Here is a 54,007-nt window from a genome sequence, read left to right on the forward strand (position 1 = left end):
CCGTTTCTTCAATTCAATTCAATTTATTTGCCATCATGATACAAATAATGGCAGGGGCCCGGAGTGAAAGCTGTCGTTTGACAACTTGACAAGGCCACGGGCCTCGACTTTGGTAACAGTGCAGTAGCCTGGCACGTGAACATAAATGCAAAGTACATCACATGTACATCTCAACACATTCAAAAACAACAACACAAGCAAAACCTACAGAGAGAAAAAAGCTCTTTACAGTTTATAACAATTATCACGCCAAGGTAAGTTATCAGCACAAGGTAAGTTATTTTACATCATAACATAATTATAAATGTTTCAATATGAAAGAAACAGTTAAGGTGGTTTACGCACGGCAAGATCATCGCGGTTAATTTCTTAAAGGGGTACAGCCGCAAAAGTTCGAACGCATACAAACGACATGATTTGCTTCAAGGGTGCAAGGAGATGCTTTCCAGCAAGTTTAAGTCGCAGACAATGGGTGGAACATGATTTAATATGTTTTTGAATGTTGTCTGAGGAGCTGCTCGGCTTTTCAACCCGTATCGAGTGACCTCAAGGGGCACTTGCCTCATTAATTGTAACGTCACGAACCCAGTGGTTGTTCGCAGGAACAGCCAGTGCTTGCTGAGGACGCCGATATCGCCAGCAATGGTAGTGCAGGTTGTTCCACCAACCGTGACATCATGGCGGACTCCGACGCTGGCGATGAACGAGATCGAAACTGCCACTACAAAAACTTTTGTAATTAATTATTCAGGCTTTGCACTGATGTCCTGAGCTCACTTGCATGATTACTAGGCCCATAGGCCTCTTTCAAGACGAACAAAACGGACACCCCAAAACTTTGCGCTTGTACCCTTTGAGAGTTTTCGTGCGGGTCGTATTATTCTCTTAAGGTTCTCAAACGAGTGCTTCACTGCGCATCAAAGGAGAGACTGGGAGAGGGAAAGGAAGAAGCACTCTTTAGTCATTATTAGAGAGGTTAGCTTGTTGCGTTAAAGGAGGTCACAAATGTTTTCTGCGGCTTATGAACGATGCTTTAGATGCAGAAACAAATTATGTGTTTTGGCAAGTTTTCATTAAAAACGAGCTCGATAATACAATGGAAGATATAACAAAACTGCACTCCAAAATTTTTGACGTTACCCTCGAGAGCTCTATAGACGTAAACAGAAGCTGTCAGTGTTCAGAACCAGTCTGATTTCGTAGCAAGGTCGGTGAAGAAGAAATCAAGTCGTTTAAGGTCCGATATCGCACGACAAGCACGTGAAATGTCCACAGCTTACACTTCGATATCAATGTCTGTACGCACCCTAAGATATGTAGGACGGATAATGATCATTATTGAAAATGATTTATTCCAACAACAAAGATCGAATAGAGGGGTAGTACTTGACGTTTGGTGTCTAAATATTGCTTAAATTTTTCAGAAAGGTCAAGAATAACAAATGATACCAAGAACGGAATGCGCTCATACAAGGAGAAAATTTCTTGGAGAGGTCGTGCCCAACCCGACCCCTTCCTCTTCCCCCCCGCCCTTCCCCCGCCCTGGGATCGAGCCACGGGATAAGGGGGCAGTATGCCGTCTTCCGTATGCATGGTTTCGGACAAATAGACTGAATGCCTACAGTTGCATAAATGTTGGAAGAACAGTACAGCCTTAAGCGCAGATTTAAACTGCCGCCGGTGCCTAGATCTGCCTCACACGAACAAAGGAGAAGGATCACAACATTAAGAGTTTCATATACAGTTCACCTTCAAGAGACCCGTGGAACCCTCGCCGAACACGCAAATCATGTCTTGACACGAAACATCAGATATGCGCTTTCATTTCAAAATAAGCCGTCTGTAACTCCGCCGTTTGCTTTTGACATGAAGAGCGCCTCACAATATTTTTGCTATGAAGCTCAGCATAGGATTGCTGTCGGGGACGAGGCAGACGTACCGCGCAACTTGACCTTGAAAAATATAACTACATAGTAATTGTAGCTGGAAATGTTATCAAACAGTATTTTAGGAACTTGACGGCATTATTTAGGGCAGGGGTTTAGGCTAGTTGTGCTTCATATTTAAATGAGCGCACAGAACAGGAACAGTGTGTGTCCACTCTTGTTAGTGTCCGTCTCATCTGCACTGTTTAAACATTATATAAGGATTACAACAGTTTATTACAACCACTGGATCAAAAAGCCCTATGGTCTTTTCAAACGAGTTTGCTATATTTTAGTGTTTGCTTGACGTGGAAATATTTGTGCTGCCTAGTGTTTTCTCTCACTTCGACTAAGAGCGTTATGAAAGTCTACCAAAAGCTTAAGCATTTTTAAGTTTCTTCTGTTCATTTATTTACTTGGTATCTTAAGAACGACGACTTCATAATTTTTAGCATATTTGCTCGACTGCAGACCTTTAAAACTGACGTGTTCATATATAGCCTCCACGCTTTCGTATAGAAGACGATGGAACACCTTTCCTTGTGGCTAAGAGACAACACTATGAGCAGGAGCCTGCTCAAGTTTCTGGATGAGAACAGTTTCCACGGCCTACTTTAGTCTATCGACAGCCTCTGTTTATTCGAATTCGAAATATTCGAATTAAAAAAAAATTACCTGCGGTTTAACTACTGCTGAACCTGGTTAGAAAACAAAAGCTGTGGTGTATCGGGCAACTAGACGCGGCTTGGCATCTGTAACGCTGGGTGCATTCCGCACACTGGGTAGGCAGCGCGTTCACCCTGCCACCCTGGCAGTTATATTAATGGTTGATCGCGAGAGGCTGGTCACCCAATGAACGCTGCGGCCTATTGCTGCAGTGCCGCGTTTCTGCCACAACGTTGTCAGCGCTATGCATGCAGTCCACATCTCTCTCACCACGGCCACGTACCTCAAAGCGCGATTGAGGCGTCCACTTAACCAGGGAGCCAGTTATGCTCTTCCTTTCCTCAAAATCAGTATAGAACGTTGTCAACGCCAACGCCAATGAACGCCGACGGCCTAGAGCTTCAGTGGCGGGTTTCTGCCACAAACGTTGTCAATGCCAACGCATGCAGCGCTCATCTGTCACTACCGCCATGTAGCTTAAAGCGCGTGAGGTTGCCACTTTCCCAGGGGGCCAGTTAAGCGCCTTTCCTTTGCTTCCGAAGCTCCCGCTCTTCATCGGTTTTCGGCACGGCTTCACACGCCACGCGCTGAAGGTCATATCTGCGCGGTCGGCGCGAAACTCGCGGAGCATGCCGTCGTAAATAATACTTTCGCTTTAAAAGAGCGGTGGTGGCGTCATCAAAGGACCTGCGCACCTGTACCCCGGCGCACGAATCTGTCAGCGGTAACGAGGCGGCCCACAGTGCAGCTCGAGATCTCTACCTCCGTGCTGTACAGGATGGGTCGGCTAAGGCCGAACATGATAGAGAAGGGCGATTAATCTCGTATCAAGAGATTACAGAACACTACAAGCAATGCCGGAGGTGTTTTCCCCCACCAAACACGGCGTTAAATAGGAGTCAGGCGACGGCGTGGAGACGCCTGCAGACTGGAGTATACCCAAACCCAGTACTAAACAAACATATCCGATCGGACTGCGAGGACGATAAATGTAAAAAGTGTGGGGCGAGAGGAACCCTCGACCATATAATTTGGGAGTGCGCTTACTCCCCAGGCAGGGCGCAAAACATTAGCAGTAGGGAAGCCTGGGAAACCTTGTTGCGGAGCTCGGGACCCTGAGCTCCAAATCACCGCCGTCCAACTGGCAGAAGAGGCCGCCGGCGAAACCAACCCGGCCAGCATCGAATACGACCAACCCGTGCGGCTGGGCCGCTCCTAAGTCCTCTCCCCTGTAAAGGGGGGTGAGACAGAGCGGCCCAGGCGGTGTGGTCTTTCTCTGTTGGACAATAAAAGTTTTCAACAACAACAACAACAGCAGCAGCACCTCGCAACGCTCGCCACGCCGCCTTTCGCGTTGTGGCACTTTCTCCTGCAGACAACAGATAGCGCTAGCACCACTGCCCAACGGCGAAAACTTGGTGGTAGCACCATTTGGTTTCTCTATCAGGGCGCAGACTATTACGGGTTTGTATAATGCGCAGCTGAACCAGCCTAACAATTCCATATCCAGCCTTAGTGAGCACGGCACTACGTTAATGAATGATCGAGAAATGTTTCGTTCCCGATTTTACGCTTGTAATTTTGTGGTTGCGTCGCCTGGCGACGGGAGAGCGGAGCTGCAGACAAGAAGGTGAGAAAGGACGAAAAGAGATGGCGCCACAAAACAACGTTCTCACGATTTGCCTTATTTAGGGGTTCGCAAACTTTGCTGGCACCCGGTTAGTAGCACGAATATGCATGGTACACGAAGTGGCTTTCTGTATTGAGAAACGATTTCTGTATCGAGAAGAAAACTAGGCGCTTTCACTATTCCTTTAATCATGCATACGCCGTGTTTTTACTAAACCTACTTGTTTTCTTTTGCAAAAGAAGCAGCTGCCAAAAGCTACTCAAAGGCGACATTCTAAACTTGGCATCTTCATAAAAAAAAAAAAAAATAGGACGCTACGCGTTTATTACAACATGCATTTTCTGGACTTCGTCCAAAAACGAGGCGATAAGGCTCCTGCCCGCGCAGTTTCTTCCTGGAGATCCTTGCGTCAAGCTATTGTTCGACGTCTTTGTGTCGTAAATTAGCAGCTTTGCGGTCTTTTTATCTCCGCTCGATAACATTTCGTCCCAGCAGAGCCGATTGTCGATATGACATTATCGTGGTCGGGGCAGGTGTTCCCAGAAGAAGCGACGCTTATGATTTCGCTGTCTTCATATCTCTGCTCGATAACATTTCATCCGAGCGAAAGTAGCTTCCCCGATGTGACATTGTCGTGGTTGGCGCAATGTTCCCAGCAGAATCGAAGCTTTGTATTTCTCTATCAATGCGCGTTTGCACATGGCTGGGTGTGAGAGCGCGCGACAGCGCCTCGTGCTGAAAGGAGGGTTCGGGATAAGGCTCCCCCTCTCACTAGCACGCTCTGCCGCGAACGACACGAACACGGCGGTGCTGGAAAGGGAGGCCAGTGCCGTGTGCACTGGCTCGACTGGCTCCCGAACGCCGCGTTGTGCTTTTGTGCCTTCCGCCCACTAAACAAGGAGAGGCGGCGGCGAGCGGGAAATATTTCGAAGCTGTGAAACAACTTGAGACGCAAGGCCGTCACTACCACCGTACTTCCGTACCGTTTTGGAAGCTGATATCGGCTTTTCTTTGTTGTGAGTGGGGCGACAGCAACCAGCTTTCGCAATGAGTTTTCTAAGGCACTTCGATCCAGCGAGGATTCCACGGACTAGGGTAAGTGGCGTTGTTTACCATACATGTCCTGCGTGGCGCTGCATGACACAGGCCGGCTGGCGCGACCTTGCCCGTAGGATAGTGTTAAGCGATCCCGGGATGGTTGTTGCGGTGAACACGCTCATTCAGTTCCCACAGACTTTGTAAACTCGCCGGTACGTGTGTGGCATTGCCATGGGCACTGCGATAAGTGGGCGGCGCGTGGGCAACATTGGGCTGTCGGTTGCCAGGTTGCCAGCTGGGTGGCTTTGACTGCGCGAGAATTCCACGGAGAGGGAGGGGGAGTTTTTCGTCTTGGCACGTGACTTGGTAGCCTGCGCGCCGGATTTGAATGGTGCTGGGAAGTCCGCGACCGAAATTCTGGCGGTTGAGCGGGCTGACAAAGTCGTCGAAGGCTATGTACTCTCGACCACTTAACGCGATGGCTTGGCATGAAGCTCTTTCCTGCGAATAAAATATTTTGCAATCAGTCAACCGCGGACGCGAGGTTTGTAGCCCTATACTCTTTAGTTAACTGCAATTTAGCAACAGTTGCATTAATTACTTCTCGTGATACCATTGTGCATCCTGAAGTTTGTGCTCGTTCAAAATCAGCTGCCTGTTTGTGTTACGTAACCCCAGCAGGAACATCCGCATTGCTTCTGCGTTTTTTTTTTTTTTTGGCGCGTACGTCGAACGGATCCGATCGCTCAGTTTTTGAAGTTTTGGTTAAAGGGGAGCGGAGGTGCCGGGAGCAGAGGTGCCAGAAGGGAGGAGTATAAAGCAGTAGCACGCCGGCAAAAGGAGTATTTGTGCTGCCACTGTAACAGTCACGGCGCTCCGAGAGCAGAATACCACGTGACGACGCTTGCTTCCCCACTATTCTCTGCATTAATTAGAGGAGAAAGTTGGGCGAGTTGGCTAATATGCACGGTGGGAAAAGCGGTTGAGGGCGATGACAGGACGAAGAACCACGCTCGTCCCTTGTGGTTCTTGGTCTTGTCATAATCTTCTCGCGCTCTTTCCACCATCTATTCTCTGCATGTGTGATAGGAGTTTCAAATTCCTTCGAACCGAATGTCACTCGACTTGTCTGCCGAAATTGCGCTGCTTCTCGAAGTTTTTGAATGGAATTCGGTTCAAATGACATTCGAGACAACGGGGCACCGCGGAGACATTCAAGAATGCCGCGCCGTGCGACTGCTTACGCTCTGTGGCTGTTGATTTATATATTTGCCGCTCGCTTTTTTCAGTTGCTTGTTTGGCAAATAGCTCGTGTAGTCGCTGAATGTGTGCTTCAAGATAAGAGTACGCCATTCAGAATTTACCGCGTGTGCCCGAAATTTCCCTGGCAATGCGTTTTTAGCTTGCGCTTTTAGTTTAAAAAATTCGCATTTGGGTAGCTTCAGTCGCAGTCCCACAGTGTACAGGCGGCTCTTTGTCATTGGTGCGCGTAAAAAGAATGTTATAAAAGTACACATTGCAACGTGGTCAAGGTCATGCAGAATATTTTCCATCCCTACCTGGAACACAGCCTGCGCTGATAAAGCTCCGAACGGCAACCTTGTGAACTGCTACAAGCCTTTACCAGCTTTTGACAGTCTTCGTCTAGCGAGACCTGCTGGTAGGTGCTTTGAAAATCGAGCTTTGGGAATTTTTCGCCCCCTGTCATTCTCGCAAAAACTTCCTCAATCCTGGGAATGAGGTACGACTCGAGCACTGTCACCGGGTCTATTGTGTGGACGTTGTCGCGCTCCCGAACTGGACCATCGCACTTCAGCACAGAAGAGATGGGCGCGGCCCCCTGGGACGTTTTCAAAGGTTTGATAACACCCTGCTCCATCCTCTGCAGTTCTTCATGACCCAATGCCGTAAAGCAATTGGTATAGGCCGCGCCTTGACAAAACGTGGCTTCGCCCCATTCTGCGCAGGCACTGAGGCGGCGATGCCGTGAAACGTGCCCAGCTACTGCGAAAAAAAAAACTTCGTTATATTGACTCACCACGTCTTCTGGAGACTTCACGACGTTGATTCCTACTTCTTGCCGGACGATGCCTAGCTTGAAAGCCTTCATCCAGCTTCTTCCAAACAGCGTAGGGAACGCCCCCTTCACGACAATCAGCAGTATTTGCCGCTCACTGTCGCGAAGTCTGACGCCGGCTTCCAGCGTCCTAAGGACAGGTTTCAACCTCGCTGGAAAAAAACTCAGTTGCACAGTAGATGGCTACAACGATGTCAACGGGAAAAGCTCGGTGAAGTGTTCTTCGTTAATGGTTGATACAGTAGGGCCGGTACCCAACTCCATATCTCCGTATCGGCGCTCTGTACGCCGTTGACATAAGCTGCGAACTAGCTATTTGCAGCATCAAAAGGTCAAAAACTTGGTGGTCCTCGCCCCGGTTAGACAGGTCGTCCACATTCTGCACACGAATGGATCGGCTGCTGTCGTTTCTTCTCCCCGACTGAAATTTGCGCACTATTGCCAGATGACCTTTATGACCATTGAACAGTACCGCTTTCTTTTTGCCTCGAGGCCACAATATTCACTTGTGCTGGAGCTTGGTGAGGTAGTGCCTCAGCTTGCTGACTGCTCAGTGCGTATGAATCTTTACTTTCAGCCTCAGTGGCTCTGACTGTGTCCTTTGCGATCCCGAAGTTCAAATGCGTCGTTTCCAACAGCCGAGTTTGCATTGGCACGTTGTTGATACCGCTCGCAATCTGGTCGCGCAGCACGCGCTCTCGTAATGTGAAATTGTAGCCTGCGGCCAACTTCTTCAGCGACGCAGTAAAGTCACTTACGGCGTCCCCGTATTTTCGGTGCCCGGAGAAAAACTTGAAACTCGCTACCACTTCAGACACGTGAGGGGCGTAGTGCTTGCCTAGTACGGTGAAGATTTCGGTCCTGTTTGTGCGGCCTTGGCTGATGCCAGGAGGGTCCGTAGTGGAGAATACGTCTGCGGACCACAGCACGTCAAAAACACAGCTGTCTGCTTGTCACTTGGAATGTTGTTCGCGGTGAAGCACAGTTTGATGAGCTCGAGGTATTCAGCCCACTCCGACGTACTGGAGTCAAATGCGCCTAGCTTGCCTACAGTGTGCACGATGGCGTTCAATGTGCTCTGCCGGTCCAATTCGTCGCTCCCATCCGCGTCACCATTTGTGATAAGTGCGTCGTCCCGGGCCACGCCGGCCGCCGGGCTGGAAAAGCACGCACGCTGTTCGGAGGATTCCGCGCTGGCCAAGCTGCGTCATGTGTGCAGTATTTATTTCCGCTGGCTCGTGACGCCCCCAGGCGCCGTAGCGGCGAAGTAATCTTATCACGCAACATGCTCTACATAGTTGTTCCATTTATGACAAGTTACTTTTTTAAAGCATTGCCACAGCGGTGATTCCACATTTCAGAGCTTAAACGGTTTGTTAACTCTAGCCACAAAACCCTTGACAGCCGCCGCGGTGGCTGAGTGGTTATGGCGCTCGGCTGCTGGCCCGAAAGACGCGGGTGCGATCCCGGCCACGGCGGTCGAATTTCGATGAAGGCGAAATTCTAGAGGCCCGTGTACTGTGCGATGTCAGTGAACGTTAAAGAACCCCAGGTGGTCGAAATTTCCGGAGTCCTTCACTACAGCGTCTCTCATAGCCAGAGTCGCTTTGGGACGTTAAACCCCCATAAACCATAAACCAAACCAAAACCCTTGACGTCGCTTCAAACAAGCTACATCAGATTCGGCTTGCAGTGGTAGGGTGTAAGCGCATAACGAGGTGGCCTGTAGCTTTAGCAATGAAATCCAACAGGTATCGGTCACCGCCTGTGTTGGTGGCTTCAACAATGTACATCAATTCTGCCACGGCTGAAAGTCGTTTTTGAGGCTGCTCACGCGCTACACTTTGTCTTGCTTAACCGAGTGGTAGGACGTGTTATCTATTATAATATATCCGTTGGTAGTCGAGCCAGCAGTTTATCTTTGAATCACTTTTCCTAGTTGTCGGCATTCATTTGTTGTGCTAGTCTCTCGAGTTTTTTCTTGCTCAGAACACTTTCCTTGTACCTTCAACAAAAGAGTTTTCACTGCCGCAGTCGATCACGATAACCTGAGCCCTTCTTTTGCCACGGGGGTTCTGAATAATAATAATAATAATAATTGGTTTTTGGGGAAAGGAAATTGCGCAGTATCTGTCTCATATATCTTTGGACACCTGAACCGCGCCGTAAGGGAAGGGATAAAGGAGGGAGTGAAAGAAGGAAGGAAGAAAGAGGTGCCGTAGTGGAGGGCTCCGGAATAATTTCGACCACCTGGGGATCTTTAAAGTGCACTGACATCGCACAGCACACGGGCGCCTTAGCGTTTTTCCTCCATAAAAACGCAGTCGCCGCGGTCGGGTTCGAACCCGGGAACTCCGGATCAGTAGTCGAGCGCCCTAACCACTGAGCCACCGCGGCGGGTTGGGTTCTGAAAGCCAGTTTACAGTTCGGATCGGCGTACTTCGTGCGCGGATTTTGCAGCCATTTGTCTACACTTTACTACGCATGTGGCCGGCGTTTAACCGCGTTTTGTCCGAGAAGAAAACCTGCCATGGTGTCTCAGGCTATCTGGCTCAGATACCGGCGGTGAGATTGCACAATGTGCATCGCTTCGATCACTAGTGCGTCCCGGGACCGCCCCTTGTACTGGGATCCAAGCTTTGTCGACATCCTGGGCGTAGTGGCCGTGGACACGGATGGTCTTCGAAGCGCCGCATCAGCTTAGAGACAGTCGGAATTTCTTCACTGTGAAAAATTGGACGATGAACAGCTGGGCGCCCCACCCCAGCTGTTGTGTGCAAAGTGTTGTGCGCGTGTGTTTTTGTCTTTCTTTACTGACTCTGCACGCGCGCAACTTGGACAAATGTATTGACAAATGTATTGTTATGTAAATAGTGTATTTTTCACCTCTCCCTCTATCCTTTCTTACTGTCCCCTCACTTCTTTCATTGCACTTCTTCAAACTGCCTGCTATCCTTTATTTCCGCTGCCCCAGCTCAGGTGCTGCCGCCGTTGTGATGGCAGATGCCGGGGTTAGCAAAAATATTTTACATTCCTTTTGTCTTTATTTTACATTAAACACTTACTACTACTACTACTACTACTACTACTGTGAAAAAATTAATGTGGATTAGCTCGGCTAATTCAGGATATACAAAGCAAAAGATGTCGGCGTTCACTGTGTTCATTGGCGTTGGCGTTGACAATGTTCTAGAGGGCGATGGTTTTGACGAAAGGAAGGGCGCATAACTGGCTCACTGGATATGTGGACGCCTCATTCGTGCTTTGATACATGAGGCGGTGGTGAGAGAGAGATGTGGCCTGAATGCATTAGCGCTGACAGCGTTGTGGCTGACGTGCGGCACTGCAGCTGCGGCTTAGCTATAGCTAAGCCACAGCGCTCATTTGGTGGTCAATCTCTCGCGATCAACCATTAACTGCATGCCACCTCCCAGGGTGGCAGGGAGGGCGCGCTGCCTATCCAGTGTGCGGAACGCAATCAAAGCACGCTTTTGCAGTTGGATACCAGCGCCACCTACATGGAAGCGATATTGAGGTTTCCACTGACCCATAGAGCCGATGTGCGCCCTTTCCTTTCGTGAAAAAAAAACGGCCTTTGCAAAGCTGTCAACGCCGATGAACTCTATGAACGCCGTCGCCTCACTTGTTTTGTTTGGTTTGTGAGGAAAGGAAATTGCACAGTAACCGTCTCACATATCTCGGTGGACACCCGAACCGCACCGTAAAGGAGGGAGGGAAAGAAGAAAGAGAAAACTGAAAATTGAAAGTTGGATTTTGAGGAAAGGCGCGGCGCTGCGCAGCGGCGGAACACCTGTTGCTCGGTGCTACTAGTGGCGTATGCGCAGCAGTGACTAGGGAGCGAGAGAGAAATATCCGCGCAGAGGCGCGCGTTGTGACGTCATGTGCCTCCTCGGATTACCGCCACGGCGAAATCCCAAGTTCGCGGCCAGTAAAGCTTTCGCTTTAAAAAGCTGTGCACTAACCTCCGCAACACGCTAAGATCAGAGCAGTCCAGCCTGTTCGTCCGTTAACGACCTCTTCCCGCCTTCTCCACCTCGGATGCTCACTGGCAGATTGTTCACTCACTGACCTTGGTGTGTTCTGCTTTCCTCTTGATTAACGAATTAATGATTGCGCTGCCTCCACATTCGATGCGAAGTGATCCTAGCTCGTTAATGTCTAGCTGATTCGCCTGCTTGGGAAAACACTGCACTTTCGACGGACGGTGGATAGGACACACGACTGACTCCGCGGACACCATGTTTGTGAAGGGCGGCGCGTCAGCAGGCTTCCACGTGGAGGTATTTTTTCTATTGATTAAACCGGTGATCGAAATTATCCCTATAATTAAAAAAAACCCAGCCTGAGATGCCGTTTAAGTGCTGTATTTATTGTTTGAAAAATATGTTTGCAAAAGTAAAATATTTCAGGGACTTATTTGTTTTTCTTGCGCCTGATTTGATAAGAGAACTCTACCTTCTACAGTACTTCAAGCGACTTGTGAAATGAGTGTAGGCAGAATCAGCATGAGCTTTCTCGCCCTTTTCAAGTACAGGTGTCGCATTAGAACACTTGGAGCAGGATATGCACTTATGGAATTTCAACAGGGCAGTCTGACCCATAAAGCACGTATGTCGAACCCGGCGCGTTTCCTATAATGAACCGAGCCCCACCCCCACCCCCGCACTCTCAGTTCTCGTAGCAAAGCAGCACCCCCACCCCCCAACGTAAAACAAAATTACTTTGTGCCCCGCTGCGGTGGCTCAGTGGTTAGGGCGCTGGGCTACTGATCCGGAGTTCCCAGGTTCGAACCCGACCGCGGCGGCTGCGTTTTTATGGAGGCGAAATGCATAGGCGCCCGTGTGCTGTGCGCTGTCAGTGCACGTTAAAGATCCCCAGGTGGTCGAAATTATTCCGGAGCCCTCCACTACGGCACCTACTCCTTTCTTCTTTCAGTCCCTCCTTTATTCCTTCCCTTACGGCGCGGTTCAGGTGTCCAACGATATATGAGACAGATACTGCGCCATTTCCTTTCCCAAAAACCAATTATTATTATTATTATTATTATTATAACCCTCCCCCAAAAAAAATCCTCGCTATTTTGTCTTGTCGAGCATTCGTTGCAGTGTTAATTTCTCACTGATGTGCAATCATTTTGCTTAGTTTAAATTCTTAAGAATATTCTGCGGACTTTCTCAATGTTTCCTGTTATAAAACCTCAAGGCTCTTTTAATACGCAGCATTAAAACTGCTATATATAACAAAGTGTCCGTCGGCGATGTTCACTGAAACTTCCGAGAACCACCTGCCATGGTCGGCAGGTGGCAAGGAGAAGAGAAGAAAATGCCTCTCCTCTTTTAGTAGAGAGGAGGTAGAGGCCGAAAGGTGTCTGCAACGGGAAGAACCAGGAGGATGGCTGCTTTGGACGGAGGGGTTTCAGACGTGGGCGGAGGAATGCGCAAGCTGAGGATGGTTGCCACGCCAACAACCCGAAGGGGGCTACTGTGGAGGGTGAGGGGCGAGGTGAGCGGAGATATCTGAGCGGCACGTGCACGCCGGATACCACTCTTCCGCTGAAGTGGTTGTGTGCGCGCATCCTTCGACTGTTTAACGGCGCTATGTGGTGCTTGTGAGTGGGTCTCATGGAAGCAAGACCTTCAACGAAGTGACCCAGGCACATTCGCATTATTTATGAGCGACCAATCCCCCATCCCATCCATGCCTCTTGTGAGGAGCTGATGAGCAGCTCTGCCATCAGAGATCAGCAGTAACAGGGCTGAACGGGTGGCCGCAGAGGCTCCTACCGGAGAGGCCTTATTTTGATTTAATAGGCATTTGTTCCCTCACTCGCGCGACACTTGCAGCGTAAGTAATTTAGAATCTTATGTCGCACATTTTCGCACAGGTGGAGCTCCACCTTCACCTGGATGGTTCCATCCGACTTGAGACAATATGGGAACTAGCGCAGTAAGTACGGCATGATGAACCCCCATCTTACATTTACACTTTTCGACCAAAACATGGCGTCTTTTGCAGCGTCCGGTTTCTCTTGTCAGCAACACAAATGTAACAGACTTTGGGGTTATTCGCAATACGAGAGAGAGAGAGAGAAAGCGAGAGAGGCAGACAAAAGAAAGAATAGGCAGGGCGTGAACCAGACATTGCCCGGTCGGCTACATTATATACATGTGGGTAGGATATAGTGAGCGAAAGAGAAGAGGAATGATACACAGGCTTGCTCATCAGACTGTAGACTTACTACAGGTGTTCTGCGTTTTTGCGCACTAAAGGAATACGTAGCCACGCTCGATATTGCTTTCTTAGCAGTACGATGTGTTGGAAGGAGCAGGTGGTAGACGACCTTTTGAAAATTTCGTAGTTTGATAACAAAGAAAATGGAAATGCACAATGGTGTCGCATCGTTTTAGTTCCAGTGGAAATATGTTTTTCTGGGCCGCGTAGACGTATAGTGGACGTTTTGTATACGCGCGACAACTTTTGCTGGCAACGAAGCGGAAACTACGGAGCCGAAACACCCCCCCCCCCCCCCCCCCCCTTCTTGCGCAACGGAATATAGTTCCCGCTTGCAGTTATTAATTTTTTCTTAAAGCTTACAATATTTTCAATGTTAGTTAGTTAAGGCATGTTTCTAATGCAACTACCAGCTTTCAGCATTGGTCATTACAACAAATTTGCTAGGCACGTCTAAATGTAAGAAGCTTCCATGGATGGCGCCAGCTGCTCCAGCGGCGGAATGAAACTACCGTAGGGTAGGGTCAGGCGTATCGTCTTGCGGCCGAACTATTTGGCGGAATGGCAGAGCTCCAGAGCTCCGGTTCTCTAGCCTTCCCTTAACTGCCAAGCAAAGTTGTCGAGTATAGGTGCTTTTAACGAGTTATAGTGTGGTTGTACTAGGCGATGTGGCCTGTGCTTTTCCTTCATGCGGCTTGGCTGACAGATAACCTAACCTGCGCGTTTAAATAATAATCGAAGTAGGTCATCGAGAGAAATAAACTGCGCACTAGTAATTTAAGGTGCGCATTTTCAACGGGTAGGCAAATGGTAATGAACATGTAGATAAGAGTACAAGGCTTCATAATGTTAGCAACCGTAATGCGTCCATATGCGCTTGCAGGCCATCTGTGGTAAAAATTCGTAGAGATCGTTGCGGTAAACAAAGAGGAACTTTACGTTCGCTCACGTTGCGCCAACTGGGGCCTCCGCTACAGTTTGATTTTTGAAATCACTTACCTTTCTTTGCTTTACTGTCTTTTTTAATTTCTAAACTAAAGCTTTGTATATTGCTAGAGAATTCTCCCTTGAGCATATGGTTCGTTATAATCTAGCTTGATTTAGTGGCTAACGCTTTGCAGGTTGCATAAATCAATGTCCATTTTTTTTTGCTCTTCACCTTTCAAAATGTTCATAGACGATCAAGCAGTGGTGTTAGTGGGACAACAGGTCTCAATTAAAACCGAGCACAACATGAATGTTGCATCAGGAAGCAAAGACAGAGCACACGTATGCGCAGTAAGGGGCAAGCGGTGCATTGCACAAGGCGGCAGGCTTTGCACTTTTCGCTTTTGCGTGTCTGCAATGCACTGCAAGCTTGTCTCAGTAACTTCGATTCTTATCTTCTGTTTACTTAACTTCAAGCAAGAAGAAGATTGACCTTGGCTGCTCTTCAATCGCTGCTCTCCGGTGGCGTCTTCAGAAAGTGGAGTCATCGTCTTTGAAGGACTTTCTGGACCGCTTTGCGATATTCATGCCGACCGTCGTGTGAGTAAAACAATACCGTACTTCGTGCTTGAAGTATATATCACATTCCATTGTTCTCTGCGGGAGATCGTTGCCTGAGTCGCACATTATGCACTTGGGTCTGTGAAAGCTGATGTACAGTCTTTACCAAAATAACCAGGCTGCATGGTTTGCTTCTCATTCGAATAGCAGAGGCCTTACGGCTTCCCTAAAGATTAAAAAGTTCTCGAAAGATGAGGACAAGGATTATTCTTACCATACAGAGATTTAGAGCTTGAATACTGCCATAGTAGCTTCAATATACGACTGAGAAGCAAACCGTCTAGCCTGGTTAATTTTAGCGAAGACTGTACATCGTGCAAACGGAGGCTTATTCGGCAGTTTCCTTTTTGTATGCCTTGTTGTCGTTTCGAATTTTTGAAATTGCGCAAACGTTGCAGGTAACGTAAAGCTTAAGTTAATCTTGCAAGCCCAAAACAGCAGTTACCGTGTAGTTGCATGCATACCCTACAGCTCCCTTGACCTCTCCTCACGTCATTGTAATCTTTGTCTGTACTGGCTCCCGTATATTGTGATTAAGTGAAAGGACGATAAAATAACGGAAGAAAAAAACTGCGGGTGGAGACCAATATAAATTGTGCGCTTCGAAATGCTTTCTTTTCGAGCCTCGACCGAGATGTCGAAGGCCACTGCCAGTACGCTGGCTGGCGCTAGCGATTCTCCCGGCAGCAAGGCACACAGGAAATTCAACTCATCCGGACTGTTGCTTTTGCAGGGGCGATTTGGAAGCGATCGAACGGATTTCGTACGAGCTCTGCGACAACCAGGCAAGGGAGGGCGTCGCCTATTTTGAGACGCGCTTCTCGCCTCAGCTGCTGGCCTCGGCGCAGAAGGGAGTCACGCCTTCGCTGGTCGTCGAAGCAGTCAGCCGGGGCTTGGAGAGGGGACAGCGGGACTTCAAAGTTAAGGCTCGCTCTATAGTGACCTCCGTCTGGGGAAAGGACGGTAAGTAAGATTAGTTACTCGTTTATTGTAACGAAAGAACGCGTTTTCTTTGTATTTCTTATCACGTTGCAAAGTAAACTGCCGTAGAGGATCAAAACTGGGGTACTAACCGTGCAAAAGTGCTCAATGCGGGTTCGACAAAGCAAGCAAGTTGTTGGGCGAGTTGGTGACGATCTTCCATAGTTGCAGCGCGAAGGACAGGACAGGGGAGGATGACAGAACAGTATACGGTAAGTACGGGTTGTTCCACCTAAGTGTTCATACTAATACTGAAGTAACGGAGCGCACTAAGCGAACAAAACTTACTTTCTGTGGTTCGTAGTAGTGTCTTCTGCTATTTATTCACGACGGTTGTTAATATCTAGGCAGTTAACTTATTTCACGGTCTACAAAGCTTGAAAAAACGCCCAACTAAACCACTTGCATGAGGGTCATTTTGGCTTCTTACCGTACTTTTTCCCTCAATCGAAAGCTCGAAAATTTGGGGAACACTGTGCGAAGAAGCGTTATTGTGGTGTGACTGCTGCGCTATGAAGGATACACCAAAGCACGCAGTTGGCGACACTTGCGGAAAGCGTTCATAGGTTGTGCAATGCGTATCTGTTTAGTTATTTTGCATTCTTTATTACTTCCAATTACGCTTAATTGGCTCTGGCCTACTCTCCTAAATCCACAGAAACCAGAGCCGATTAACTTCTTCAACTGTGTTCTTATGACCGTGCCACTCGTTGTTGGCAAAAATGCACTGCCTAATTTTTCAGTGTAATAATAATAATGATAATTGGTTTTTGGGGAAACGAAATGGCGCAGTATCAGCCTCATATATCGTTGGACACTTGAGCAACGCTGTAAGGGAAGGGATAAAGGAGGGAGTGAAAGAACAAAGGAGGAAAGAGGTGCCCGTAGTGGAGGGCTCCGGAATAATCTCGACCACCTGAGGATCTTTAACGTGCACTGACGTCGCACAGCACACGGGCGCCTTAGCGTTTTGCCTCCGTAAAAACGCAGCCGCTGCGGTCGGGTTCGAACCTGGGAACTCCGGATCAGTAGCCGAGCGCCCTAAACTGAAAATTGTTTTTTGGGGAAAGGAAATGACGCAGTATCTGTCTCGCATATCTCGATGGACACCCGAACCGCGCCGTGATGGAAGGGATAAAGGAGGAAGTGAAAGAAGAAAGGAAGGTGTACCATAGTGGAGGTCTCCGGGTTAATTAAAACCACCTGGGAATCTAACGTGCACTGACATCGCACAGCACACGGGCGCATTATGCGTTTCGCTTCCATCGAAACGCGGTCGCCGCGGTGAAATGTTCAAAGAGAAATAATAATAATTGGTTTCTGGGGAAAGGAAATGGCGCAGTATCTGTCTCATATATCGTTGGACACCTGAACCGCGCCGTAAGGGAAGGGATAAAGGAGGGAGTGAAAGAAAGGAAGAATGAGGTCCCGTGGTGGAGGGCTCCGGAATAATTTCAACCACCTGGGGATCTTTAACGGGCACTGACATCGCACAGCACACGGGCGCCTTAGCGTTCTGCCTCCATAAAAACGCAGCCGCCGCGGTCGGGTTCGAACCGGGGAACTATTAATAATAATTGGTTTTTGGGGAAAGGAAATGACACAGTGTCTGTGTAATATATCTTTGGACACCTGAACCGCCGTAAGGGAAAGGATAAAGGAGGGGGTGAAAGAAAGAGGTGCCGTAGTGGAGGGCTCCGGAATAATTTCGACCACCTGGGGATCTTTAACGTGCACTAACATCGCAATCACGTGATATTGATGGCATACAAATTATTCCAGTTAAATATGTGCTGAACGTAATTGCCCCCCTAATGACTTATATATATAATCTGGCGTTATCAACAGGTTGCTTTCCCAAATTAATGCAGATCTCCAGAGTGATTGTACTTTTCAAGAGTGGCGATAAAAACGATATGTCCAACTATCGACCGATTTCTATTCTGCCGATTTTTTCTAAGGGCCTAGAAAGAGTAATTCATAAAAGACTCATGAACTTTTGCAATAAACTTAACCTCATTAATCCGTCACAGCATGGTTTCCGCCCAAACAGGTCTACTGAAACAGCCTTACTAATGCAAAAAGAGATAATCCTGGAGGCACTTGAAAATAGGGAGATGTGCATAGGTGTTTTTGTGGATTTCTCGAAGGCTTTTGATCGTCTAAACCATCAAATACTACTCAACAAGCTAGAAAATATGGAATCCGTGGTACTGCAGCTTGTCTACTAAAGTCCTACCCACAGCATCGATATCAATGTGTAACAATAGATCAGCATGTTTCAACTCTTCAACCTATAACCACTGGAGTTCCACAAGGAAGCATTTTAGGACCGCTACTGTTTCTTGTATACATAAACGACATAACAAATATCAGTAACCTTCCAAAATATGTTCTGTATGCAGACGATACCAGTCTCTTATTTAGTGGCAATAATATTCCATTGCTCATTTCAAACACAAACAGTGTGTTAGAAAAGTTGAAATCGTGGAGCGCAGCAAATTCCTTGATAATAAATAGTAAAAAAACAAAAGCGGTACTTTTTCATTACCGGCAGAGTGCCGTTACATCAGATCTTAGGCTAAAAATAGACAACTCTATTATAGAGGTGGTTGACACAGTAAAAACACTAGGAATTTTCTTTAACAAGAACATGAGCTGGGACCCTCACATTAGCTTCTCTTTAACCAATTTATCAAAGTGCGTCGGAATTCTCGCGAAATTTCGCTCCTATCTACCCGTATCGATTAAATGAATAATATACAACACATTATTCATGTCGTATGTTAACTACTGTTTCCTTGTCTGGGGCTCTACTACTCAAACTAACCTGCACAAGATATACATGCTGCAAAAGAAAGCAGTACGTTATATAGCAAATGTTGACTACCTCGCACATACCGAAGAACTGTTTAAGAGATTCAAAATCATACCCGCTCATAAGCTATACGAATTTTTCTTAGCCATAAGATATAAAAAATCCATTTCTCACGGTGACAATTTCTTGACAGCATTGTCATCCCTCGAAACAAACTCAACGCCATACTCGTTTCGAAAACACGAACGTTGGACCATTCCCTTTTGCCGTACAGAACATGGTCGACAGATGATGCGTCATGCAGTTCCAAGGTTACTAAACAAATTCATCTTTGAACGTTTTTCTCTTGAAACATCTAGTACACAAACTCTAAGAAATCATTTTTTTGTAAGCCACTGTATTCCCTTTGTGTGAAAAGTGTGACACGAATGACTTTTGCATCTATGTTAACACCAATGTATTGCGTATTAATGAACATGTACCAAGAGTTTATATCGATTGTTCTGAAATTCCTGTATTATATTCTGTTAGGTAGCGTGTGTGGATTTTGTACTTTTTAAAAAAAAAAATTTTTTTTGCCCTTGCTGTACGCCATGTAGGGGGGCTCGGGCTCCCTCAAGCGAAAATCGTTCGCTTTTTGCCTGAGCCTGCCCACATCATAATGATGTAAATAAAACTGACTTGACTTGACTTGACTTGACTGCACACGGGCGCCTTAGCGTTTTTCCTCCATATAGACGCAGCCGCCGCGGTCGGGTTCGGACCCGGGAACTCCGGATCAGTAGCCGAGCGCCTAACCACTGAGCCATTTTTCTGCGTATTTTTTAAATGTATGTTTCCTTCTCTTCATTGGAGCTGAAGGTAGGCGTGACAAATGAAGCGGCTGATGCGACGTCCCTGTCACTCTTTCAGATTGGACGGTCGAGTGCTTGAAACTGTGCGAGCAGTACCAAAGCATCGGTGTCGTCGGAATCGACATTGCCAAGGACGAAGTGCAGACGCCTGGCTACACGGCCGTCGAAGCGCAAGTTTACCAGGTATATTTCCGGCGATTCCTCCCTCTTGTATGCATGCAGCTCTTTCGCCTGAAGCATCTTTGTTGCAAATTCGGTTTATTTCGCTAGTGTCCGCAGCCAGCGAACAGTGAGTGTAAGAAAGGCCATAAAGAAACATTCTTTGCTGAAAATGCGAAGTTCTACACCCTTGCACTGCGTCTACCACTCCTCCCGTTCAGAGGGCTACCTAGAGCTTCTGTGACCTAAAGGGTGAGCAATGAAAGAAAGGGTGGATTGAGGACGTCCTGTTGTGGCTGTGCTACACTGTACTGTGCTGCACTGTACTGTTGTGCACTGCGCTGTGCAGCACTCTTCAGTAGCACAGCATTGTTTGTGTTGCAGATCTCTATATTGTAAGAGCAAAGATCCTTCTCACCTTTTGCAACCTCGCTGAAGCACCGACCTTGCAGGGTTGTGGCGGAAAGACCCCGGGAATTGAGAATACCATGATTTGGCCCTTATATCTTTGAGACTCTGTTTCGTGTTCTGTTAGATCCATTCTTACTTGCATGTGCCGAGCGCTGCAACGCGAATGCTTATTTGATTGCTCTTCGCCTTGCGACCACCAATGCAGAGGGCGAAGCAGCTGGGCATTCCAAGGACGGCTCATGCTGGAGAGAGCGGCGCCTACACGACCGTGCGAGAGGCCATTGTGAACCTGAGCTGTGACCGCGTGGGGCACGGCTACCGCGTCTTCGGAGATCCGACGGGCGAGACGTACCGCATGGCGCGAGAGCAGAACATCCACTTCGAAGTCTGCCCTTACTCGAGCGTCCTTTCCGGTGGCTGCCCCCTGGATACGCGACGGCATTCCATTGTTAGGTGAGTAAGTAGGTCTGGGGGTGTTACTGCAACTGAAAGTTACGTTATCTTTGCCCACCTAAATGTTATAACTATTGATTCAGAATGCTGTTCCAGAATGTGCATTTTATGAGTTGCTGGTACTAATATTGGCTGGTTTATGTTCCTCAGTGCCTCCTAAGTGTAAAGGTTCTTTATATGCACATTCCACCTTCTTATTCGTGTTTTCATAAGTGTTTTACGCGCCAAATCTTGCAACAGCCTCGCACATGAGGCTAGCAATAAGTGCTAAATAAAATGAATAAAAAACGAAGTTTTAGCGTTTATATAGTTATAAAATTATAGATTAGAAGTTAAAATATATGAAAGAAGAGCAACGCCGCATTAGCAATGATAATGTTTTTAAGCTGCAGTCCTCTCCTGTAATGCTAAAACAAAATCCATCATTAATACATCAGTTTATGAACTGATAAATTGGCATTATGGCTTCTAGTAACAGAGTGCATTCTTATGGCGCCTCAATACCAGTGCGATACGATGCTTTGAAGTTTGAATTTGCTAGTCTGCAATGGGCTGCCTATGTCACAGAGCCTAAAACTCTCCTCTATGAGCAGTCAAATGGTTTTGTAAAGCTGGTCTCCTAGACTGGCATTTATAAGGCTGAAGTGCAAGCATACACGGTCTCACAATTTCCTGCCTGTTGAGTGAAAGGTGGAGGTACCTCTGGCGAATTAAGGGCCTTATGCTCAAAGCACCTCAAATAAAAGACCGATTCGAAGCTGGCTCGCACCTATGACCTTAACCATTGTGATGTCCCATCATAGGACAGCCATGGCGGCGGTCATTTTAGCGAGGCTACAACGCTTACGCTAGGTGCATCGTCCGCCACATTGCCAGCGAACAGCGTGATACAGCGTATCGGCATTCGGGATCACAGCGGTGTGTAACTGCCGCAAGTTCTTGAGTTCAGATTTACAAAAAAAAAAGCGTCGCAAACACAGAGCACCTTCAGTACTTAAGAGGAGCCATTTTCCAGTGCACAAATACGATTAAAGTCGATTTCTATCTCGCGTGCCTCTTATTCAAGGTCTGGGAGATCGGTGCTTTACTATCCCATCTTGTGCAGCAAAATTCGATAGTTTGCTCATGCAGTTTCTCCAGACATCTTCGTTGCATACGTCAATATCGCGTACGAAAGTGGTGCAGTCATCGTCAATACCTTCACGATTTACCGCAGGCAATTTAGCGGTCACAGGAATAAGCTGCATTGACTTTCTTGTTGCTTTTAACAGCCGTTGCTTTTTTTATAGTTTTAACTGGAATTCAATCAGGTGGCTGTACTTCTTAGCACACTACTTTTAACATAAGTACTTGTACGCCTGTACTATCTATACTGTCTGCTGATGTGCCACGAATCAAAATGATATAGGAAAAGACATTTTTGAAGTGTTTTCACATGTATCGAGCTACATTTCTGGTCATTTTCAGAGCTGGTCAGATTCTCATCGATGTACGACAGGCGTTGCGGTGCTCACTGTCAAACTGTACTGTACTGCACTGCATCTGCTTGATCTCATCGATCTTACTGCTATTATTGCATCTACCACCAACCAAGGTGAAAAACGCCGACACAGCGGAACATTCAGTGGGAGGCTGTTGAAGTCACTCGGCTTGAAATTTGTATGGAACTCAACCGCACAGGCTTCAAAGTAGGTTCACATAACTGCTTGCTACCATGCCATGAATGGTTACGTATGGTGCATGCCATTTGGAATCGTTGTCATTAGTCATGATATGGTGGCACTACGCGTTCTAGGCTAGAAGTGCAAAGCTCCTAAATAGCTGTTGGCGCTTAGCTGCTCCAGCAGCGATTTGCAGTGCTCTGAAACGAGTGCATAAAAGGGATATTATATATTACTTGTAGTGACGCAGGCGTTCTCTTCCAGCAGATTTCTGTTGAGTGTACTCACTCCGATTTCCACGTAATTTCATCTCTGCTTATTTCAAGGTTCGCTGAGGACAATGTTAACTTCTCGATCAACAAAGATGACAGCACTATCACGGGGAGCACACTGGATGATGAGTACGCCTTCCTGAAGCATCTCGGCTTGTCTGAGGCTCACCTTGTCAGAGCGGTAGGTGGTCTTTCACTGTAATCGCCACTGAGCAGTAATTTGGATGGCGTCTACCGATTCCAAATATCTAACATTTACCCTGTTCGTGTTCGCCAGTATAATTCTGCATACGAAAACTGCAAAGCTGTTTTCTTTCTTTTCTTTTACCAGAACATAAACGCGGCTCGCTCAAGTTTTCTGCCGAAAGCGGAAAAGGAGGATCTCCTTCAGCAACTGTACAAGGAATACGGAGTCACATCGAAGGTAACCTGCTGAGTGGAATAAACGTGTTTGAGTGTGGTTTCAATTTTCTTGCTTTTTTACCTTATTGCATGCTCGGTAATCATAAAAAGAAGAGATCTACATGCACTACTCTTATTTGATACATTTTATTGTAAAATTTTTGGTTTCCTGTACTGTCTCTGCGACTTAAACAGCAGTGAACCCATAGTAGAGCGCTTCGTTTTCAAATTATACAATGCCATAAATCTAGCTGAACAAATACATGTGCCATTTCTGTCCTAGGAAAGTGGCAAGTCTGTACTAAACAGCTAAGTACAGACAGAACTCAGTGCGTAGTTATTGGTGCGCAAAATAACCCTCAAATAGAGTTAACGTTACGAGTGACATTTAAGGACAATGCCATCAAAAGAAGCAGTTGAAGAGCACGGATATGCTGCAGACTTTTTGAGGTGCGCTCAAAACTTTTGCAAGTGTTACTCTTTTTCAAGGACAATCCAGAGGCACTAACTGTGCATACAAAATTCCAACTTTACCCTCGGCTTACGTGGCCCATGGTTTGGGGACTGCTACTAGGCGAACAGAAGCTTGCTGAGTAACGTTTTTGGAGCAAGGTTTCATTCTTGACCTTTTGCGAAGTCTGACTAGCTATTTAGACCTCACAAAGCGTGCAAAGAAAGATTGAAACAGAGTTTGCACATTTCACGCAAAGCTATGCTTATGCAGTAAGCCCTGGTCATCAGTAGCTTTACAAAAACAACCGCATATTCGATTCTGCAAAAAACTCATGATGCTTTGATTGTTTCTTCAACCTCACCCAGAACCAAATAATACAGCTTATGTCAAAGTACGCTGCCCACTGGCTGAGCCTCTTGGCATGCACCTTTATAGTAAGGGTATGAGTCGGCTGGAGTTGGCCTGAGACTGACCACCCATTTTTTTGTGTGTGTGTGTGATAAGGGCATCGCAAAGTACACAAAAACCATTCGACTGATACACTTCTCTTTTTGAACACTTTGGCCTCAGTGAACGCTGAACCTGATCTTACATTACGCATTATGTGTCCTTGCAATCGTCTTGATACTTGCGTGTACTTTCTAGCTGCGCAGAGGCTCTGCGTTAGTGCACAGAAAGCATGGTTATTAATCGAGCATGCCAGGCACTTCCGCTATGTACGCAAAACGTCTCGGGGAGGAGATGCTGAGTTATCCTGTTGTCAGATATTTCTTATGCTGCGCTTACGAATAGTACTGTGCATTAAGGGTAAAATATGATGCCCTGTTGCACTTGGGTGCCGTGGAATATGCAGTTGTCCTGGTTTTACAAAGTTGAAAAAATTGTAGCATGCCTAACGCTCTTGTATATCGACAAACAAATAAAAGAAAGCACGTATCAAAAGTGTTCTCATTCCGGAGACCTCTTGAGGCAACGGCCTGGTGACTTGAGCGCGCGCACTTGATAATGTGCACAGTTCACGCATTGAGAGTCCACACACTCACACCAAGCAGTCCAGAAGCATGCTTCCATTCACACTAGTCATCCTCTTCCGATTCCTGCGGCAAGAAAAGAGCACGTTCAAATTAGCATAAAATGTCCGAATAAAATGGCTTTTGTGGTCATAAATAACTTCATTAAATTTTATTATAAATTTCATTCAATGCGAGGGAATTGTAGCACCAGAACAGAGCGCAAAGCGATGTTTCCAAACTATCACTGTTTCGGAATAGCTACACCTACCTGTATAACAAAGTTCGCTTCGTCTAACTACTAGTACGTTTTCTTGGTTCTGGTCATCTGAAATTTCAATTTAGTAGCTCATTACTCATCACTCGAAGTTTCTAACATGCTTGGGATGACTTCCATGACGTGTTTGGGATATTCAAAGGTGATCTTTTTGTTTTTGTAGCGGAACTTCAAGAAACGCACTGTAATGTACCGTTTGCATCTGATTGCAGAATCTGCGCGTGTAGATGCTTCGGACCGTACGTATTTCGGCTGAGGTTTTAGCAGTAATGTTTCATCGGACAGCTTTCCACGCTACACTTTTCGCTAGGCTTCTTTGGTAGGCATTGCGCTATTTACAGTTAAAACTCGCACCTCGTTGTGTCAGATGATCATGCGCTGCACGTCGTCCCGGGAAAGATATCTCGTAACGTTCCTCTTGTCAGAAGTTGTCGCGCAACTGCTTCGGCCACTCCCTGCGCTTGGAAGAAAGGTGACGATGCGATGACCAGGTCCTCCGGATGCGCTGCGGGCGATGCGGGTGTGCTCCGGGGGTAGGTACTCCTCCTGTTGACCATACGAAGAAGCGGAGAAAGAAAGTTGTGAGTAAAACTTCCAGACACCTTGCCCCTTCTACCCTCACTCCCACTCCTCCTGCTTACGTCGCCACGCCCAGGACGAAAAAATGATGACAGTTATAGCCTGGTTACCCACCCTCTCACACGCCAATACCGCTTAATGCATGTCATAGTTAATAGCACAGAAGACTTGTTGGACTGAAAACCTCGCGACCGCCGTCGTCACACCCGGCAGGTGGCCACGCCTTCCACCTGCCAGCCGTCCTCTTTCCCCTTTCCCTCCCCCTTGTGGTGGAGAAGAGGGATACGCCGGACTAAGAATTAGCTCATAAAATGACTAGTACCGACGCAGCAAAAATCAAAAGAAGCGATCAGAGGCAAAATAGAAACAAAATTGAAATAGACGCGGAGTAGAATCAAAAGTGAAATAGAATTGGAATATAATCAAAACCGGTATAGATTGGCGAGCGAAATAAAAATGCTACCACATTTCTTCCGCATCAATCAAATTGATCGCCCCTAAATTTTGTTATACTTTTCGCTGCACGATGGACCGAACAGAAGCCAAAAGTTAGCTGTATTCGATAGCGTCTTTTGCTGGTGGGCAACAGCATTTGCATCGCTGCATTAGGTGAACCACCTCACTCTCAAGCCTACACAGAAAGTGGAAACTCTGCTATAGAAAAAAAAAAGTGGAGCGGTCTAAGAACGAATCAGGCTTCCGCATTGTCAGAAATGTCCACAATTGCTTGGGAGCAGGCACAGATGGGTTAACTGTAACCATTTTCTTGATCAGAGCTTGTGTGTCGTGTCCAGCATAGCTTGGCACATCGACTTTTTTGCCTACATGAAATGGAGCTCAGCGCATAATTTTCGCCTTTATAATATACGAGATATAAAAGACAGTTTACAAAGGGAAACACTGCTAACGAGGAATAACGAGGAACTTCAGGCAGCATAAAGAGCAAGCGCTAAGCACCATTTCAAGCAGCCCTTTCTTGTCAAGAGGTACGATTAAATTACGTTTTCTTGTCCAGTTAAGCTGGCGCGGATATTTTAGCTTCCCTTTTTAGTGCGAAAACACTAATCCGGAGGTTCAGAGCCTAGCAAAATCATCTGTTGCCGAAGTATATCCCCATAGATAAAGAAGCAGAAAAAATGATCAATATCCACGACTGGGAGTCGAACCCGCGACGGCACGAACAAATCATCTTCAAAGGCCGCTGAGCGAGACCAGTAGGGTATCGCCGCAGAAATTCTCTTCTATGTATACATGAACTATTTACAGAGCTTTAGCAGCCGAACACTCCTCGTGTTAAACTGCACCACACTCTCGCACTGTGCATTGCAGAGCATTGTATTCATCAACCTCTAATCTGCTCCGTCCGGCGGCACTGCCCGCGCATCGTCGTCTTCTACGTAGCACAAATCCGTGGTTTCGCACCGATTCGAGTGTAGTAAACAGGCTATGTAGTTTTGAAACTATTCCTTTTATTTTTCTTTAAAAAATGTCTGCAAAAATTTCGGGAGGTGCTTTTTATTACGAGGGTAACTTGAATGTTTAGACAAACTGCGCTTTTTGACAGACAGAGCAGAGGGTGCGTTATTTTAGCCAGTGCGTTTACTATACGAGTAAATACGCTTTTTGAAGTTACCTGAACTACGACTTAGCGATAAGTTTAATACTGCCATTCGAAGAGAACTTTCAACTTGCAGCCGCCACCTTTTACCTCAGTATCATGGGCGTTAATTAACACAAGACACCTTTCCTGCAATTCTGTAAGCCATGCACCCTTCGCTTTAACTTCGCTCCTTGCTAACCGCGCTGAAACGACGCGACTGGTTGTTGCGTTACACGTGGAAGTAGACCTTGGCTTTCTTGCATGCGCACGTCTTACCTCAACTTCAAGAGCCTCCATGTCGTCGATCGGTATGTCAACCTTAGTATCCATACCCTCCTGGATCTCAACTGCTTCACCCGTGTCAGTAATAAGCTGCCTGGCGCGGAAAACACCTCCACTGTCTGGGGAAGAAAAGAACAGGCGAACTCTCTGCAGAAAGGCTTGAAGCGTTAAAAAAAATCAGTTGACATATTTTCGCTTTTTTTTCAGTCTGAACACAAAAGCTATACTTTAAAATTATTGCAGTGTTGACAATCAGATGCTTTAATAGTATTTTAAAAATAAAAATGCAAGATCTTCTCTAAGCAGAAGGTGTGCCATCGCAAAGTTAGGTTAGCACAGATGACCAACAGTTTTTATTCAGACAGAGCTGAGAGGTTTTTTATGGTGCGCGTATTGGTGAGTTCATTCAAGAGGGTTGGGGCCTAAACGAACTTGAGGCCTCATTTTATTACGTTTTGTTTTCCTTTGCTCTGGTCATCTGTCATTGGTAGTGGCTTCCCGGTAACGTAGGCCGGGGCGGTCGACACCGATGACAGGGAACAACAACAAATAAAAACGTTGCAAAATACTGCTCTGTATTTCAGGCTCGTCGTTTCTCCTATGCAAAGTGATGAATCATTCTGAAAGCTGTAAAATTTAGTTCTAATTTGCGCTTAATTACCGCGTTCATAATTTGTTATAATGGTGTTCACTGTAGATTACGCGATTACGCATATACGCGCAAGAAGACTCACCCTCATCCAAATCAATCTCCCTGTAGGCGTCCAGCTTTTTCCCTCGGGAGGACTTGGCGTAGAAGACGTCGTCTTCTTCAAGGATAGGGTATGTGTCCGGCTTCCACTGATTCTTAGTAGCGGACGAGTACCTCAGCGGGGCGGAGGAGTAAAGTGCTTGGATAGCCGGACCGCCTTCTGATGATCGGTAGTCGTAGCTTGCTACCGCCGGCTTTTCCTGCACAAGATAAGCGTACGTTCTGATGGGCGAATGAGGGGGCGAAGGAGCGTAGTAGATGGACCCCAGCTTCTCCTGACTAAGCTTAGACGAACTAGCTGCGCCTTGCGTCCTGCTGACATCTCTGGTGTCCTTGAGCCGGTGAGGCGCCTCGGAGCTGTCTTTTGACCTCTCGGAGGCAGGGGAGTAGCCGCTGTCTTTGTTGGACTTTAAAGACTCCACTGACGATGACCGCGACCACCCTCTGTTATCTTCCTCTGAGGGCCGCTTGCTTTTGGCTCCGGGTACCCTCTTTTCCATGCCGTTTTTGGGAGTCTTGGACTGCGTTGCTCGCCTGCCATCTTCGTTAGTTTTGCGGGACGAATGCGAGATGCTGCCAGAAGGGTTCTTCATGGCTGATTTCTCCGTTACTGATGCGGGTGTACGGTCTTGCGATGGTGCGCGGCTTGGTTTAGAGGCCCGTTTTTCAGAATGCCTGCTCTTTGACTCGTCCAAAGAGGGCTGCTTAGTAAGGCAAGCGGCGCGACTACTAGACTCTATTGATGGGTTTTGGCCTTGGGAACCGATGCTGTGAACTGAAGACCGCCGCTCCCTGCGACTGGTGCTGTCGTTCAGCAAGTCCTTCCTTACCCCGGACGACGTGGTGTTTACAGATGCGCGAGTTTCATTTACACGCATGCTCCTCTGCGTCAAAGGGCTGTCGTTGGGCGCGACTTGCGGTTCTTTGCCGAGTCCTGAGCTCGTTGCGTTAATCGACCCGGATGACTTTCTTCGAGCAGCTGGGCGCGGTCTTTCCCCGTTCACGTGAGCTTTAGCATCGCTAAGCTGGGTTCCAGGGGGCGCTTCACTTTGCGGTAGAGCACCTAATGGCTCAAAGGCCGCATCTCTTTCCCCTGAGGATGCTACTTTATCATCTCCCAAATCTTTCGAAGCTGATTTTTCTATGACATTTTCTGAGAGCTCCCACTGCTGTTTGAGGGCGTCGATTGATTCTTGTCTGGCGCTTTGACGGGATCCGCTTCGTTTTGCCGAACTTTTTGAAGCTTCCGTTTCGGCCCTGAGTATTTGCTGTTCATGCTCGTAAAAGCTGTTTAGTGACGCCAAGCTGATGTTATCACTTTCCTCTGGCTTGCTGGCTCTGTCAGGGCTCGTTTTTAACTTGTGATTGCCGTTCTCAGACATGGTGTGCAGGTGCTGCTCTAGGTCTTGCAAGTGTTTGGCATCTTGCGGCGGTGTCGTATATGCTATTTCAGATGGGTCATCGTCGTCTGCCTCTTTGGTTGGAGGTGATATGTCTGTCATATCATCCGTTGGCACGTCTTCTCTAGATAGCTTCGCTGCGCTGTTTGAGCCTGAGTGCTTAAGCGCCATGTTAGGCTCAGGGGAACGTCCACTGTTACTCCGATTTTCAACGCTGTCATTCTCATTATTTGCCATGTCTGGCAGAGGCTCAGCGTAGGATGCAGGTTCGTTTACATTCTCGCTGGTCATGTTTTGGTCCAGTATTTCGTCCCGATTAATATCACCCGCTCGCACTGCCTCGACGCTATTGGTTTGAATGGCACTATCTTCCACTTCATGGTTACTGTACAGTGACATTGTAGTAGCTGTTTCCTTGTCCTCAGTGGTTGATGTGGACGCTTCTTTCATGGCAACGGCCGCCATTTCTTGGCTGTGGCTTTTGGTTCCCACTTCATAATTATCGTCTTCTTCGTGCGCTTCGGCGATTTCACTTTGGGAAGCCTTTCCTGATGCATTTTGGGCAAGTGTTTCATACGTTCGCCTGCAATACAATGAGAAAGAAACGGTGAAGATGCGATTTAAACTAGATGCATAAAGACAAAAAGGCAAGAAACTTTTTACTAAAAATCAGCAGTATGCCCGTTGCAGTGTGAATATAAATGTTTATGAAAGCAAAGCCACATGCATATTCTTTCCATACATGTAATTGTTTGGAATCTTTGAAGATGGTTTCTTGAAAGACTCATGAGGCAGCAGCGCCACGTAATGTCCACCATGCTTGAGGTCTTCCACATCAAGTACTGGGTTTCCTTCAGGAAAACACAGCCTGAAAATGACAGGAAAGAAAAAGTCTTGTAGACTTAGTACGCTCATCCCCAAAGTGTGAGGGAACCTTTGTTAAGAAATTAGCATGGAGATGATTGAGCGAAGTAATTGCCCAAGAGGAAATTTATATATTTCGCTTAAATGCTATCAGGGTAAAAACATTAACGACAAGTTAGAAATGTAACCGAAGCTGCTAAGTAATCACTGCTCTATAAGCAAGAACGTTGCTGAGAAATGGATAACAAAGGTCACTTAATGCGCGATGAAATATGGGAGTAAAGAATTTTCTACATCTATGCGTCTGCAGCTACGAAGTGCATCAAATGTAGCATTGTGTCGTAAAACAAATGCCATCAGTATACATCGCAGTCTTTTCTCTACATACTCGTATTTATTTAGATACGCAATCGCGATAGCAAATTAAGTTTTATTTTTATTGCTTAGCTTCATGCTGTGTACCAACACCAGATAACTTAATACTGAGCGCGCAGATTAACAAAAATTCATTTCTCCCATGTTTTAGGGTGCATTTTACACAAACTCAAAGGTAGTCCAAATGTAGTCCAGTGTATCCGCATCCACTATTTAACGCTGAATTTGATGCACTCAGAGCCGGGCTCAGAAGACTGAGTATTTGCGGTTTTCAGTTATTACCTGTCAACCATCGCTCCTCGACTGAAATGGGATGCATGTCAAAAAATAAAAAGATGCAACTTATCAGCGACACAACCGACACATCTTATTGAACGTCTCCTGAGATACATATGCAATCAGCTGAAATACTTAGATGGACGGGAGGAAATATGCAAAAAGTGGGCGATAAAAGTAACTGTCTCGCTTTCTATGGTTAACACAATCTTATAGTGAAGCTGCAAGGCACATATTACCCTGGGAATGTAAGATAAAAATTCTTATCGAGCTGGTGCTTCCTGATACCATACAGTGCGAACAATACGATACGAAAGAAGCGTGCAAACTCATCCTTGAAACCTTAGAGTGTGAACAATGCTTATGTTACGGCAAAAGTTGCGAGCATATGCATACATTAAACGAAAGGAAATTTCAGAGTACGGACAAAGTGAAACGCGCAACTTATACGAAACTTCCCGCACCCGGTAATTGGCAGAATTGCATTGATTGGCAACAGCTGTACATTAATGTTTGTGCGGAACTGCTGCTGGAGGGAAGTATCAAAATACTGGACATCGAATTGCTTACGCATGATACACAGAAATTTCCGCACTGACAGTCCTCATGCGGAAGAAAAAGTACCGGTGTTCTCAAGAGTGCCAGGTGCACAATGTCCCATGACGGGACTTATGTGTTAGACCCACTGACCTTTGGAACGCGACCTACATACCTTGGAAAACTGTTGACCTCATGGACAGGAAGTTCGTGACAAACACTCCTGCGGACCTGGACAGACCAGAGTGTGTGGTCTGTCCAGGTCAGCAGGCTCTCGCTCCGAGGGATGGCAGTGCGGCTAGGATAACGCCTTTCTTCTTATTCTTTGCAGTATTCACACTTGAAGAATGGGTTATGGGGGTTTAACGTCCCAAAGCGACTCAGGCTATGAGGGACGCCGTAGTGAAGGGCTCCGGAAATTTCGGCCACCTGGTGTTCTTTAACGTGCACGGACATCGCACAGTACACGGGCCTCTAGAATTTCGCCTCCATCGAAATTCGACTGCCACGGCCGGGGTTGAACCCGCGTCTTTCGGGCCAGCAGCCGAGCGCCATAACCACTCAGCCACCGCGGCGGCGACATTTTAAGAATGTTTTAGGAATCAGCTACTGGTGTGTACCACCCTTTACGCTGCTTAATCAATCTTTTCCAATTACCGATGTGCTGTACATTTGTACTTGTCAGTTGTAAACTGTGCTAGGGAGAGTATTGTTGTGCTGTTTCTTTGAGCGTTAAGCATGGTTATTCGTTCTGCATATCCGTCCTTTATTACGTCTCTGTTCCATCGTGTACGCGAGAGGCAGTAGCGAGATTGGTTTCCAGGCACCATGCTCTCTATGCATATTCAGGCCCTTAGAAAGAAAACAGCTGGTTGCCAGCTGCAGCTTCTAGCGGCACAATGCCTAGCTCGTCTACGGAAGGAGTGGGATACGAAAAAGTGGAGAAAAAGATAAAATGGCGAAAGAGCAATCAGAGGGAAAACAAGGAAAAAATTTGAGGACATGCTGTGCAGAAAAAAAGCATATATAGCTCCGAAAGACTAAAGGTTCGTGCACAAACAGTGCTTGCATGCTGTTGTCATGGTGACTGAGAGTATTATCCGAGGCCTTCGGGTGACAACGCGTTGCTGTGCATCAGTAATGACGAGGAACTTTTTTGAAGAAATTAAAAAAAAATTCACGTGGCAGAAACCTCGCACTCAGTGTTAGAAACAAAGTATTCAGAAGGTGTCGTAAAGAGTGTATCAAAGAGGTTATGCAAAAAGAAGGCGAAGCTAAGAAGAAAAAGAATAGCATAGAAATGAAATGTGAATTATGGGATTTAACGTTCCGAGGCGACGCAGGAGCTATGAGGGATGACGTAGTGGAGAGCTGCTTATTCATTTGGACCACATGTTGTTCTTAACGTAGACTGAAGTCTCACAGCACACGGATGCCTTTTTCGTTTCGCCTACACCAAAAAGCATGATATGGTACAAGGGGTTTATCATTCCAAAGCAGCATTGGCTATCAGGAACGCCATAGTGGATGGCTGCGGATTAATTTCTATCACCTTAGGTTATCTAACATGCACTCACATCGATCAGTACTCGAGCTCCTTGCGTTTCGCTTTCATTCAACGCGGCCGGGATCGAACCCGCCTTCTCGGTCTCAGTAGCCGAGCGCTCTAACCACTGAGCCACCGCGGCAGGGTCCTATAGATATAACTATCTTTTTATATTACATGTTATTATAACTGCGCACATAAACTTAGAAACAAACAGCAGATTTAAAAAAAGCGAGTAACAGGCACTGAGACAAAATTTATCCGAAAGAAATGCTAGAAATTCTGTATGGGTCAAGTCTGCTTTGCTTACTGTTGCATGGCGCCTTTTGTGAGCACCCACCAGGGTAGTGAACTGGCTTTGGCTTTCGGCTGCTGATCCCAAGGTCGCAGGTTTGGTCCCGGCCTCGGCGGTCGTATTTCGACGGAGGCCAAGTACGAAAACGACCGTGTGCTATGAGGTTGCAGCGCGCGTTAGACAACCCAAGTGTCTGAAATAATCTGGCGCCTTCCACTACAGCGTTCCTTATAGCTCATGTGTCGCTTCGGAACCCCACAATGTAATTTATGTTTCACCTTTTATGAAATAGAACATAGCTTTGAGAATGAGAAACACTTTTCCTGAGTTTGTGTTGCGCAGAACGCTCGTTCTACTCACGCATACCCCTCAGAACAGGGGCAGTGTAGAAAATATAACACAAAAAAGAAGCAGTCATGTTCATGCCAGAATGCGTGATTAACTCAGCGAAAGTAATTCATTTAATCTGTAAAGAAAAAAATAAATTATGTGGCTAGCAATTCAGTCAGGATAATGCAAACAGGAGCACATGTTTGAGTGGGCAACGGCGAAAACAAAGCGCTAACTGGTATGCGAAACCTATGGGGCCTAACGTGTCCATGTCGATTCTGTTTGTCGCTGTGTGCACTTCCTTGCGAAATGACCAGTCCATGAAGTTATCCTTGAAAAAAGTAAGAAAATCTGTCACTTTTTGTACTACGCTGCGCCCCGCTGGAAGTTTTACGCAGGTAGAAGTTAGTAATGCGAAAAAAGCGTGAGTAAAGAAAGTAAACGCGGGTGCAAACGACAGCGGCAACAATTTTTATCACGCTTACTTTCTGACGTAGCTCGCTTCAAGCTTCATTCGCTGTCCCACCACTTGCAGAACTCGTATCATGCTGATACGGTCCCTGCCTACGAGAGCGCAGCGTATGGGCGCTTCCCGCGGAGAGTCATTCTTGTGAATGCTGAAAAAAAAAAGGGGGAAATGTCCCGTGTAACGATCATGGTTGCACCCTTTAACGCTAAATGCAGTTAAGGGCAATGCAGGTCATATAGTTCCCATATATTTTGAAGCATATTTAAAAACAGTTTTCTCGGCAACTACTTAACATAACTCACCCGAGTTTAAGTTTTATTCGCTGTTCTGTCTTCTTTTATCCCAATCAGAGTTATGTTATTCTAACAAATATTAATATTTTTATAATTTTTTGAGAACTTTTTCAGGAAGGCTTCTCGCTGTTTTCAAAGAATACACCTGTTTGAAAAAGATAGTCTACTGCGTAGATAAGTGCCATTCTAGTTTAGCAGCTTCGCATGTCTGCGCAGATAAAGCCGGAAAAAGAATCAGCCTTCTCTTTTTTGCTTAATACCTAACTGCTGGCTAGTTTGGAACGGGCATGCAGAACTAGAAATGAACTTGCTTAATACGTAGTGTGTTTGCATCCTTTCCTTGCCTTGCCCGTGGTGCTACTGAGCTGTGGTCTTAAGTTTTCTCTTTTCTTGCATTCCTAATTACTGACCAAATGTAACAAAAACTGTAATCTTGAGGTATTTACGATTACAGACAAAACACACATTTATTTTTCATTTTTAGAAAAAAAAAACGACATGCATTGAAATATCTGTTTTGTACCCAATAGCAATTTAGTCAATATCAGTTTCAATTTTACGCTTGTTTACTAATCAGTTTGCTTTTGTGTTCTCCTTTGTGATCTGTTATTGTTCTCTCTCAGTAAAATACTTTCGACGACGGGCGACCTCACGCAACCATATCTCGATTTAGCACCCAGTTATATACCAAATTTAATCTAATATCACCCGATGTGACAGGATGTCAACGCGGGCCGTGCAGCCATCCATTAATGAAATGATAGGCCTAATATTGTAATATGGAGATGAGTATTCTATTAAAAGCGTTGTTAAACGACTCGTAGGCATTGAGATTGTCAGCGGAAGCGCATTATGAGAAGGTATGGCTAGGTTAGTTATGGGGAAGCACACTAATATAACAAGTGATAAACTGATTTGGGTTGGTATTTATGCGCCGATTACTCTTTCTCCATATGACTCTTGTACTCTTGCGGACATTAGTAGACGGAGCACGCTATACCATTCTAAGTGCAATGAGGCCTTAGCTATATCGAAAATTAAGAAACATTGTCCACGTGAGCGGGCGCTTGCGTCCACTACCAGCATGCACATACCACAGCTGGAAATTTCAGTTGAACAACTCATAAAAAAAAATGCTAGAAGACCACAGCGTGCTCCATCTACTTTTGTCCGCACCTGCACGTACACCATTTTTCCCGCAAAACTGCGATGACTGAAAGCTGCAAAGAAAGCAGGTGTTCCTTTCGATATTTGTTTTTTGCAAACATGGCTGTTCTGGCTCTACTGAAGAGCTGAAAATCATATAAGTAACTGAACAATGTCCAGGAACGTATCAGCATTAAAGGTTGGTAAAAACGCAAAGATTGATATTTCGTTTTGTAATTTACCTGACTGTTTTTGCTTATGGGCAGCTTTCACGCAAAATGAACTGTGTACTCTGTTTGAAACAAACTGGCGGTCAGTCTGATATATAATGGAAATTAAAGCCATAAAATTAAAAAAAAATAAACATGCAGTATTAGTTCGCGACGCACGTACACCGTGCTGATAGCGCACTCAGCACTTTACATTCTTGTTTCGAAAATGGTTATAATAAAGTTGCTAGTATTCGGAAAGGCACTTTCACTGCGGGAAAGCCTGTTCGGCGTGCGTTGTGCTAAATGTAGTTGACTAAAGGGGTTTTACTTACCGTAGACAGTCAAATACCCTGGACTAGTGAATTGAAACATGCACTCGGGACAATGCCAAACATCTTCTAGAGGTAGCAAGGGTGTGACGTATATTCGAACAAAGTGATCAGTTAATCAGTGAGGTGAGAACACTGTTTTGAGTTATGAGCACAAGCCGTGAAGGTAGTCGCCAAGAACAATGAAGGTCTTTGTTCAAAAATGGTTTTGCTTTCTTTAGTGCGTAATCACTAATCCGATGGGTACCAAACCCGAGAAAATTGTCTGTTGTCTGTTCTCTTGTCTGATCGCAGCTGGCCGAGCGCGAACGCTCCGTTGTTGTTGTTGTTGCCTCAAAAGCGCTCCTTCCAGGGGCACTGTCCGCTCATGGTCGTCTTCTACGTGCCCAAATTCGTGTTTTCGCATTAATTCCAATGTATTAAACATTCTCTGAAGTTGTTTTTGCTTGGAGATTAGGGAGGGGGGGGGGGGGGCATTCGGTTGTTAATGTTTTCTGCGGCGCCAGCGACAGTTATGGGCGCAGGGACGCTACGTTGGGTTTTATTCGTATTTATAGGAACAAGTAAGGGGTGTTACAAACGATGGCTGAAAGATATGTGCGCAACAATGTTATGGATACATATTAGATAGTTTCAGCATGGCGGAGACATATTGGTGTTTGCTGAATTAGCATATGCCTGCTGCACATGTTCAATTGCACATTGTGGTGCAAGGTGGGGCCCGCACCTGCCACTGCGCGTGCTTAGGAGACATACATTAATCTAATACAGTCTACGCTAGTACCCCTTTAGTCTAAAATTCTATTGAATAAGTGAATTGCTTAGTGAGCACTTCTGGATCAGGCTGTTCTTGATCTCATGTGCTGGTTTTGAGCCCTGCAGTATGTGAACAGAATAGCTTCTACTCTTCGTTGCGTCATGCATATTGCTAAATGGTATTGCTTTATACTGAGGTTTGTTCCGGCGTGTATTTATTTCTTCTTTTCAAACAGCTAGGCCATACTTTCAACGTCTTTTACTGCCTGGCACAGAAGATTTGACAGTAGCGGGAAATCTCTTTCTGGGAATAATAATAATAATAATAATAATAATAATAATAATAATAATAATAATAATAATAATAATAATAATAATAATAATAATAATAATAATAATAATAATAATAATAATAATAATAATAATAATAATAGGCTTTTGGGGAAAGTAAATGGCGCAGTATCTGTTTCATATATCGCTGGGCACCTGAACCGCACCGTGAGGGAATGGATAAAGGAGGGAGTGAAAGAAAAAAGGAAGAAAGAGGTGCCGTAGTGGAGGGCTCCGGAATAATTTCGACCACCTGGGGATTCCTTGTTTCGTGATTAACACAATGGTACCACAGCAGCGATTAAAACAGCGGGAACTGGACGGTGCACGATAGAAGGGATTTATACCAGCGAGCTCTCTCTTCTTCCATTCGTCGTTCATTTGTGTTTTTATAACGAATAACCACCAACTCGTCGTCGTTCATTTCTTTATTTAATAATGAATAACCACCAACTCGCCCGAGCTTCCCACACAACAGTTCTAATCAAAACATGTGCGTAGCACAATGCGAAAAAGAAAGTAGTCAGCAAAAATATTGGCCGTAATGTGGGAGGTATGTTGTAAAAAAAATATTATGCTCCTCTCCAGCTCACGACAGTTACAGAGCGACAGCTGTACTGCCGTTAGCTAATGTTCCTACCTCGTTTACCTTGGAGGTTGCTTATATACCGAACGCTGCGAATCCTACACATTTAGTGGGCTTTCCCAGGGTGGAGTAGATTTCAACGCAGAGACTAATCATTCAAAACAATCCACACCAGCGCAAGGAAGGCTACGCAGTTTTCTAAGATGTTCGTTGTAAAATGTGATCCTGGATAAGAGACCATTGTTCTTCAGCTACATTGATTCTGATAAAGCTGATAGCTTTCATTGTATTCATCAGGCTGCACCCAGCTGGTAACTAGAGAGAATTTACTCCCTTAATTGCAATCTTCTTGCGATAATAATTGCAACAATAAAGGGGCCCACGTGAACATTCATTGTCTCAAGTGCAAAAGCAAGAGAAAAAATGGTTGTCGTCCTCTCTTTCACAAGTGCAAAGTCCTTTATAAGAACAAATGTCAAATTACGCGAAAAATTGTTGAGGCTTTGGAGATAGCGCGAGCTGGCGATGACTGCGTAAGTGCTCCCTCAATTCTGCCGTCACAAAAAGAGTTGTCTTATCTTACGTCGTTCAAGTGTGTCGCTCGATGACTGCTGTCTTTCACCACTCTGTGGTAATGCCTTGCAGGCATTATCGAGAGTATGAAATTGCGCTTCTTGCATGAAATAAAATCAGTTGGAAGTAAGCGCTCGTGTTGTCCGTCTTATTATGTTTCCTTGTTTTTTGCGCTTTTACGTTCTGCATGGAAAACGAACTCGACCAAACTCGACCATTATTGTATTATTCGTCACTCTGCGAAACTCCTTTTCGAACATTGGAATGTAAAGCATAAATATCGCAAGGCAACACAGCGCTTGTTTTCTGGGTGAAGTTATTGGAAAAATCATAGCTGTATGCAGATACTCACAAGACCGTAATTGGCGCTTCGAACCGGTTGAGCTTATTCAGTGTGGGAAGACCAGTGCTCTTTTTTGAGTTCTGTTGCGTGTTTTGAGCCTGAAAAAGATGTAATATAAATTTCTCAAGAACACACAACAGAATTAGCAGAGCTGATGAATAATACCTTTGCGTTACGCTTTCGTGCCTGGTTCAATCTTCCGAGCTGGTCAATGTCCGGGTATCTAGAAAGCAAAAAAAAAAAAGATGTTTAGCATCGAATGCATCTCACGCAAGATGAGGAGGAAAAGGAATATCATCGGAAAGGTCTACTTGAACAATATGTCGAAGGCACAGATGTAAAGCCTTTTTGTAGTTACTTCGCACTTCCAGTTCTGGCCCGCACGGACTCCACTAATGCGATTCAAATGAAGTTATAGAAATATAATAAAACACCTGCTCTTCCCTGCTCTTTACCGATGCCAACAACTTTAAAATTTTTGCACCTGCTCACTGTATATACTTTTTTACAATTGCTCTCACAGGAGGTCCCGTCCAGTCTCTGACTTTGGGACCTCCTTCTGCACTCTAGTGATTTTTTTATAATCTTGTACCCTAAACATGCAATAATCGAACCTGATTCTTCAACCCTGAACCTGCGGAAAGATGGGGTTAAAATCCCCGCTTGTAGAAACCGGCAGTCAATGTCATGTCGGGTTTTTTCTGGCATAAAGGGTTTACTAATGTGGAAGCATTATATTCCAGATGTATTATTATGCGACTTCGAGTTTTCTTTTCTTTTTGGAACACACCCAATGGAAATTGTGTTAGCGCTTAGAAATAGCAGGGCGTCCAGCACGAGAAGCTTCGAGGTAATATTTAAGGTTCAGGTTGTCTCTGTTTTTGTCGTATTAGGCCTCTCATCTATATCGACGCAAACGCGTCCAGCGGCAGTTCACTGCTGACGGAGCCAGTACGAAATGAAGGAGCTGCAGAGGAACTGCGCTGGTTAGTGAGGGAGCAAATGCCTGTACGAAAAGAGCCACCAGCAATTGGGTCGCGTCTGTAAACTCCTGTCGATGTGAAACTCATCACACCGTCTCTGCTTGTTATTAACTTATGCTTACAAGCCATTAAATGACATGTATGCAGTCACTCAAAGCATTTGCATTGAGTATATACACCTTAATTGCTTCTCGCCCGAGGACAAACTTGTTCCTCTCCCTGGTCTGTGCAGCAGCCATGATGCTACCACATGAATAAAAAATTCTGTAAAGTTTAGCGCGTAGTATGCAAGTGCACGACAGTCACTATCTCTCTGAAGATAACTGTGGAGTATAGAACAAAACAAGTAAGGAAGAAGTGCAGCCTTTTTAACTGGCCGAGGCCATTTTTTCGAGTTACTGTTCAGTTTGAACATGCGCATAAGTCAAAATGATCCTGGCACATTCCCCGTGGTAGCTCACGTGTTCTGAGACAGTGCGCTAAATTGAAAGGCGTCTGTTGTCATGTTAATGAGCCTCAGTAATGAAAATTTGAGGCAAGGTTTACATATGTACACTCAGGCACGTACAAAAATGGTACGCTGATAGAAACAAGTGAGCGGCGTGCGGTAGAGGAAGGAGCGCATGTCGGGAGAGTTGATGCAAGAAAATTTTCTGCTCACGGCAGCCTTGGAGCAGTGATGAAGCCGTAGATTTTGGGAGAGGTTACGCTGCCATCTGGTTAGGTGGCGCGTAAAACGTAGTGTTGTATGCGTCTGCCAGTGATAACGTGACCACACCCTGGAAGTGCCTGGTGCGACCTTTGTCGTCTTCGGGTGGGGTGCGCCATCGTATATAAGACGCCGACAAACTTTTCGAAACGCCTTTTCTTAGACGCTCCGAGCTTGTCTATGCAGGAATAGTAAGCCGTTATTAGGAGAGGCGCTGTGGCAGCCTTAGAGCGGGTAGACAATTGGACCATGTACATGAAGGATGAGACAAAGAAAGAAGTGGGAAGGGGCCGAAATTAAAAAAAAATGACTGTGACTTAACTTGGCTAACCCTGGAATTCAGCGAAAAGCAAGCACGCTTGCTAAGCGTCTGAGGCTCGTCCATTGCAGCTCCGCTGCGCGCTCGCGGCAGCCGTTCTATATATATACCCACACGACCACGTGGCTATGACGTGATATCGCATGGTCTTACGACACCCCCATCGAATATCATTACTTGGCTTAATATCACCCCATCGGGTGTTCTTAAGGTCAAAGGTCAACCCAAAGGTCACCCAATGTCAAAGGTCAGAGGCCAAAGGCCAACTAAAGGTCATGAGTCAAGGTCAAGGGTCAAGGGTTCGACACCATAACTGTGCCACATATGGTCATACAGGACTATCCTTGGTTGGGCTGAAGATCGTTCAAGGTCGTTGTGCTGCCTACCCGAATACTGCTTTACTTAGCGTAGGGAAGCTTTTCGCTTCAAAACTTGCTGCTGATTTAGCTTACTTGGGCAAATGTGAAGTATGTGCATTAGCACGTCGCGTTTCATTTCACTTTCGATTCGAGGCTAGGTTTTAATGCGAATGCACTAATCCGGAGGCTCAGAGCCTAGCAAACTCTTATCTTGCCGATTGTAATGTCCGACAAGCGTGAGTGCTCCGTCGTTATTATCCTCATACAATGGCACATGCCCACACAGGGGGATCGGCCCGCTCATCGTCGTCTTCCACGTAGCACTAATCCCTGCTCTTTCACTGATTCTAATGTAGCAAACATTCTCTGACATTTTTTTAAGGTTATGCTTCAGGCAAATATCGGTGAAATCGGTGATTGGGAACCTTAGTGGTAACGCACTGTAAAATTTTGGGACCACATAACGCACCTTAAGAGGGCACTGCTGTAACGGTATGTTCTGGATCCACTGCGCACGGTGGAAGTAGACGAAGGCGACGACGTGCAATGCACAGCGAGAGAGAGTGGCACTGGATAAAACAGCGCAACGAAAGAGAAGAGAAGGACGAACACCAGAGAGCTGGTGTTTGTCCTTCTCTTGTCTCTTCTTCCGTTGCGCTATTTTATCTAGTTCATAAGAAATGTGCCGACCAGCCTGCGTTCTCCCTCTTCCAAAGAGTGGCTGTTGATCGGAGCTACACGAGTTGGAAAGAATTGCCTCTGGATCGTATCTTCCTGACATCAACAATATTAAGGCGGAAGCCTTTAATGGCTCATACTCCCGGTCGAGATCCTGTCCGTCCGTTACATCGCCAACCGGAAGTCGCGACAACGGAAGTGACGTCATACCGCCCGTCCGTCCGTCCGTTACACTATTCAACTCGTTAAGAAAAAAATTCAAGGGGGCACTTTGTTGACCTAAAGTGCGGTGAGGCGAAAGCCTTCAGCGCTGTGTTGCTGCTTGTCACAAGAGAGTTATAGCATATCGTTACCGTGTTTACGTTACCGTTTACCGGGCCCGGCTAGCGACATCTGCGCATGCGCCGCCAGTTACCGGTCCGCTAGCACTTTACGGAATCTCTTTTAGCGTTGCGGACAGTTAGCGTTCGCTCGTAAACAAACATGGCAGAGCACTGCACGGCCGCTTCTGATGAAATACTGCACCGCCGCCGCGTTCTTCGGTGCCATTTATCGCTATAAATGAAGGCATTCGCTTTTAATTTGCAGACTCTCACTTATACATCGAGGTTTGAGTAACAAATAAACCATGTGTTTGAGATCATTTGCCGATTTTTTCGCAGTTAAGCCTAACTATATGCCGTGTACATAGCCAAATAGCAACGACTACACTGCAGCTCTCTAGTTTTGTGCCCGATTTAACCTTTTCCTATATTTTCATGATTTCTTTCCTTGAAAAAACAAACACTGGTTATTCTCTTACTATATTCATCAGTAAATATAGAAAATAAAAAGTTTCCCTCGCCCAGAGTTGACACGCTTTGATTTACTGTCACTAGAAGGCGCCACTGTGTTTACATCCAAACATCTAAAGAAGCGACGATGCTGCACGGCAAGCAGATATCGTAGTTGTTCTTTTTCACATCGTTCGCAACGCAACGTGCACTGCGTATGCAAGCTTACTGAGGTCTACGTAGTGAAATTGTCTACTTGCCAGGGTAGGCAAAGGTGTCTAGCTTCACGGGCACATTTGGAAAGCCGCTGAGTCGGCTGTTAGCTGAAGTGCAGTCGGTACGTCTTTATAAGCAGAGAAAAAGGTTATTCAAGTGCATGTGGCATCTCACTTCATAGAAATGCTTGCAATGCATCCGTATTTTTGTTTGAAATAAAAGTTCGGCATCTGCCATCATCATCACTCGTTTTAGCCTTACGGTAACTTGTTACGCGAGAGACGGTACGCTAAAACGTCTTCTGGCGTGCGCAGCGCTAACTGGAAAGTCCGGCGTCTGGTAACACGGTAAACGGTAACATAAACACGGTAACGATATGCTATAACTTTCTACTGATGTGTGGTTAAGACGTTAATTAAGTACACAATTGTTAGTTAATATCAAACGCTGGAGACACTGGAGGGAATTTGGGAGGCATCTGTCTGATTCGACGCCTTTCCGCAAATACTCTCCACCGTCCTAGACAAGGAGAACTACATATGCGTTGGCAGGAAGTAACGTAATCGTTAGCACGCTCAGCTGCGGAACGGAAGGATGGTGGTTCCAATCCCATCGTGCACAAAGATTTTTTTCTTATCGGGTTGAAGAGTATCACGGACGGAGGGACACCGCGAGTATGAGCCATTAAAGACATTCGCCTCAAAAATTTTTGTGCGTGATGGGTTTCGAATCACCATCCTTCCGTTCCGCAGCTGAGCGTGCTAACGACTACGCTACTTCCTGACAACGCATATGTAGTTCTCCTTGTCTAGGACGCTGGAGAGTGTTTGTGGAAAGGCGTCGAATGAGACGGTTGCCTCCCAAACGCCTTCCAATGTCTCCAGCATTTAAGATTCTGAAAGAATTGTGTACTTAATCAGCATCTTAGCCACACATCAGTGACGCAAGCTGCAACACCATGGACGCTAAAGTCTTTCGCCTCACCGCGCTTTATGTCAATAAAGTGCGCCCTTGAATTTTTGAAGCACAGCTGCGAGAGTTTAGCGCGAAAACATATCAGGGTGCCTTGATTAGGTCGCGGGCACGGAGGTTCGTTAATAAACAACCATCTCGCCGCGCGTTTAATTATGGAAGGCGGGCTGCTCTTTCCAAGGAGGTTTTAGAAATTCAATACGGAGGCGATACATACACTGAAACGCCTGGTATTTTTGGCGTTTTTCTTTACTATTATATGCGGCTCTTTGGGGGTAGTAATAACCGGATTAGTAAGTTTGATAGAGCACGTCATAGTGTTTTGTTTTTAGTCTTAAAGAGCGCAAACATTGGTGATGTCTTTCTTAAAAAAATAGAATTATGTTATAATGCTTCCACTACAGGACTGATCATTAAACAAAAGCTTAACAATCCTATTCCACTTCAGTTATCGGTTCGGCAGGACTGCCTGCTATTGCCTTCGTTATTCGCTTTATATCCTGAGCCCTTATGCGCTAGTATCATCGAAAACACAGTAATTCTTGCTTCTTGCTATTTCAATGTGAAATAAAAATTTTGGCTTATGCTAATGACGTTGCGCTTCTCTGTTCGGATAAAGAGTGCGCTCGAGGTTTTTCATGTAACTTAGCATTTTTCTGAGAAAAACGAGGTTTTGAGCTAGTTGGTAACTTTCTTGGTTCATAACGGCAGCAAAGGAGCACAAGAGAAGAAACACGCGAACACACGGACGAACGCTGCACTCACAAATGGCTTCATTGGGAGCAGATTTTGCATAAATAAAGACTCTACGCTTGTGCGCACTACAGAGCGGACAAAAAATACGACGTGCCACGGTAACATCAGAAGCACGTCTTATCTTATAGCCGCGAAAAGGTCGAACTCAGAAGTGTACATAAAAATCCAAGCATCATTAATACAGCAATCAGCTCTTTTCTTTATGTGATAGGCGTCCGGGAGTTCACGTGCCGTTTTATTCTTGCTCCTGCCTAAAATTCTTGCGCTGTCGAAACGTGGCCCACATTTCCTGCATGACTGGCAGTGCTTAACCAAGTGCACACTTTTTGTTCTTTAAATTCCTTTGGTGCTCCCCCAGCCGGTCGTTGATACATCGTGCAGTTTTACCTATGTACTACACTTTCCCGCATATAAGTGGCAGCTCGTATACCACCCCTGAAGCACGTGTGCTGTGCGATGTCAGTGCACGTTAAAGAACCCCAGGCGGTAGAAATTCCCGGAGCCCTTCACTACGGCGTCTCTCATAGCCTGAGTCGCTTTGGGACGTTAAACTCCCATAAACCAAACCACCCCTGGTGTGCCTTTTCCCAGACCCGCTTCTTCTTGTCTCCTCTCCGGAGATACAAGGGCACAGCTTGGAAAGCTTCACCGGAGCCGAAAAAACGACTGGTACGACAAACCTGTTCGCAACCTTCTTCATGTTATGCGACACTTTGCGTAGGTAGGAGGCAACTTCCGGTCGCAGGATTCTGTCCTTCTCCTTCGTCTTAGGGTTCGTAGTGCGTGCCTTCACTTTTTTCAGGATAACCTCTTTAACAGAAGTCACGACCGACAAGGTATAGCCCGCAACCTTAATTCTAGCCAATTGGTTAACAAAGCTGGTCTGCATTTCATGAAAGCACGATTTCTCAAGAGGCGATTCCAGACAAAAGCTAACTATGCATCTCTTTATGCGGAGCCGTAAGGCAAAAATTGCTTTTGAACACGAGGGGCATGCACCCAACATATATGATAATAATAATAATAATTAATATGATCTCTGCCCAACTTGACCTGTAGATCTAAAAACTGAAGTTTGTTTAATTTACACCAGGTGGTCTAAATTAATCTGAAGCCCTCAACTACGCCGTCTTTTATATTCACAACTGTCGCTTCGGGACGCTAAACCCCACATACCTGCACAATCAAAACACGTGGTGCGCATGTAGCCGTAAACAAGAAAACTCAAGCACTTTTGCTACCATGACTGTGCGCTCTTCGAAAGCCTCTTTTAGACGCCAACGGAGCACCATTAGAAACAAGATATCCGTAGCTCTAATTGCTTGCTGAGCAAGTTGGCAAGACTCACTGCGACTCTAAAGCTAGCCGCCGAGAAGAGACACACAGCGAACTTTGCTACAACTGCGATCTTCGTATCAATCCGGCCTTTGTACTTCCGTGGTGCAAGTTTTCTCTGACTGATCCTAGCGCTCCATCGAATTCATTTGCAAACAAGCATCTGCGAAAGTGTTGCAACCAACAGGACGGAATTTACTGTTCCTTTCGAGTTTCGCTTTGTGCCTACTGTCATTGGGGCCATACATTATGTATGGTCATAAAAGGGTATTTCTGCTTATACACAAGCATTGGTGAAAACAGAAAACGACACGAAAAAAAAAGGCCACATTCCACTGTCTATGCTGCTTCGTTGTTGCTGATGGCCTTGAACTGTGCACGAGAGATTTTGCATAGGTTAACGAATATGCATCCACAAAGCCTATGATTTCAGAAGTCATGATTTGAAATGATGCGTAAACTCTCAGCAAGTATTTAAAGTTATATCATGGTTGGCCGCATAGCGCATTTTGTGTTCGCTATCAAAATTTTGATATATCATGTCTAATCATGCACAAAACTCTTATTTTTGTTAAACAGAAAAAAAGTCTTGTGCCCGATGACTATATTGTGCACGAGGGAATTGCACATTCGAATGGGGCACTATTATTCGATAGTTTAGCTAGTAAGAGAGATTTTCCGTAAATGACAGACTCAAGGCATATGCGAAAGTCAAGCAACCTTTCATGACCCGCCCTTTTCTAACCGAGCCCAAAATTGCTGTCCGTGCAATTAACGCTGAAGTTCAATGAAACACTGGCTCGAACTGTTTTGTATTGAACGCAGTGCAACTGTTTGATGATTATGAATCCTTATATTAAACTGACCACTGAGTGTATCAAATCTGGTGCACATACGGCAACTACTCTTCTCTCAGTCCGTCCTTTATCCCTTCCCTTACTGCGTGGTTCAGGTGTCCGGCGGGATATGAGACAGATACTGTGCCATTTCCTTTCCCCAACAACCAATTTTCATTTACATACTGCAAATATAAACTCTAATTTCTGATACATTAGCGTCTGATTGCTCCGCAGTATTCGCTGTGTAAGCAGAAGTTTCATTGACAGTTTTCGCGAGTGCTTGAGCAAGAGTGAAAGGAATTATACACAGTGCCTCGGTCATGTGCAGCCTCGCACCCTTTCTGATCTCAGACACTTTGTTTATGGTTTGGTTTATGGGCGTGTAACGTCCCAAAGCGACTCAGGCTACGAGGGACGCCGTAGCGAAGGGCTCCGGAAATTTCGACCACCTGGGGTTATTTAACGTGCAGCGACATCGCACAGCACACGGGCCTCTAGAATTTCGCCACCATCGAAATTCGACCGCCGTGGCCGGGATCGAACCCGCTTCTTTCGGGTCAGCAGCCGAGCGCCATAATGACTTTGCCAGACACATTGTAATGCGCGCTTAGTTATCTGCCACTGATTAGACCCTAGCAGACTTATAGATTTATTATTGCAAAAGCACTAATCCGGAGGTTAAGAGCCTAACAAACTCGTCTCTCGCGAATTGTATTCTGGGAAGCACAAGCTCTCCCTTCTTGTTGCCTCTGAAGCGATGGAAATAATATTTCTGTTTAATATTCAAGCTGAATTTATTTCGCGAGCTCGCAGAGAAAAAAAAATTCTTTATCGTGGCAGCTTAAGCATCATCGGAATGAGCAGCATGGGACATGGACAAAAATTTGTGGAGCGGACGTTTCCATGTCTGATCTGTTTTATTTGCGGTTTTAAATTCTTGTGCTCTGCAACTTTTCTCACTAAAGATGAGATTGAGCAAGAACTTAATCACGTTAGCCAGGCATAACCAACTCAGAACGAATTCCGTTGTGCGCGGATTCACTTCATCGAACTATATATATTCGGTATAAAGAGAGAAGAATATTTGTGCATGCTGGAGAGTGTTAAAAGCGATTCTCATTGAAATTAGTTTTATGGATTATTCAAATCGCTGATCGCAGCACGTTTTCTTGCTCCACGAAAATGAAAAGTCTGCTTCGATGGGCGATTCGGATTAAAATCCTGAGTTCTAGTTTTCCGAGATTGATTTCACGCTCCTTCGCGAATTCATAGTTCTGCTCCTGACCGTCAGTTGGAACACGCCATTAGTTATTCTCCATCTGTGTGTTTCAGGCTAACATTTGCAGTGATCATTAAAGAGTACCTTCTCCTCCTTCTGCGTGTTTCAATCGAAAGAGTTTCGTGGAAATAAACTACGAAGCCTAAATGCTGATGCGAAAGAGAGGTGAGCTGTGCTTGCTTTCAGGTCACCGACTCCAAGGTTCAGCAGTAAAGTGGCGTTACCAATGGGGCGAAAGTGTATCGGGCCAGTTGGTGCGTGCTGGACACTTCAATGAAAGTATAAAGTATAAAGCAGCGGGACGATAAAATAGATACAAACAAAGCGCTGACCAGCAACCGATATGTTTGTTGATTGTCTATGTAGGCGAGAAAATGTCGTGCAGCAGTTACGCTCACTAAAGGGAATGAGTTTTCCCCTGCAAAAATTATCCATAAACAACAGTCTATAGACTTCTTATAGACTCGATTTCCTTCCTATAGATATTTTGTTTGTCTACTCATAGTCTACAGACTGTCTATGGACAAAAGTTTACTAAAGGTGTAAGGCCATAAGTCTATAGATTTTCTATAGACTATAGGATTTGTATTGTCTAGAGACTGTTCTCTTGGGTTTGTCTACAGAGTTTATAGGCTTTATACACAGAAGTCTATGGACAGTCTATAGACTGTCTAAAGAAATTTTTGTAAGGATTGTCTGCAAGAAAGAGGTGTCATCTTTGTTCACGTTTTCTACGTGCGTGAACACACGCACACGAACATGCAGGGACGCACGCGTTCACACGCACACTCATACATAATTTACGCCGTCGATAACAATAGGTTTCCTAACTGTGTGGCGCAGGACATGCGTGGATTAAAAACGCATGCGGCATGCACTAGCGCTTTCCGTGTCTCTAGTTCTTTCTTTGTGCCGCATGTTTTATGCCGCAGAGTTCATCTTGTTAACGCTCTGTGCATGACTTCTGGTTTATGGTTTATGGGGGTTTAACGTCCCAAAGCGACTCAGGCTACGAGAGACGCGCATGATTTCTCTTCGCGCTGTTGTTTCTGCACGTTTCTTCAATTCCACTTAAAAAAACTTTTGCATCGCCATATAGCGATCTTTGAAAACTAGCATTTGTTTCCTTATGTTTGTACGCCGTTATTACCTTTTAAAACATATTCTCTGTAGAACAGATATTTATATTTCAGCTTCACTTCACCACTCTCATTGTAAAAAATAAGTCTAACCGAATTTCGCATACCTCGAAGCTACATTACCCCTACTTTAACCACAGGCAATCAAAACGTTGAAGAAAAGTAATAAATTTCCAGTATGTCGTCACTGGTGGTTCCAACATTGCTTGAATGCAAAAAGCAACAAACTGGCAGACCAGCTAAGATAAACGCACTTTATGCTTAATTATAATTATGAAATAATTTTAATTTTTCAACCATCTATGAATGCTCAAACTGCGCACAGGTAATCAGGCGCATTCTTTAAATGCTCGGAAAAAAATCGATTTTTTTATTTAATTACCTAGCAGTACTGCATTACGTCCGCAGGAATTTTAGGTTGTTCTGCCGTTTGGCCCCCTCTTGCGAAGGGCTATCTTCCAGTAAGCTTTCTGATCCTCTGGCAACTAGCACTTAGACCTAGTTTCGATAAATGATTTGAGAATTTTTTTTACTTACGATACTGCGATGAATTTATGTACTTCTGAAAGCAGAAAGAAAAAAAAATATTCGCAATTTTGCAGCCTGTATCTTATGTAATACGCAGGGCTTTAGACGGTTATATGCGCTAGCTATTGCTACAGTGCCTGTCTGGTATTATCCCGATACGTCCTGGTGCATGTGTCCAAGCGTTGCGGAGCGAAAATATGAGGAAGGGCTTGAAGAAGACAAAGGTGTGCGACAGTATGCGCACCCGGTGTGTCACGGCATTTATTACGCGTTAACACCCAAACAACTTTGTCTGGGCGGTCTCCAAACAATCTGACTGACAAATTAAAGTAGTGGATGGTGAAACGCGAGGAAATACGCCATAACTTATATAATTATAATATAATTAGTTTTTTGGGGGAAAGGAAATGGCGCAGTATCTGTCTCATATATCGTTGGACACCTGAACCGCGCGGTAAGGGAAGGGTAAAAAAGGGAGTGAAAGAAGAAAGGAAGAGAAAGGTGCCGTAGTGGAGGGCTCCGGAATAATTTCGACCCCCTGGGGATCTTTAACGTGCACTGACATCGCACAGCACACGGGCGCCTTAGCGTTTTTCCTCCATAACTTCTGTAAATTTTAAGTTTCTCGTGTCCAATGCAGCATTCAGCAGGAGAAGTAAATATCCTGGTCTGTTATCTGGGCGGGAATCTCCTAATGAACCGCGTATGCCAGCACTGCTACTGCTGTCAATATTCTGTTTTTGTAATCGACAGGTTCACTGGTATTTCCAACGAGTTTTGGTCAAGAGTAAATGTTAGATGACCAAAAACAAAGAGTAAGAAGGAAGGGCGAAGGGGAAAAAAATGCTACGAGACGTTTCCTTCACCCGTAATTTGTTTTGGCTTAGCGCCGACGCCGAGTTTTGCTGTTTGTGCTCTACCAGACAAAAGCGCGCTGGTCTGGAAGGCGCCCAAATGTCGGACGCTATGTGACGAGGCAAAAGATGAAAACAAGAAAAGCGAATAAGGCTGTTGCACCGCATCGATTATCTGAGGAAGGCTTAGAAATGAGAGGCCGACACCTGGCGCCGGCGCGGTCCCTTGTGAATGTTTTGGACCGACCGGCGGGGCAAGGCGCGCCGCGTCATGACGGGTAGCACGCCGGCGTAAAACGCAAACAGGAAAAACTAGGGATGCCAGAGTCCGCGTCTAAGAAAGAATGCCGCCCTTGGTAGCGTTCGCTCGGTTCATATGGCGGTCGATGTAGGTAGGCGCGCTGGTCGATGCGAAAAACACGTGGTCGGTGTCACAAGGGGGACCGCGTCGGTGCACATGTTCCAGGGTGAACAAGTTAAGCGGCGTTTCGGCATGCATAATGAGGCACGAATGCTGCGCTTGTTTCTTCGTTAAATTACTGGGAAAAAATTACGCTAAATTACTGGAAAAAAGGAACAACCGTAAAATTATAAACAAGACCACCCGCCGCGATGACTAGGTGACTGCCACAAAATTCGGCTGCTGAGCCTAAGGTCTCGGGATCGATACCCGCCACAGCGGGTACATTTGTACGAAGTGGGACTATGAAAACGTTCTTGGGCTGAGATTTCGGTGCATATTAATGAACCCTGGATAATGGAAATTTGTCTGCGGCCGTCCGCTCCGACATGTCTCAAAGCAAAATGTGCTGTTCTGGCATGCAAAAATCTATCAAGTAATCGATGAGCAGCAAGAGGTAGTCAAGAAGCTATCGAGAACGTGAAGCAATCGAGAACGAATGGTTACTGTTGGTTTTCGCATTCGTCGCGTACAAAGGATGCAGGAAAAAAAAAGAAAGTGCTAATATACGTACGTCCGGACAAACGTGGGGGCTCACCAATAAACTTGTGAAGTTGTGTCTGATAAGTAGGCTAGCTATCACTAGTTGCAGCGGAGATCTTTCACGAGCGCTCCTAGAAAGAAGGCATTCAACCTTGAAGTCAATTCAAGCGTTTTTTTTTTGTAGTAATACAAATTTTCAATAATAATAACTTGCAGTTTTTTTTTACTTTGAAGTTGGGCAGAAAACTGAAGTTAGTATCGAGTTTGTTAGCACTCGTAACGTGGACTGCGAACGAAGGAAATAATGAACCACATGTGGTCATGTTACCGAAGTATGTCGGCTTCACCAGCGACCGATCCCATTAGCCAAGCTAACTCGATCAAGATAACCCGAGCCGAAAGCATGTTGCTGATACATAACAGTCAATACTATGACGGCATTATTGGTGAAAGAAAGTACAAAAGGCTTCATTGAAGGTGCTTTCCTCCAAGAGTTGTGAATCTAATCAAACGTGTATAAACCGCTTTGAGCGCGACCTAAAGGCTCAACTCTACTTTTAGAAGCAAAAGTACAATGCGTAAAGTCATCTTTACGCCTCTTCAAAGCAACGAGCCTTTTTGAGGGTAATCTTATGAGGTGACAACGATATGGTAAATGATCAAGTGAGGCCACAACGCGGAAATGATAATCGTCACTAAATGATGAAACATACTGTAGCAAGGCGATAACACGGAATACATTAACCTATGGCTCGTTAGAAAAACTGCAGAGGAATAGCACACCGGGCATATCGACACTAAACTAGCAAAGAAACCTAGCCAGTAGTTCTTGCACTTTTTCGCGCAAAGTGAATGCTTGGTCTTATTCAGAATTTTGTTTCCACTAATAGCACAAGAGGCAGCCATCAACGCTTTTTATGAGGGGGGCCGGTAGCCTAACGCTTTGAACGCACGGTTATTCTCGGCGCTGCCTATGCGGTCAGCGCAGCCCACTCACCCGTGCGGCAACTGGCGGAACTTCTCGTATCCGGCCGCCACGTAACGTTCGTTGCCGCGCAGGTCGTCGATGGACGAGACGCGGTGCCCGTGGCGCGGAGTGTACAGGCTGCGGATGGCACCGAAACTGGGCCGTATCCTCTCGGTGAGCTTCTCGAGGAGGGACTCGAGGCTGCGGTAGTGCCTCTGGTTCACCAGAGTCTTGAGCGGCTCGAAGTGTTCGTCACCGTTGAGAAACATGTAGACCCAGCGCGAGTCCGGCTTGTCAGCCGCCGCGACTCTCGGCAGCCGGTGGTTGTCGCTGTCTTCGTCGCTACTCGCCGCTGCCATCTGGCAACTTGTCCACTGCGCCCGGTAGGACCTATTCTCGCCTTTCTCTCCCTTCAGACGCTGACGTCGATCACTCGGCTGTCACCGTCGCCGAATACAGTAAGCCGCAGGGTGCAACACGGATCGGACAATTGCAACACATTGCCGCGTGATCCAGACAGTGCTAAGATAGGCACGGAATCGTCACATCAGTTGCTGCTGGCATCGTTGCGCAAGCTTCCACCGAGCACGTTTCATATCGCACGCACTGGCGAGTGCCTCCCACGAACCGTCGTCCCGGCGGTTCCAAGACACTTCTGTCTTTCGAACTTCGCTGCAGCAAGAAAAAAAACGTCCCGCGAGCTACTCAGCGTAACACGCTTGTGAAATGACTGCCGTCATTGCGGCGAACTAATTTTTTCGCCGCGTTCCAGCGAGCTCCTGTCTGGAACTCCCACGCGGCGATCAACGGCCACGGGAACCGAAACTCCGATAGTGACAAGCGCTGCCCTCGCCGCAACTCTTTGCCCCGTCGTTCCACGGCGGCGGGCTGCGGTCTCCTAGGGAACGGAGGTAGTGCTACACCGTTCGGCAGAACGCCCTGGGCCGTAGGGAAGGGAGAGGGCACAGAGCGAATGGGAAAGAGTGCGCTCTGCAGCAAAGGAGCCCGCGATACGGAGCATGCACCTTTCTGCCTCTCTCCCCCAGTTTTGTGTTTCTCTTCGCCTTCTCTGCGCTCCCCTTTTTCCCCCTCGGGTTCCCGCCGCTGCTCCCGAACTTACTTTGGCTGCGCGACGAGCGAAACTGCGACGCTTGGACGCTTCACGGCGCACGTAGAGCGGTCGCGCTTCTACGGTTTTTCCGTCCGTCCCACTGCGGCCAGTAGCCGAGTTGCTTTCCCAGAAAATTGTCCGCTTATTGGGTATGCTCGCTTTCTACGCGGCCCGGCCCAGTTTCACATTCCCAGAATGAATTCCTCTCCCAGAATTTAAGGTGAACCACAGCTTGGCTTTTTGAGAATGACCCACCGAGTTGGCGCACGTGTAGGGCCTTCTGTCTCGTAGCACGAGGTCCAGGGCTCGGTAGCCGGCTGCGAGGGCTGCACTTTAAACAAAAGTGCAAAACATGCTCCTGTACTAAATTCGCCTGGAGTGTGCGATGGGGGCTAGTTGGTGACATGAAATTTTAAAAAGAAAAACCACGCAAGGACAAGACTCACGAAAGAGGTATAGACGAGGCGAGCGTTAAAAATTACTAAAT

General features: G+C 46.0%; 2 protein-coding genes across 2 annotated transcripts; one reads left to right on the forward strand and one right to left on the reverse strand.

Annotated features, from left to right (window-relative positions):
- Window positions 1-5,012: 5,012 nt before the first annotated feature.
- LOC144129260 (adenosine deaminase-like) lies at window positions 5,013-23,212 on the forward strand. Its single transcript, XM_077663276.1, has 8 exons — window positions 5,013-5,316; window positions 13,242-13,303; window positions 14,993-15,115; window positions 15,870-16,099; window positions 19,848-19,972; window positions 20,565-20,812; window positions 22,800-22,926; window positions 23,077-23,212. The coding sequence occupies exons 1-8, from the start codon at window positions 5,269-5,271 to the stop codon at window positions 23,179-23,181; spliced, it is 1,068 nt and encodes a 355-aa protein (XP_077519402.1). The 5' UTR covers window positions 5,013-5,268; the 3' UTR covers window positions 23,182-23,212.
- A 23-nt stretch (window positions 23,213-23,235) lies between these two features.
- LOC144129259 (uncharacterized) lies at window positions 23,236-52,935 on the reverse strand. Its single transcript, XM_077663275.1, has 9 exons — window positions 52,440-52,935; window positions 38,926-38,983; window positions 38,770-38,858; window positions 34,209-34,340; window positions 30,243-30,368; window positions 28,084-30,083; window positions 27,344-27,468; window positions 25,243-25,434; window positions 23,236-24,698 (listed from the first exon to the last, which is right to left on the reverse strand). Exons 1-8 carry the CDS (start codon window positions 52,766-52,768, stop codon window positions 25,252-25,254), a joined length of 3,042 nt encoding a protein of 1,013 aa, XP_077519401.1. The 5' UTR covers window positions 52,769-52,935; the 3' UTR covers window positions 23,236-24,698; window positions 25,243-25,251.
- Between the last annotated feature and the right edge of the window lie 1,072 nt (window positions 52,936-54,007).

Source organism: Amblyomma americanum, chromosome 4, assembly GCF_052857255.1.
Source record: "Amblyomma americanum isolate KBUSLIRL-KWMA chromosome 4, ASM5285725v1, whole genome shotgun sequence".
NCBI classification, from domain to species: domain Eukaryota; kingdom Metazoa; phylum Arthropoda; class Arachnida; order Ixodida; family Ixodidae; genus Amblyomma; species Amblyomma americanum.

Excerpts from the sequence above, each read along its gene's own strand:
- LOC144129260 (XM_077663276.1), top strand. The coding sequence starts at position 5,269 with ATGAGTTTTCTAAGGCACTTCGATCCAGCGAGGATTCCACGGACTAGG. Across the intron at positions 16,100-19,847 it reads CTCCGTCTGGGGAAAGGACG|ATTGGACGGTCGAGTGCTTG; the intron begins GTAAGTAAGATT and ends TCACTCTTTCAG. Across the intron at positions 22,927-23,076 it reads AGGCTCACCTTGTCAGAGCG|AACATAAACGCGGCTCGCTC; the intron begins GTAGGTGGTCTT and ends TTCTTTTACCAG.
- LOC144129259 (XM_077663275.1), bottom strand. The coding sequence starts at position 52,768 with ATGGCAGCGGCGAGTAGCGACGAAGACAGCGACAACCACCGGCTGCCG. Across the intron at positions 38,859-38,925 it reads CACGAAAGCGTAACGCAAAG|GCTCAAAACACGCAACAGAA; the intron begins GTATTATTCATC and ends CATCTTTTTCAG. Across the intron at positions 30,084-30,242 it reads AAGATTCCAAACAATTACAT|GCGAACGTATGAAACACTTG; the intron begins GTATGGAAAGAA and ends ATTGTATTGCAG.